This window comes from Grampus griseus (genome assembly GCF_964374135.1).
Source record: "Grampus griseus genome assembly, chromosome: 17".
Classification (NCBI taxonomy): Eukaryota; Metazoa; Chordata; class Mammalia; order Artiodactyla; family Delphinidae; genus Grampus; species Grampus griseus.
Genome location: NC_139011.1, coordinates 53492034 through 53559419, shown reverse-complemented (window position 1 = coordinate 53559419; position 67386 = coordinate 53492034). Strand labels below are relative to the sequence as shown.

The 67386-nt window shown below is 38.6% G+C and overlaps 2 protein-coding genes across 4 annotated transcripts; one reads left to right on the top strand and one right to left on the bottom strand.

Annotated features, from left to right (window-relative positions):
- Positions 1 to 15812: 15812 nt before the first annotated feature.
- Positions 15813 to 44235, top strand: E2F5 (E2F transcription factor 5; the record flags this gene model as incomplete). Of its 2 annotated transcripts, XM_082675276.1 has the most annotated exons (8): positions 15813 to 16046; positions 35392 to 35501; positions 36394 to 36555; positions 37850 to 37896; positions 39155 to 39219; positions 40302 to 40569; positions 42669 to 42716; positions 43721 to 44235. In XM_082675276.1, 8 exons carry the CDS (start codon positions 15813 to 15815, stop codon positions 43828 to 43830), a joined length of 1044 nt encoding a protein of 347 aa, XP_082531402.1. In that variant the 3' UTR covers positions 43831 to 44235. The 2 variants fall into 2 exon arrangements, with proteins under 2 accessions (XP_082531402.1, XP_082531403.1); XM_082675277.1 differs by lacking the exons at positions 15813 to 16046; positions 35392 to 35501 and having other exon boundaries at positions 36410 to 36557; positions 37855 to 37896.
- A 238-nt stretch (positions 44236 to 44473) lies between these two features.
- RBIS (ribosomal biogenesis factor) lies at positions 44474 to 49559 on the bottom strand. Of its 2 annotated transcripts, XM_082675279.1 has the most exons (5): positions 49437 to 49559; positions 48757 to 48835; positions 47151 to 47267; positions 44869 to 44985; positions 44474 to 44603 (listed from the first exon to the last, which is right to left on the bottom strand). In XM_082675279.1, the coding sequence occupies exons 3-5, from the start codon at positions 47262 to 47264 to the stop codon at positions 44532 to 44534; spliced, it is 303 nt and encodes a 100-aa protein (XP_082531405.1). In that variant the 5' UTR covers positions 47265 to 47267; positions 48757 to 48835; positions 49437 to 49559; the 3' UTR covers positions 44474 to 44531. The 2 variants fall into 2 exon arrangements, with proteins under 2 accessions (XP_082531405.1, XP_082531406.1); XM_082675280.1 differs by lacking the exon at positions 48757 to 48835 and having other exon boundaries at positions 49437 to 49534.
- Positions 49560 to 67386: the final 17827 nt, after the last annotated feature.

Sequence of the window (67386 nt, the reverse complement as noted above, 5' to 3'; positions counted from 1 at the left end):
CCACCAGAGGGCCAAGGAATTTGTCCCCACACACCAGTGTGCAGGCCTAGACCTGGGACCCCAGGGCCCTGCAACCAGAGACACTCGTATCCAGATCCACGTACCAGTGGGCAGGCACCAGCCCCAGAATCCCTGGCCTCACTTACCCATGAGCCTGCTCTAGCCTTGGGATCAGTCTCGCAGACCAGAGGGCAGACACCAGCCCCAGGACAACTGCAGCCCCACAGCCTGTGGACCCAGCCCACCCACCAACAGCCCAGCCCCAGCCCTGGGACTGGCTGGGCCCTGGGCCTGCCCACCAGCAGGCCAACCCAAGCTTCAGAATACCCCAGACCCCACACCCAGGGGTGTCAGGAACCACTCCCATCCAATAACAGCTCTGGGACACCCTGGGCCCTGCAGGCAGAACTCAGGACATCGCTCTGCCTATGGGTAGGTCATCACTAGCTCCAGGACATGGCTTCACCCACCACTGGGCAGGAACCAACCCTGAGATCTCCTGGAAGCTGACAGCCCATCAGTGAGCGAGTACTAGCCGTCTGGGGTTCCACCACCAGCTACCTCATGACACAGCCTCAAAAACCAATGGTCAGCAGCCTCCAAACAAGGAGGGCCTGGCAACCAACTGGACCAGGGACCAGCCAGGCCTACCAGACTTCCCACAGTAGTCAGCCCACCACCACAGAAAGACCCAAGCAGCCCACATAGGGGGCACCCCTAGAGCATATAGCTCTTGTGACAAGAGTGGAGTGCACTGCTGGGATGCATAGCTACATCTCCTACAAAAGGCTACTGCTGCAAGGCTGGAAAATGTAACCAAACTACCAAATACATAGAAATAAAAACAGCAAGTTAGGCAAAACAAAGTGACAGAGGAACATGTTCCAAAAGAAGGAACAAGATAAAACCCCAGAAAAAGAAGTGAAATAGAGATAGGCAATCTACTTGGGAAAGAGTTCAGGGTAACAATTGTAAAGATGATCAAAGAACTCAGTAGAAGAGTGGATGCACAGATTGAGAAGTTAGAAGTATTTAACAACAAAGTGTTAGAAAATACAAATAACAACCAAACAAAGACCAAGACTACAATAACTGAAATAAAAAATACACTAGATGAAATCAACAGTAGACTAAATTATACAGAGGAAAGGATCAGCAAGCTGGAAGACAAGGTAATGGAAATCACTGACGCCAAACAAAAAAAAGAATGAGAAGAAATGAAGACAGTTTAAGAGACCTTTGGGACAACATCAAGTCTACTAACATTTGCATTATTGGGGTTCCAGAAGGAGAAGAGAGAGAGAAAGGGACTGAGAACATATTTGAAGACATAATAGCTAAAAAATGTCCTAACCTAGGAAAGGAAATAGACATCAAAGTCCAGGAAGCATGGAGAGTCCCAAACAATATTAACCCAAAGAGGAACAACACCAAGACACATTGTAATTAAAATGGAAAAATTAAAGATAAAGAGAGAATATTAAAAGCAACAAGGAAAACAAAAAATCTATAATAGATAACACACACACAAAAAGGAAAGAAATCCAGGTATAACACTCAAGATAGACACCAAATCACAAGAGAATAGAACAAAAGAAGACAAAAGGAACAACAACAAAAACCCCACAAAAATAATCCCACAACAATTCACAAAATGGCAATAAGAACATACATATCAATAATTACTTTAAAAGTAAATGGACTAAATGCTCCAATCAAAAGACATAGAGTGGTTGAATGAATACAAAATGAGACCCATATATATGTTGCTTACCAGAGACTCACTTCAGATCTAAAGACACATAGACTGAAAGTGAGGGCATGGAAGAAATTATTCCATGCAAATGGGAATCAAAAGAAAGCTGGAGTAGCAATACAAATATCAGAGAAAATGGACTTTAAAACAGACTGTTATAAGAAACAAAGAAGAACATTACTTAATGATGAAGGGATCAATCCAAGAAGATATGACAACTGTAAATACATATGCACCCAACACAGGAGAACCTAAATACATAAGGCAAACATTAACTAACATAAAGGGAGAAATTGACAGTAACACAATAATAGTAGGGGACTTAAAACTCTGCTTACATCAAGGGACAGATCACCCAGATAGAAAATCAATAAGGAAATACTGGCCTTAGAGGACACATTAGATCAGAAGAACTTAATAGATATACATGGAACATTCCATCTAAAAGCAGCAGAATACACATTCTTTTCAAAGGCACATAGAACATTCTCCAGGATGGACCACATGCTAGACCACAAAACAAGCCTTGGTAAATTTAAGAAAACTGAAACCATATCAAGCACATTTTCCAACCAAAATGCTATGAGACTAGGAATTAACTACAAGAAAAAAAACCCTGCAAAAAACACAAACATGTGGAGGCTAAATAATATGCTATCAAACAACCAATAGATCACTGAAGGCATCAAAGAGGAAATCAAAAAAATGTCTGAAAGATGAAAATGAAAACACAATGATCCAAAAGCTATGGGTTGCAGTAAGAGCAGATCTAAAAGACAAGTGTATAGTGATAAAAGCTTACCCAAGGAAACAAGAAAAATCTCAAATAAACAAACTAACCTTACACTTAAAGGATCTAGAAATAGAAGAACAAACAAAATCCAAAGTTAGTAGAAGGAAAGAATGCATAAAGATTAGAACAGAACTAAATGAAACAGAGACTAAAAAAATAGAGAAGATCAATGAAACTTAAAGCTGATTCTTTGAAAAGATAAACAAAATTGATAAACTTCTAGCCATCATGAAAAAAAGAGAGAGGGCCCAAATCAATAAAATCAGAAATGAAAAAGGAGAAGTTACAACCAACACCACAGAAATACAAAGGATCATAAGAGACTATTATTAACAACAATATGCCAACAAAATGGACAACTAGAGGAAATGGACAAATTCTTAGAAGTGTACAATCTCCCAAGACTGAACCAAGAAGAATTAGAAAATAGGAACAGACCAATTACCAGTAATGAAATTGAATCAGGAATTTTAAAACTCCCAACAAACAGAAGTCCAAGACCAGATGGCTTCACCGGTGACTTCTACCAAACATTTAGACAAGGGCTAACACCTATCCTTCTCAAACTATTCAAAAAAATTACAGAGAAACAAATGCTTCCAAACTCATTCTATGAGACCAGTGTCACACTGATACCAAAACCAGACAAAGATATCACAAAAAAGAAAATTACAGCCCGATATCCCTGATGAACATAGATGCAAAAATACTCAAGAAAATATTAGCAAAGTAAATCCAACAATATTTTGAAAGGATCATACACCATGATCAAGTGGGATTTTTCCCAGGGATGCAAAGATTATCAATATCCACAAATCAATCAATGGGACAAACCACAATAACAAACTGTAAGATAAAACCATATGATGATTTAAAAGATGTAGAAAAAGCTTTTGATAAAATTCAACATTTTTTATAACAAAAACTCTCCAGAAATTAGGCATAGAAGGAACATACCTCAGTATAATTAATAAAGGCTATATGTGATAAGCTCACAGCTAACATCATACTCAACAGTGAAAAACTGAAAGCATTTCCTCTAAGGTCAGGAACAAGACAAGGATGCCCACTTTCACCACTTTCACTTTTATTCAACATAGTATTGAAGTCCTAGCCATGGAAGTCAGACAAGAAAAAGAAATAAAGGGAATCCAAATTGGAAAGGGAGAAATAAAACTGTCACTTTGTGCAGACATTATGCTATAGAATTCCTTAAGATGCCTCCAAAAAACTACTAGAGCTCCACAATGAATTTGTTAAAGTTGCAGGACACAAAATTAATATACAGAAATTGGTTCCATTTCTATACACTAAAAGCAAGCAATCAGTAGGAGAAATTAAGGAAGCAATATTTACCATTGCTTCAAAAAGAATAAAATACCTACAAATAAACTTACCTAAAAAGGTAAAAAGAACTGTACTCAGAAAATTATAAGACACTAATGAAGGAAACTGAAAACAACAAAAACAGATGGAAAGATAAACCATGTTCATGGATTGGAAGAATTAATATTGTTAAAATGACCATACTGCCCAAGGCAATCTACGGATTCAATGCAACACCTATCAAAATACCAACAGCATTTTTCACAGAACTAGAACAAATAATCTAAAATTTTGTATGAAAACACAAAAGCCCCTGAATAGGCAAAACAATCTTAAGGAATAAGAACAGAGCTGGAGGAATCATGCTCCCTGACTTCAGACTATACTACAAAGCTACAATAATCAAAACAGTATGGTACTAGCCCAGAAAATAGACACATAGATCAATGGAACAGATTAGAGAACCCAGAAATAAACTCTCACACTTATGGTCAATTAATCTACAACAAAGGAGGCAAGAACATACAATGGTGAAAAGACAATCTCTTCAGTCAGTCGTGCTGGGAAAACTTGACAGCTACATGTAAAAGAATGAAATTAGAACATTTTCTCATACAAAAATGAACTCAAAATGGATTAAAGACCTAAATATCAGACCAGATACCATAAAACTCCTAGAGGAAAACATAGGCAGAACACTCTTTGACATATATCATAGCTACATGTAAAAGAATGAAATTAGAATATTTTCTCATACAAAACTGAACTCAAAATGGATTAAAGACCAAAATGTAAGACCAGATACCATAAAATTCCTAGAGGAAAACATAGGCAGAACACTCTTTGACATATATCATAGCAATATTTTTGTTTTGATCTGTTTCCTAAGGTAAAGTAAACAAAAGCAAAATTTAGTGAATAGAACCTAGCTAAATGTAAATGGTTTTGCACAGCAAAGGAAACCATCGACAAAATGAAAAGACAACCTACTGAATGGGAGAAAATATTTGTAAGTGATATGACCAATAAGGGGTTAATATCCAAAATATATAAACAGCTCATACAACTTGATATCAAACAAACAACCAGCCAAACCATTGATTAGAAAATGGGCAGAGGATTTGAATAGACATTTTTCCAAAGAAGACATACAGATGGCCAACAGGTACATGAAAAGATGTTCAACATCAATAATCATCAGAGAAATGCAAATCAAAACTACAATGAGATATCACCTCACACCTGCCAGAATAAACTATCATCAAAAAGATCACAAATAATAAATATTGGCAAGGATGTAGAGAAAAGGGAACCCATGTACACTGTTGATGGGACTGTAAATTGGTGTAGCCACTGTGGAAATCAGTTTGGAGGTTTCTCAAAAAACTAAAAATAGGGACTTCCCTGGTGGGCCAGTGGGTAATACTCTGCGCTCTCAATGCAGGGGTCCCTGGTTGGGGAACCATATCCCACATGCATCCTGCAACTAAGAGTCCACATGCTGCAACTAAGAAATCCACATGCCACAACTAAGAGCTCACATGCCACAACTAAGACCTAGCATGGCCAAAATAAATAAATAAAAAATAAATACATACTTTAAAAAAACTAAAAATAAAACTACCATATGATCCAGCAATTCCACTCCTGGGTATATATCCAAAGAAAATGAAAACACTAATTTAAAAGATACATACACTCCAATGTTGATAGCAGCATTATTTACAATAGCCAAAATAGGGGAGCAACTTAAGTGTCCATCACTAGATGAATGGATAAAGACAATATGGAATATATTTACTATGGAATACTACTCAGCCATAAAAAAGAATGAAATTTTGACATTTTTAATAACATGAATGGACCTGGTGCGTATTAGGCTTAGTGAAATGTTAGGCAGAGGAAGTCAAATATTGCTATGGTATCACATATATGGAATCTAAAAATAAAACAAACTTAGGGAATATAACATAATAGAAACAGACTCACAGTTATAGAAACAAACTAGTGGTAACCAGTGGGGAGAGGAAAGGGGGGTAGATAAGATAAGAGTAGAGGATTAGAGATACAAACTACTATATATAAAATAAACTATAAGAATATATTATACAACATAGGGAATATAGCCAATATTTTATAATAACTATAAATGGAATATAATACCTTTTTAAAAATTAATTACTATGTTGTACACCTGAAACATATAATATTGTAAATCAAATATATCTCAATAAAAAAAATCACAAAGTGTAGAAAATATTTTGAATTGGATGAAAATGAAAATAGAACATGGAAAACATTATGGGATGCAGCAAAACAATGTTTAGAGAGAAATTTATAGATTTAAATGCCTATGTTAGAAAGAAGGAAAGGTTTCAAATCAGTAATTTAAGTTTCCTTTTTAAGAAATCAGAAAGGGACTTCCCTGGTGGCACAGTGTTTAAGAATCCACCTGCCAATGCAGGGAACACGGGTTTGATCCCTGGTCCGGGAAGATTCCCACATGCTGCGGAGCAACTAAGCCCGTGTGCCACGAGTACTGAGCCCGCGCGCCACAACTACTGAAGCCTGCATGCCCTAGAGCCCGCACACCACAACTACCGAAGCCCCTGTGCCTAGAGCATGTACTCTGCAACAAGCCGTCACAATGAGTAGCCCACACACTGCAACGAAGAGTAGTCCCTGCTCGCCACAGCTAGAGAAAGCCGCCATGCAGCAACGAAGACCCAATGCAGCCAAAAAAAAAAAAAAAAGAAAGAAAGAAAAGAAAGAAAGAAAAGAAACCAGAAAAAGAAGATCCACTTAACCCCAAGGATAAAAATATTAAATCTCAGAGCAGAAATCAATCAAATAGAAAAGAAACAAAAAAAAAGCAATAGAGAAACTAGCAATCAAACCAAAAGTTGGTTCTTTGAAAATATTTTCAAAAAATGATGCACTTTTAACAACTCTGGGCAATAAAGAAGAGAGAATAAAATTTTCTAAAATCAAGAATGAAGAAGGGTCAGCATTACAGACTCTAAAGATGCTAAAAAGGATTATAAGAAATATGATTAACAACTTTATGCTGACAAATTAGATGACTTAGTTGAACAAATTTTTGAAAAGATACAAATTACCAAAACTGACTCAAGAAAAAATAGAATATCTGAATAAACCTATAATAAGTAAAATGAATTCCTACAAAGAAAAGCTCAGGTTCAGACAACTTTGCCAGTGAATTCTGTAAAATATTTTAAAAATAAATAAAATCAGTCCATAGCCATACTCTTTCAGAAAAGAGAGAAGGAAAGAATAGTTCTCAACTCATTCAATATGGCGAGTAATAAGTTGATAATTTCTGGTGGCCATTAATTATAAATAATATTTATAAACTCACTTATAGTAAGTCTCTACTAATATGTACCCCCTATGATGTGTATGTCAATGTTAAAGAATGGCTTTGATGGCCACACCAGCCTGGATTTCTTCTCTGAACGATTAGATACTTGATATTTCACCTCTGACCATACTGTTGGTGGTAGATGGCCATGTGCACTTCTTTCCCGTTAAAAGTCCCCTGTCCACAGTAGTCACTGTCAAGCTAATTATCAAGGAGACTTTTGTCTACTTCAACCTCCTGGAGGAAAGAGTAGTTCCTTAATATTGCGTGGATAGGTAAAAGTGAGGATACAAATCAACTGTGATCCATAGATATTGTTCAGCCAAATATCAGTCAGCCCCATTCATAAATCATCAAGTTTTTTGCCTGATGATGAGCTCAGCATGTGGTTGATCCCAATTTCTTAAAATAGATGATATAATATGAAGGGACACTTCAGGAAGATTTTGGAATCCTTAGTGTGCACTAAGGTAGCACATGCTCCATCAAGCTTGTCTAGTTATTACCATTTATCTAATCTTGATTATACCATTTCTACTAGCTGCTAGAGTACTAGGCTTATTATCTGTGAGAAGGAAGAGCTAAGAGCCCTCAATTCATAACAGGCAGTTTAGGCCGTTGTGTGATACAGAAATGGGCTCTGTATTGACACATGCTGTGTGTGTGTGTGTGTGTGTGTGTGTGCCTTTTGTCTAAAGATGATTGAAAAGATGTTAGAGGTTTAAAAAATTATTTGACTTTCTGGGTCATGGGACCTGACCTAAGAAGGGTTGATTACAACTGAAGCTTATTCCTGAATCCAAAATCTTGATTTAAAAGTACCTCAGCTTGGGCTTCCCTGGTGGGGCAGTGGTTGAGAGTCCGCCTGCCGATGCAGGGGACATGGGTTCGTGCCCCGGTCTGGGAAGATCCCACATGCCGCAGAGCGGCTGGGCCCGTGAGCTATAGCCGCTGAGCCTGCGCGTCCGGAGCCTGTGCTCCACAATGGGAGAGGCCACAACAGTGAGAGGCCCACGTACTGCAAAAAAAAAAAAAAAAAAAAAAGTACCTCAACTCAAATTTACTAGACTTCCAGCTTAACTAGTACATACAGCACATCAAATTCCCAAGGCCAAGATATGCTGTCTCAAGGCTGCTGGCTCCGTCAAGGTTGGGATGTTAGGATAGAGGTTTCAGTTTAATATTCTGGAGTATAATTAGGAAAGATATTCTACCTTCTCTCATCCATTGGAATTCCAGTATGTTCACTTACATGGCAAGACCCTAAGTTTTTTGGAGGGATAACAATTTATCCCTTCTCCTTTTTGTTGAGATGTTAGTGAATAAGAAGTTGATATCTTGCTTCATTAAATCCTACTAACATTTAAATATCATCAATGCAGTTGATGATAGTAATGTCCTTAGGTTGACCTCATCATTGAAAGTCCCAGTAAATAAATCTGTGACAAATAGTAGGTGAATCCAGATTTTATAGGGGTGGGAGAGCAACATTGCCAAAGTTGTGATTGCTTAATTCAATTGGTAGACTTTTATCAAGAAATCTTGATATTCCATCTGATTTATGATTTATCAGCTGGCCATACTGGAGGATTGAAAGGAGATAGAGTGGAAATACCAAAGGTGGTCCTCAGTTATCTATTTTTTACTTCCTCTGGAGAGATGGTATTGCTGCTTACACCTAATGTACATGGCTTGAATCACAGTGATCAAAGGAGATATGACCAGCTAAACACATTTTATTAATATAATTGACTCAATTATGTTAAGTGAATGTAACCACTGCTTTTGTCCAAGTGTCTCCTCGGGAGTACATAAATTTAAGACAGCTGTTTTAGGGTGCCTAGATTCTGATTGAGTTCTTTCATTACAGCTCAGTCATGCTCTTATTCCCACCATCAGTGGCACAGCTTGGGTCTAAGTCAACAGTCTGACCCAATTGCTTCCCATCAGATAGCTCAAACCTTGTCCTTTCTAGAGCTCCCTACCAAATCTCTTACCCCATTATCACTCTTTGAGAGGTCTATTGAATCAGGCATACAGCCACCTACAAAGCAAAAGAAACAAACGTCTATTTATTAGAACTTATGAAACAAAAGCTAGAACCAATCCCCACCCTCAACCCTTACCTCAGGATCTAGCTGAGGATATGTTCAGGCTTTAAAGAAAGGGTAAGCATCCTTCCCACGTGGCCACTCTCTTTGGTTTGATATACATACTTAGAGGAAATTATATAGGGTGATCAGTCTGTGGGTCTTAACCTGAGTCTCACCAAATCAAAACACTCATTTCCAGGGGCTGCTGTACAGTTTTCCACCATGACTCCTACCAGGTTTTGGAAAGGAATTTAGAAGTATAGTTGTTACATCTGTAAGTAAACTGAATTTTTTCTTATACTTCCTTCAAGAAGTATATAAGCTGTAGTCTGCTTATATACACATGGATCTAAGTAAGAATGTGATTTATAATTGAGGTTGGATTTTTATTTTCCATTTTATCAAATTCTTGGAATACCTTTTACTTAAATCTAAGGAAATGGTTGTTCTTATAATCTTGAGAATTTGGAGTCTAGTTCAATATCATAAGAATTGTCAATATCTTTCTAGGATTTTGACTACTGTCTGGCAGTACTGCCCACAGTAGATAATTACTCTTGACTCACTTGATGGTTATATGCTTCCCAACCACCTCCCACCTTGCAGTAGGCTGTTCTCATAGCTGCCGCAACTTTCAATGGATTATCTTATTTTTGTTCCCCAGTTTTTCACTTCCATATACATACTGCTATATTTGTTGGTAATGTACCTGTCTTGATTTTAGAGTCTGTTTTCTTAGGATGTGGTCCCCTGAGAGTAAGGGCACAGTGGGAGACTTTGAAGATTGGTCTATACCACTTCTTTCCATTATCCTTAAACCTTTGTGGGGAGGGGCTTCTTGACTGAAAGATATTTTCTTCTGGACAGTGGTGAAGAGAACACTAGTTTATACTTTCAAATCCTGGACTCTCCCTCCTACTCAGTGTTAACAATGCTGGCAGGTATCACCTACTATTTTGTAAACATTACTGATCTTATGAAATCTGTCTAGTTGCTCTCTTTACTGATAAAACCCACATAACAATTCTGAACTTGGAGAGGAAATTCTTTGCGATGCATAATTGGCTAAAAACTACAAGAGTAGTTTAAGTTTTCTAAATTGTTTTCTTCCTGTCAGTTAAAAGATAAGTGTTTACCAAAGTTCAACTGATTATGATCATTGAATAAACTGACCATATAAAAATTGGCATAACATCGTTAATTTCACCTTCATGATTTTGGGGTTTCACACTACCCAAACTATTAGTTTCTTATCAGTTTTCCAAAAATGGACTTACTTTTAAAAATTAAATATCTCTTTTAGCCACAACTTAAATAACATAAATGAAATCACTAGTTTAATGTTTTGGTCATGTTTATTTTTAATTTTTGCCTAATCCACATTAAATTAATCATGAAAGTATTAAAATAACAAAAGATTTACCATGTATCAGCTACAGTCATTCTGTTAACACTAGTAATATGCATATCACACAATTACAAAAGACAGATAGATTGTTGGATGATCTACTGACTGAGGAAAGATACCAAAGGTAGTTTTTTTTTCCAGTTTACAAAACATTTTTTTTTCAGAGATTCTAAAAGCATGTATTATTTCATTTTGTAATGTGTATGGCTAACATGACTTAGTTGGGAGATATCCACTGAGAGTCTGAATTTAATTTTTGCTGAATAAATTCCTTAATTTTTATAAATGGCACACATATAATTAAATAAATAGGTATTTTTATAAATAAAATAGTCAATTACAGTAGAGCAAGATAGGATGGTACATTTATTAACATTAGATAATTCTAGGGTACCTATAATCATTATCTTGAGGGATTTATTTTAGAGTGCTTTATTTTTTCATTCCAGGGAATAGATGTGACACTACACAAGGAATTGAATGATGTGGGGACCATTCACTGGTGAGAAATTCTTTTGATAAAACCACTTTTGACTTAGAATTACTCTCTCGGTGATAAATTCAAAAATTGTCAACTCTAGGCTGACACAGGGTATTAGTTACCAAAGGGTTTGTATCAGAGCGTATGATTTTTAAGTTTGTGTCTTAATTAGGGCAATGTATTGTGAATAGGAGGTCTTTATGCTATGGCTTATTATTTGCACGGCAGTCATCTTGCTTTGGTAGTTTAGTGATAAACACTTTTACCTTACTGAAATTTCAAAAAAACAGTGTTATCAACAGTGTTTCCAGTGGGAGAGTTGCTGAGCAACTTGATTTTTCAGGAAGGTCTAAGTGACATACAGTTTCTGTAAATGTTTGACCATATTTACCTTCCCTTTTTATACACAAGAGCAGTCAGAGGACTGTTCAGGTGTTAGTAAATAGAAGCTTCTAGTGTATATTAGTTGAGTTTATTTTTGTTACAACAAACTTGGATCTCTTGTTCTTACATTTGAATATGTGTGGTTGAAGTTCAAACCCCAACATCAAATCGTAAGTTTTAACTTAATGAAGATGAGAATTCGAATTTTCAGTCTGACTCTTCAAGAAGATTTAGAAGCAACTATTTGTTTCTTTTAATATCATGCCATATTTTTGAATGTAAGCTGCCTTCTGAATGTAAGCTTCCCTCTTTCGGTAAGCTGCCTTGATAGGGCAATAAGGTAGAGTATAAGTCACTAAATAAAATTTAAAATCTCTTTAATGTGTGTGAATTATATTTCTATAGGTGTTTGAATGTAATCTTCATTTCCCGTTTCTGCTTACAGGGTACACACTTCTGAAGTCAAGGTCTTTGGGTTATCTATCATATTATTACTATACCATGCAGGTTATAGGTAGGTAAAAAATAATGTTGTTTGTCATAATGTGACGATTAATAATCCTTGAAACATATGTGTTTACCTAATTTTTTTAATCTTGAAAATGCATAAGATAGATGTTTGTGTGTTGTAAGATTTGGAAGGAAAAACAGAAAGCCAAATTTTATCTTCATTAACTTAGAACAGATTAAACAAGGGAGTAATAAAGCTGATGTAAGCGGCCGTTTGATGAAGTTTCTTAGCTCAAAGGAGACCTGAGAGTTGGAAGTTCCAACCTATCACTTCCAACTGATAGGCTCATGCATTTGAAAATCAGTACGCCACCATCAGTGAACAAAATAAAATTTGGTTGAATTTTCTTGAATAGTTAACTACTATATTATGACACAACTGCACATATATTAAACTGATCCTGGACTTCTATGAAAATAACATGTGAAATTCCACAAATGTGACACTCAGTCCAGTGAACTATGGGCTAATAAGTCATTCCGTCGAATTCAAAACACTGAAGTTCTCCCTCCTACTCCTGAATTGGCTAAGCAGCTGCACTTCCAAAATGCATAAAAATAATGAAAATATAATCAGGAGCATATAAACAATATTATAATAGATCATAATATTTGCCCAGTTAATCCGGTGTAATTAGTCTGAATTTAACAAAGGATTACTGTCATGCATTTAGTACTACATAGGTCAATGCAATACGGTTTAGTTTAACTGGATTATTCTAGTGCACAAAAATCTTACCTACTTCTTGAGAATATGCTATGAGTCCTAACTTTTGATGGAAAGAATTATTAGGCTTTTGTCAGAATTGGTACAAAGAACTAGTGTAGCAATTGATAGCCATTTAGAGTTGTCTCCTTTATAGCCAAAAGGATACAGAAATCAAATTCAGAGTAATATACTTCAAACAGTGACCAATATCAGTTTCTTAAAGATTATTTATATTCTGATTTTTAAAAATCACATTTTAAAATAATTCATTAGCAGAAATTCCAAAAAGTTTCAAAATATTAAAAAGACTTGCATTATCAGGCTCTGATCTTTAGCAGTTTTAGGAAAAATGATATATTTTATTATTTTTCATTGTGTTATTCAGTGTTTCTCAAAGGGGTTACTGTGTGCATGAGAATTACCTGAAACTATCTGTGAAGAAATGCAGATTCCCAGGTCAAATTCTCATATCAAATGCTGATTTAATCTCTGAAATTTGGAAAAAAGAATCACATTTTTAACAAACACCATAGATGATTTTTCTCCTTAAAGTTCGGAAGCCACTGGTGTAAGTAATTTGTAGTTTCTCTGACAGACATAGGATTTTGAAGGCTAATTGAAATAGCTGCTAACTTGTGAATGTGTTTTAGTTGAATCCTACTGAGTTTAAACAAATGAAAAATTCATTGTGAAAAACACAAAAATATTGCAAAATAAATTTCAAATGACCTATTAGCATCATTAATAATAACTGCGTTGTAGAAAAACTTTAAAAACTGAAATTAAAAAGAACAATTAAAAAATTACCAAAATAGTTATTATGATTTAATACTACATGCTATGGAACGAATTGTGTCTCCCCCAAATTCATATGTTAAAGCCTTAACCACATTTGGAGAGAGAGCCTTCGAGAGGTATAGGTTTAGACGAGGTCACAGAGTGGGGCCCTCATGATGGGATTAGTGCCCTTATAAGAAAAGACATCAGAGAACTTGTTTGCTCTCTCTCTCTCTGCTATGTGAGGACACAGAGAGAAGGTAGCTGTCTACAAGCCAGGAAGAGAGGCCTCACCAGAACCTGACCATGCTGGCATCCGAACTTCCAGACTCCAGAACTGTGAGAAAATAAATTTCTGTTGTTTAAGTCATCTTGTCTATGGTATTTTTGTTATGGCAGACCAAGCTAAGACACATATAAAAAAGTTTTTTAAAATAACAACTTTATTTTTATCAATTCCTGTCCCTGCATCTATAGCACAATGTTACCACTTCAAATTAAAACTAAAACCTCCTTAAGAAACACTATTGTATTTATTAATTCTATTAATTTATTAATAATAAATTAAAACTAATTTGCAAATTAATTTAATTTGTAAAATAATAATTTTGCTAATGCCAAATCACATAGCAGAACCCATTTTGAGATAACTTAAATTGAGTGGTTTTATTAATTGAATTTTTCATGTTTTACTAAAGATTTTTTTTTTTTTTTAGTTTGTGGTACGCGGGCCTCTCACTGTTGTGGCCTCTCCCGTTGCGGGGCACAGGCTCTGGACGCGCAGGCTCAGCGGCCATGGCTCACGGGCCCAGCCGCCCCGCGGCATGAGGGATTTTCCCGGACCGGGGCACGAACCCGTGTCCCCTGCATCGGCAGGCGGACTCTCAACCACTGCGCCACCAGGGAAGCCCTACTAAAGGTTTTTAATTTCAAGTTTTGCTTATAGAGTTCTTTGATTAAATAAAGGTTGTCTGGTTATTAATGAAGTTCTGTACCTATGAATTGGAAGCATAAATATTTTGTTATAAATGGTGTGTCCGGTTTTACTAGCTAATGCTGCTATTTCACTTCATTCCAGTGACCCTTTTTTGCTAGTTTATTGTTATTTTAAATTTAAAATATTTCTTGCATGAAACTTTCTTGATTAATTACCATCATATGGAATTTTCATTCACCTAATAATTATTGAGCATCTACTATATCCAAAGTGTTGTGTGTGACATCAACTCATTTAAAATTTAGTTCTGACTCTCGAGAGTTTGTAATCAAATGAGAAAAAACTTTTACCCAGATCTGTGTGTTATCCCATTTCCCATCAATAGTTTGGGGTATCACGAAACACAAGAACCTGCGGGTGCCTAATATTCTAAATAACACAATATAATTTGGTTCCAGTAAGGTATTACGAACACTGTTCTAAATGCAGGAGATCTGGAGTCCAGCGGCGAGTCTGAGCAATTCAGGACCTCTCCCTCCACACCCCAGTATCTCTACCTATGATTCCATGATTCTGTTTTTCCTGTATTTCAAATCCAAAAAGATAATCTATGGAATATAACCCTGCATTTGGTCCGAGTCACTGAAATATTTGCAAAGGATCCTAAAGCTCGAAAAGAGCAGACAGCAGAAACCGCCCAGTCAAGGTAAGTGACCGAAGGCTAATCTCGTGTGGCTCCACGGACCCAGCGGCTCAGAAATTGATGGCCACACGGCAGGGTTTTTTCCTGCCCTGAAGCCCTTGTTTCCTCCCGGCGTTGCTGCGGGAGGTCGCCGCTCCCGGGGTCGGCTCGCCAACAGCAGGGAGGCAAGTGTGAAACCCAGTCACCGACGCTGCCCTCCTCTCCGCTCGCCCCTCCTTCCTACAGAAAAATGCGTTTCCAAGCAACGGCGGGCCGCGGCGTCACTTCCTGCCATTTAAACTCGGGTCCCCACCCCTAGCCGCCCCTTCTTCTCGCTTCCACTCCCCCTCCCCTCGATCGTGGGCTTACTTCTCGCGTCCCCAGGCTCGGGGAGGGGGCGGAGGCCCGGCGCGCCGAGCGGCCCCCGGGCGGGTGGGCGCAGCGCACCTGTTGTTTGTAGGAGCCCGCGACCCTTCGTCCCGCCCTCGGCGGGCGGCGACGGCAGCGGCCGCCGCGGAGCCGACCCGGCAGGTGGCCGAGCGCGGGGGCCGCACCACCGCGGCGCGGGGACGCGATGGCGGCGGCCGAGCCCGCGGGCTCCGGGCAGCCGGCGCCGCAGGGCCAGGGGCAGGGCCAGCGGCCGCAGCCGCAGCAGTCCCAGGCGCAGCCCCCGCCGCCGCCGCCGCCGCCGCCTCTCGGGGGCGGCGGGGGCGGCAGCAGCAGGCACGAGAAGAGCCTGGGACTGCTCACCACCAAGTTCGTGTCGCTGCTTCAGGAGGCCAAGGACGGCGTCCTGGATCTCAAAGCGGTGAGTGCGGGAGGCGGGGAGGGGGCGGACTTCCGACCCCGCGGTCCTGGGAGAAGACCACCCCCTTGTCGCGTGGGTTGGGCGGCGCGGCGTGGACGCGCATCCCGGAGACCGGGAAACCCGCGAGCAGGGGCCACGTGGCCGGCGCCCAGGCCCTGGACGCCGGGATGGGGGAGGGACGCGGGACCAGGATGGCCCGGACCGACCGCGTTAACCAATGGGGCCCGGCGCTGCGCCGGGCTCTCGACAAAGAGCCCAGGAGCTCGGGCGCGCCCGCGTGGCTTCAGGCTCTGGGCGTAGGGACCCGAGGGCGACCGAGTGTCCTTGTTGTTCCGCGTCCACCTGTGGCAGAGCCTCAGGGGTTACCAGGGCGCTTTGCCCCGAGGCACCCTTGGGATTGATTTTGCTCTTGGGAATTGATGGTTTTAATAGGCGATTCTTGCTGAGACCGTGTTTCGGTTGTTTAAAACGAACAAGCAAACAAAATCCGATTTTGCCACCTCTTCTGGATGACACACACACAAAAAGGTGAACTCTTCAGCCCTCCCCGTTAAAACAATAATAGTAATTTAAAAAACCTCTTCCTTGTGCACTTCTTTTCATCATCCTGATGATTAAGAGGGATATTTGACTTGTGACTTAATTTGGTATCTGATATAAATTTCTAAAAGCGAGATTTGCCATCACACGAAAAGGGGGTGTTTTATAATTTTCACCCCAAAAGATGGAAGCGCTCAGTAAACTCCTATTTCACAAGACCGTGTGCTTCGTCTTTTACTACAGTTTGGAATTTTCAAACAGCAACATGCATCAAAAGCTGTTCCGTTAAACAAAATGACTTAACCGTTCAAGGCAGGACTTGGAAGGATTCCACAGCGCTGAGGAACAGCGCTGTGATCACACTTGAATTAAAATTCAGCCAGCACACGCAGTTTAAGTAAGAAGTAAAGCAATAAAAACAAAAATTACTAACGAGTCAGTAATCACTGCAGAGGATTGGTCCCAGCGCCTAGGGGAGGGTCAGGACCACCTTTCCTAGCTTGAGAGTGTGACTGCAGTCATCAAGGCTGTGCCTAAAGTAACAGAAGCAGCATCTGAGCAGGAGAGCATCTTCTAGTTCTCCCTGACCTGAACTCACAAAGGCCAACTTGATGGCCTCTGCTAGGGGCCCTCCTCTCAGTGTAGTGCAGGAGGTGAGGTATGTCACTGAATGCCGTCTCCTTTCCCTGGGTGTTCAGTATGTGATTGTTGAAATATCTGAATTGTTCTAGTTTATACAAATGAGGCACGATGCACATATTTTGCATTTCCGGAAGTAGTTTCTACTCTCTTCTTTTTGAAGTGTTACTCCTAGAATTTTCCCACACCCTTGGAAATTCTTGTTCTCGTTTTTTTTCCCCCACCCACTCTTTCCTCCATACCTCCCTCCCTGAAAGTGCTTTATGGCATATATAGTATTTAAATTGTTGTGAACTAAATTGGATTCTGTTTAAAGAATTTCACAGGAAGTCATGAGGTCATCAGTGAAAGCCAGGGATGTTACAAAGCATAGCTTGCAAACTACTATTCAAAATCTAGAAGTTCAGTTGTAGCCTGTGACTTCAGTAAGGAATCAGGAAAGTTTGGGATTTTCCAGATGAAACTGAACTCTGAGGGCTGACTGTGAAGGCTTCTGCAACTTGCCTTGGAATGGTGGAACTTTGCCCTTGCTTTCCCCTAAGTTCTTTGGCTTCTTCCTGCTTCATCTGTGGCCACATTTTGCTGTCCAGAAGTCACAGAGGCAATGAGTGGGAAATGGAGTTTTAATATATCATAACAACATTGTTTCATCCATCCTTTCTTAAAAGTTCAAAGGCTTCTGCAGTGACATTAGGTCTCATTATATTAATGACATTTTAGTTGTAGAGAACAGTTTGAGTATCATTCTTTTTCACATAAATATGGATAGATATCATTTATTTACATATGTTTACTTATATATATGTGTAAAATCTTATATTGTAAAAATCTTATATTGAAATCTTTGCAATGATGTTTCTTATTGTACACCATAGTAAAAGATCATAAAGACTTTTTCTGACATGTTGAAGATGGATTAACACTGACAATTATAAAGTTTCTCTAATTTGAAATTATAAAATCACATTTTTTCCTTATATTCTTACTTGGGGGTGGTGTATTTCAGCATAAGTTATTGGTACTTTTGCATTATACACTTGATATTTTTTAAGAAGCAATTAATGAAACATCATTTTTGTGAATATCATGAATATAAAAAATATCAGCCATCACATCCAAATATCTTAGATATCCATAATATATCCAAACCACTTAGATGCTATTTCTTTTCTAACTTGTGACATATACTACTGAAGAATAAGAACATAATGCTGTATCTTAGTGATACATTTCCTAGTAATTTAACTAATTGAGGACATAGCTTAACAAAACAAATTCTAATAATTTGTTACAATAGTGGGAGTGGGGTAGTTACTCTCTCTTTATTCTAGTGAGATGACAAGTTATGTCATGGTCCTTTCCAGTTATGTGGTTTGCCAATTTATGCTGTTAGTAGCTGACATTTATTGAGAACTTAGTATGTGCCAGGCATTTAACATATATTAACTAATTTTATCATCCTAACAGTTGAAATTTGGACTTACCATCCCCATTTCACAGATGAGAAAATGATAGGTTAAGTAACTTGCCCAATGTCACACAGTAGAAAGTCACAGCTATGACTTGAAACTAGACCATATTTTCTTATTCTCTGTGCTATACTGACTTTCAGTATTCCTAAAAAAAAATAATTTCTTAAATTTTTCATCTGTGTAGGGCATGGAATCTTTCTTGTAAAGAAAAATGCATGATTATTTTTATACCTCTACTCATGATAGAAGAGAAGGTATTGAGCTTCTGCATTAAAATGAGGATATTGATGACAAATTCATATTACTTCACAAATTAAACTAGGGTTCTATTTTTATAGAACTAAAAATTTAAGTAAGTTAGGATAGTCATGACTATATGTGTTGTTTTGAAAATTCCTATTAATTTATAACTGAGTTTCTAGATTTGCCATTTTGATGCCACCTTCAAGTTTTTAAAGTATGCTCAAGATTCCTTATCTTGTTTATTATAATTGTTCAAGTTACCAATTGCCTGAACGATACCTGGATTAATATGATAAAATATTTATGGTGTTTCTTATCTCACAGGTCCCTGACTCATACCCATTTATGATTTGCTGATTAATACACACTGTGGAAGAAATAAATAATCTAAGGTCTTAGATTGTGATGTCACAGAATAAAGCAAGGATTATCCTACGGAGAGAGATATGAGTAGGAGAGCCAGAACTTCAGTGCATGCTTAAAAATTCTCAGGACAATTTCACTTCTGAGTATATACTCCAAAGAATTGAAAACAGGGTCTTGAACAGTTATTTGTATACCTATGTTCATAGCAGCATTATTCACAATAGCTAAAATGTGGACACAACCCAAGGGTCCATCAACAAATGAGTAGATAAGCAAAATGTGGTATATACATATAATGGAAGATTATGCAGCCTTAAAAAGGAAGGAATTTCTGATACATACATAGATGAACCTTGAATACATTAAGCTAGTCACAAAAAGACAAATGCTGTATGATTCCACTTTATGAAGTAACTGGAGCAGTCAAGTTCATAGAGACAGAAGGTAGAGGAGTGGTTGCTGGGGGAGGAGGGAATGGGAAGTTGTTGCTTCTTTGGCGTTTGGGGCTGAATTGTGTTCCCTCAAAATCCATATGTTGAAGTCTTAACCCCCAGTAGTCAGAGTGTGATTATATTTGGAGATAGAGCCTTCAAAGAGATGATTAAGTTAAAATGAGGCCACCAGGGTAAGCACTAAGCCAATCTGACTGGTGTCCTGTAAGAAGAGGAAATTTGGACCCACAGACACTAGGGATGCCTGTGCACAGAGGGGAGCCCATGTGAGGACACAATGTGGGAGACCATCTGCAAGCCAAGGAGAGAGGCTTCAGAAGAAATCAAACTCGCCAACACCTTGATCTTAGACTTCAGGCTTCCAAAACTGTGACAAAATAAATTTATGTTGTTTGAACGACCCAGTCTGTGGTATTTTTATTATGCAGCCCTAGCAAACTAATGCTGTGTGTATAGAGTTTCAGTTTTGCAAGATTAGAAGAGTTCTGGAGATTGGTTGCACAACAACGTGAAGGTACTTAAAACTACTGAATTGTACACTTAAAAAATGGTTATGATGCCAATTTTATATTATGTGTATTTTACTGCAATTAAAAAAAATAGATAAAACAATACTGCAGTACCACTACATACCTAATAGAATGGCACAATTCCAAAACACTAACACCACCAAATGTTGGCAAGAATGTGGAGCAACAGGAACTGTCTGTCGTTCACTATTGGTGGGAATGCAACATGTTGCAGAAGTTTCTTAAAAAACTGAACATACTTTTACTGTATGATCCAGCTGTCACACTACTTGGTATTTACCCAAAGGAGTTGAAAACTTATGTTCAGACAAAAATCTGCACATGGATATTTATAGCAGCTTGATTCATAATTGCCAAAACTTGGAAGCAACCAAGATGTCCCTCCGTAGGTGAATGAATGAATAAACTGTGGTACATCCAGACAATGGAATAGTATTCAGTGCTGAAAAATATGAGTCATTACCATGAAAAGACAAGGAGGAACCTTAGATGCATATTACTAAGTGAGAGAAGCCAGTCTGAAAAGGCTACATCCTATATAACTCCTACTATATAACATTCTGGAAAACACAAAACAATGGAGACAGCAAAAGATCAGGGGTTAGGGGAGTAAGTTGAACAAGTGGAACACAGGATTTTTAGGGCAGTGAAACTACTCTGTACAATACTATAATGGTGGATACATGTCTATACATTTATTAAAACCCACAGAATGTACAACACGGACAGTGAACCCTAATGTAAGCTATGGACTTTGGGTGGTTATGATGTGTCAGTGTAGGTTCATCAGTTGTAATGAATGTATCACTCTGATGAGGGATGTTGATAGTGGGGGAGGCTGTGCATGTGTGGGGGCAGGAGATTTATGGAAAATCTCTATTTTTTACTCAGTTTTGCTGTGAACCTCAAGCTACTCTAAAAAATAAAATATATTAAAGATGCATATATAAAGCTTCTCTGGATACATCTATTCCAGGGTCTAATTATTAAACATCTGTTAAATACAAGATGCATGACCAAATGGGAAAAGAAAATTCTTAGGAGACTAAAGCTCTACAACACTAATAAAAATGATTACTAGTAGCTAATACTAAGTGACTGACACTATGCCAGATGCTTTACTTGTATTAGCGCATTTAATTCTTGTAACAAAACTCTAAGGGAGATATTACATCTCCATTTTGCTGATTAGGAAATTGAGGCTTAATGACGTTATCTGGTTACAGCCAATATCCACAGTAAAGGAGATAAGAGCCCAGATAGTCTGATGTCAGAATTGATGCTATGCTATGCAAAGTGTACCTACCTCTGAAGTTTTGGTATAATGTGAAGAATAGCTTTTCTAGAGAACAAGAAAGTAAAAAAAAAAAAGCCGGCCATCGCGTTTTTCAGTTCTGGACAGGATAAATGGGCATATAGCTAAGACAGTACTAGTGAGTTCTTGGTCTTGATTCTGCCACCTATCAGCAGTGTGTCTTGGGCATGTTCCACATCCTTTATATCTTATCCTTAAAGTGGAAGGAAGAAGGGATGAGCCACCGTAAGTGGTGGCAGTAGTTGTGAACCGAGAAGCCCCAGGCAGATTTTATTTTTGTGCTAAGCTGTACAGTCTCTCCACCCTCACACTTCAAGAAAGGGATTCCACCAGCTTTCTCAATGTGTAGACCAGTGGTCAAATATGTCAGCATCTTCTGGATCTTTAAAAAAAAAAAAAAAAAGATTCTAATGTCAGACCTGGGAAATCAGGTTCTGTAGGGCCAGGGGATGAGCCTAGGAATCTGCATTTTAAATACATACCCCAGGTAGTTTTGATACCTACTGACATCTGAGAACCATGGAATGAGCTCTACTGCCTCTTCTTTTTCAATCATATTATTCACGCATCAAAAAGAACTGTTCTGGTAGTAGAAGGAATTAATGTCAAACAGAGTTGACCCTTTAGGAGTTCACTAAGATTGATGAGAGCTACTCTTGGGGAAATGTTGGAGGCTAGGGATGGAAGAAATTCCCCATTTAATTGCTCTGGAATAGTCTCTGCTCATGTCTGAATGGCAGCATATTACGGCATTCAAATCTTACATTACTAATTAAGGGACCTAATTTCTAGTGGAAATGAGTAAGCTTTGAGAGTCATTTCTATAATGGAATAAAGTAAAATCCACTTTTACAGTAAAATTCTGTTTTACTTACAGGGGAATAGGAAAGTTATAAAGTTTTTAAATTTTGGATTTAATTTTTAAAAAGAGCAAGGTCAGGGCTTCCCTGGTGGCGCAGTGGTTGAGAGTCCTCCTGCCGATGCAGGGGACACGGGTTCGTGCCCCGGTCCGGGAAGATCCCACGTGCCGCGGAGCGGCTGGGCCCGTGAGCCATGGCCGCTGAGCCTGCGCGTCCGGAGCCTGTGCTCCGCAACGGGAGAGGCAACAACAGTGAGAGGCCCGCCTACCGCAAAAAAAAAAAAAAAAAAAAAAAAAAAAAGAGCAAGGTCAGTGCAGCTGTAGCTCATCTTCATCATCTGTGTTCCAGGGGACTGAGCAGTGAATGAGATGATGCGAGGGCCTCCATCACTGGGAAAGATTCTTTCCTTGAATGGAGAGTATGTGTAGGCAGGACTGTAGACATTTTAGGAAGATTCTCACAAGGATAAGAGTAAGGAGTGTCTAGTTGAGACCCTCAGGTAACTGAGAGATTTCATTAGCAGAGTGGCCAAGTATTTTAGTTGAGCTTTTGCTGATTTTATGCACCATTTTCTTTTTATAAATATGTTATTAAAATTTTAAAAGTAACTTAATAGACTAGAAATACACTTTGAATTGCTATCTTACAAAGGGAAAAAATAACACAGAAAGCGTAACAAATCCGTAAAAAAGGATGAAAAGGTAAAAGCATTAAAGCATAATATACAGAAAACATCAAATGAGTGATAATTGAAACCTGCTAGTTTCTCCAGTATGTGAATGTATCCGATTCCTTTTTCTTTTTAAGAAAGTTGTTTAGATGAAAAAATTCAGGCATCCATTGTGTACAAGAAAAGCACCAAGAAAGAAAAGGACTCAAAAATTTTAAATTGAGGTATACCAGGCAAAGGGGAAGAGGAAGAAATCAGGAGTGAAAGTACTAATTTCCAGAGAATGTCTACCTTAATATCAAGTGCACTTAATGGTATAAACTGATATTTTTAAGAATGAGATTAGAATCTAGGGATGAATCATAAAAGTCAGTGTTTAAATAGTGCCTCTCAGTGTGAATCACACGTCCATTTGTCTGGATGTATGTATTATGTTATGCCATTTCTTGAGTATGGTAAGTATTGACATGCTAAATATTTCTTATAAGTACATTTCTTTTAGATTTTGCCATTTAAGTCTAACTTTCCCCAATTATTAGTCCATGAGTCTCCCTTTATGTCTTAAACTTAATATGTTTGTACAAGGGAGGGTTTGGTTTTCTCATTTACCTTTTTAAACTTAAAATATATCTGTTGAAATAGCATACAAATAGTAGAAAACTTGGAAAAAATTAATATAGTCCAGAATAAAAATTACCCAGTATGCCACCACCCCAAGAGAGCCACTATTTTCAATTTTCAGTATTTTCCCAATTTGTTACACCTTTTCATAGCTGAGGTCAAACTTTTATTTTCCCAAATTATAAACATAAATTGTGAGGGCCTCAACTTAGATCTATCATATTATCCAGAATTCACCATTGTTTTAGATTGGTAATGTATTAGTTGTTTCTAGGTTTTGTTCTATCTCATTCAATAAATATAACTTAACCAATGTGTGCCCTAGCCCCTTCCTTTAGTAGCTTACAGCTTATGGTTGTGGGGAAAAGTGAGGGAAATGGGAGTTGGACACTTTCACACTGTAAGGGGGTATGGAAGCACCTGCTGAGCCCTGGTGACCGGTGATGTGGGAGCCATTGACGGCTCCAGGGAGCAGTGAGAGTGGAGCTGGGACTAAGGGACTCAAAAAGTCAGGTGACATTGATATATGTAAATTAAGAATTTAAGGTCGTGTTGCTCCTCTACTTAGAACAACATCCAGTGCCTACAGGACCCTGTCTCTTCTGGGAGTCCTTCCCTTCTTCTCGCACACTCGCCCCTTCCATGGCTCCAGTTCTTCTAATGCTTCACACACCCTCTGCTCTCCACCTTATGGCTGCTGCACAGGGCTTTCCTTCTGCCTGGAGCACACTTACACACACACACACACACACACACACACACACACACACACACTCTCTCTCTCTCTCTCTCTCTCTCTCTCTCTCTCTCTCTCTCTCTCTCTCTCTCTCTCTCTCCCTTACTTGACTGGCCATTTCTCTAAACCCTCTGGTCTCAGTTTAAATGTTTCCTTGTCTTAGAAGCTTGGTAGGTAGAATATGACTCCCGAAAGATACCCATGGCCTAATTCCTGGGACCTATGAATCTGTTCAGTTAAGGGGAATTAAGGTTAAAGTTGCTAATCAGCTGACGTTAAGATGGGGAGGTTTTTCTGAATTATGAATCTGAGCCCATTGGTAATTATAAGGGTCTTTAAAAGTGGAAGAGGGAAGCAGAAGAGAGAGGGCCAGAGAGATGGCAGTATGGAAGGACTTGGCCCGACCATTGCTGGAGGAAAGGAACCACTAGCCAAGGAATGCTGCAGACTCTAGAAGCTGGGGCATCCAGAAAGAACACAGCCTTACCTTGATCCAAACTCAGTGAGACTCGTTTTGGACTTCTGATTTACCAAACTATAAGATAATAAATTTGTTTTGTTTTAAGTCACTAAATTTGTGATAATTTTGACAGCAGCCATAGGAAACTGATGCAGATGCATCTCCTGACTCTTCCTCTTAATCTAAAGTGGCTGAAGTTGATTCCCGTTTATTCTGTTTCTCCGTTACCTGTTCTTTTCCTTAATACCCCTTATCACAAGATGGGATTGTTTCTTCATTTATTTATTTGCCTGTGTTCCCTTCTAGACCAAGTGCTCTGTGAGGCGAGGGACTGTGTCTTGTGTGTTACCAGTACTGATCCAGCCAGTCTGTTGTAAACTTTCAACAAATAGAATGGATGTGATCAGATTTGCATTAGGTGAAAAGGCATTCCCAGCAAGACAGCAAGTGCCAGAACCATGAGGCCAGAGAAAGAAATGGTACATTTGCAAAGCTATAAATTAGATGACTGTTGAATTTAGAGAACAAGGTTGTAATTTAGGCAAGATTACAGGCTTGAACTAAGGTAGAGCAGTGGAAATATAAAGAAGTGGGGAGATAAGATGTTTCATTGTAGAAGTGACAGAACTTGGTTGCTGAGTCTATAGGAAAAGGAATCAGGGATGACTGCCAGGTCATGGCATGGTCAGCTGAGTGGATGGTGGTGGTTTTCACTTAGAAATTACGAAAAGAGGAAAGGAATTTGGAGGAAAGGGAAGTTCAATTCTGGGCATGCATGAGACGCCTATAGGCCATCCTTGAGTAGATATTTGGCAGCCTGTGGGAATTATGAATCTGGAGCCCAAGAAGAAGACCAGGGCTACCAGTTTGATCTGGAAATGGTTGGTTTATGAGGTACGTAAGGGAGAAGGTTTAGAGTGGAAAGAGGAGTAAGAATGGAAGTTGGGCCAACACTCAGTTCAGGAACAGCAGAGAAAAAGGAGACTTGAGAAGAAACAGCCCGAGACTGAGGAGGAAAAACCTATGGGTTGTGGTGACAGCAAGGTCAGGGAACAGTGCTTTAGGAAGGAGAGAACCAGAGTCAAGTGCTGCAGAGGATACAAGACTTTGTAGCGGCCACTGGATTTAGCAACAGAGGTCCAGGAAACATTTTTGGCATTTAGACATTTTAAAATTATTTCTGCTTCTGATAATCTATACTAAAGAATTACTAGATCAAAGAATCATAAAAATGTAAAACCTTTGATGAATGTTGCCAAATTGCTTTACAAAAAGATGGTACTTATACTCCACTAGCAGCATATAATCATGACCAGCTACCTCACCACATCAGAAATAGCATTTTGCAACGGCTAAAAGTATACACCCTGGGTTCACATCCTGATTTTACCATACCATTTCGGTGGCCTTGGACAAGTTACTGAGCTTCACTTTCCTCTTTTGCAAAAATGGTGACAATAATAGTATCTATCTCATGTGATTATCATTATAGGAATGGCTAAAGTGAGTTTTTACTTTTAAAACACTTAAACAGTACCCGGCACATAGTAAGTGCTGTTTCCAGGTGTTTGTTAGATAAGTGATGGATAGATAGAATGAATCAATATTGGGTATTCTGATGTTTTCATATTCTACAAATTTGAAAGATGATGAATAATAGTATCTCTGTTTTTTAAGTCAACTTTGTAAAGGTATAATTTCCACCCATTAAGTGCTCCCATTTTAACTGTACAGTTCGGTGAGTTTTGACAAATGCTTGTACCTGTAACCACCACCACAACCAGATGTGTAACATTTCCATCACCCAAAACAGCTCCCTTTTGCCTTCTCCCAGCCAAACTCCAGCCTCCCCACCCCGCCAAGCAAGCATTGCTCTGTTTTCTTTTCCATGGATTAAAACGACCTTTGCTAAAGTTTCATGGTAATGTACTCATACAGTATGTGCTCTGGGTTTAGCTTCTTTCACTCAGCATGATGTTTTGGAGATTCACGCCCATTGTTACCTGTACCAATAGTTCATTCCTTTCTGTCCCTGATTGGTATTTCGTTTTGTGGATATAGTACACTTTGCTTATCCATTCACCTGCTGCTCCCAATTTTGGGCCTTTATGAATATTCAGGTACAATTCTCTGTGTAGACGTATATTTCCATTGTTTCAATTTGCATTTCTTTTTTTTTTTTTTTGGTATGCGGGCCTCTCACTGTTGTGGCCTCACCCGTTGCAGAGCACAGGCTCCGGACTCGCAGGCTCAGCGGCCATGGCTCACGGGCCCAGCTGCTCTGCGGCATGTGGGATCTTCCCGGACCGGGCCACGAACCCGTGTCCCCTGCATCGGCAGGCAGACTCTCAACCACTGCGCCACCAGGGAAGCCCTAAATTTGCATTTCTTTATTATTCTTTTGCTAACTCATTAAAAGTTTGAAAACTTTTTCAAGAATGTTAACAAATTTTTGGTGTGAAATTTATCTTTTGTCCATGTTTTAATTCGTGGTCTTCATACTTTCTTTTACTGAGTTTTAATTATTGAGATAGTCAAATCTTTATCTTTTCATTTTTATTTCTTCCATAGATTTGACATTTAGAAGTTCTTGGTGAAGGAAATTTTTGACATTTTGATGTATATACATATGCGTGTCTGTGTGTGTATGTGTGTTTGAGACAGAGATGCCCCAGTTATTTGGGGGGGTTTAATCAGTTTTCAGAATAGGCCGCTGGTCACAGTTGTGAAGGAAGTTGACCTGAAAATTGAGTTTAACTCAGTCATTGGTCACATTCAACTGTAATCCCTTTGAGATTTTTGGATTTATTTTAAAATCCACATCTGACTAGTACATTCTTCTTGATAATGACAAGTCCAGGTATTCTGAAACCGTTGTTTATCCTTTAGATAATGAGATTTTGTCCATAGCTGAGTTTTCTGATTACCTAAGGGTTTATGTCTATTGATAACATTATTTCTTATAAAAGAACATTTAACCATTTTGGTTTGAAAATTTTCCAAAATGCATTACACATGTCTTTGTGCTTGATTTTATTCTTTTGGTAACTTGGGGTAGTCATGATGAATATGATTTTTTCTATCCTTTGGAGGTGATAGCCTCAAAGCTTTTCTAAGTGTGTTGGATTACTGCCATGTCCAGTGCCCTCAGCTTTGTCTGCTTAGTGAGTTTTTTATCCTTTCTATAATTTCTGCCACATCCCTTGATTGCTGCCTAGGTACCTCGCCAGTGTCCCAGATGGTACTTCCAGTTTTCTCGTGGACGTTGAAATTAAATATCCCCACTGTTAGGAATCATAGAAGAGAAGGAGTAAATAGGATCCAAATGGCGTGAACTATTTGAGTAATAAAACATACCTTTTTATATCTATTTTTGCTTCTGCAGAAGCCCTTTTTCCTACTTCATTGTGCTTGACTGTGTTCTGAAATGTTAGTTAGTGAGTTACACCAGATAAGTAAGTAAATGTGGTCTGTTACGTTCCATGATACACTTTTCAAAGAACAATGTTTTCTTACTATAGGTGAGAAATTGGATCTATAATAGTGATAATGGCTAACACGAATGTAATACTCGTGATGTACAAGGCACTCTCGTAAGTGTATCAAATATACTCATTTAATCTTCACAACAACAGTATCTTAACTGTTATCTTACAGGCTAGCCCGTGTTCCTAACTTCTGTGTCACTTCTTTGGTTCCTAACTTCTAACCATCAGGATGATAGAAAATGTGCAGATACAAATCCCAGTGGTAGAATAGCAGATGCATGCTTAATTTTGCTCCTGTTTTAGAAACTTAACACATATGAGAATTACAAAGCACGCATTTGGGGACCTAGGCAAGCAATCTCTAGAGCTGAGTTTCAGCAGGCTTTTCCTACTTAAATAGATATTTTATCAAGTGTCTTCTTTTTTCTTTTGAGAAATCTTGGGTGACTTGAGTAAGGCAGTACAAATGAAGTTTCTTTTCAAAAGCTTATGCAGAGTTTATTAAAAAAATTTAAGAATTAGAACAAATTTAAAGCTTATGCACTTAAAAATATCATATAGAGTAGTAGTTAGTTTGAGGTAGTGAAAGCACTGCAGATTTTTTAAGGAGAGATTTCTTCGGGGGAGATTTACTCATTAAAACACTTGTGTGCTTAGCGCTGCTTCTGGAGGAAGCCCTTTGTAGCCTTAAAGTAAGTTATTTATTTTTGGGGTATTTAATTTCCTTCCTGATGTAACATCCTCTACAGATGCATTGAAAGCACACAGCAGCCTCCTCCAGGAACTCTTTCCTGTTTTGCCCCCACCTCCAGTAATCTCTCTTTTTTCAGTCTCCTATAACACTTTGTCTCTACTTTACAGGACTGTTTCATTTTTTCATCCTCATTCTGCCAGGTGTTAGCCATGTCCCGAAGACTTAGATATGCTTACAGTTTTTTTGTTACTGGTTATTATTTTTGAATAATAAGTGGAAATGAAGATCTTTTTGCCTTTTCAGACCATTTTATACACTCTAGATGGAACCACCTGCAGACTAGTGGTACTCGAATTGCTACTCAGTGCATTTGTATAGCTTGGGAACTTATGACGGTCCACCAGTCTTTAAAAATAATAGAAGTCCATTTGAAAATGTTTTGCCACAAATTTATTTCATGAATATATAATTAATGCCAGATTCCACCTGATTATTCATTAGCCTTCTGAGTCTGTTTCCTATAAAACAGGGAGAATGATACCTACTTTACAAAGCAGTTGTGAGCATTAAGTTAGATAACATCTGTGAAAGATCCTATTACACAATTATCCAATTACTGGCTTATAAATGGTTCTTCTTAACTGTGGGTTGAAATCAAACATTCTACATCTCAATTATCTTTAACAGTGTTTGAAATTAGCTAGTAATCTTACCATGAGATAAAGCAACATACCATCGAGCACAGTTTTTTTTAAATTCTCATTAAAATATTTCATAGGCAATCTTGGTGTATTACCTGGGGTCCTTCCACCTTATATCCAGGATCCCATCACTTGGGCATGTCTGTATGCATGTGTATATAACTAACTGATGTTTTGTAGTGGTTTTTTTTTTTTTTTTTTTTTTTTTTACCGTGCCGTGCAGCATGCGGGATCTTAGTTCCCCGACCAGGGATCAAACCTGTGCCCCCTGCAGTGGAAGCGCAGAGTGTTAACCACTGGGCCACCAGGAAAGTCCCTTGTAGTGTTTGTATTGCACAGTTTTGATTTTTGGATGTGGCCCTCCTCACTGTAACGTTAGTCTCTGTAGCACAGTAGCTAAGACATTGAGTGCACGTGTGTCAACAGTTGTTGTCCTGGAAGAGAGTAAAGTACCTGCTTTACAGATGGAGAACCTGAAAGACAGGATGTTTCCAGAGTTACTGTGTTTATATCAGCCCTTTTGAATGAAGCATCAGGCTGCACCGGAAGAACATCCTTGAGCAAATGAGCCGCAACTAATCCTAATCCAAATAAAGCTACCACATAATCTCTCTCCCTCGCAGAATTAACACTGGTCTTAGTGGACTCATTTGTTCAAGTGAAGGGGTGGGGCCAGAAAATTCTTAAAGCCCTTTTTAGCACTTATATGTGATCGCTCTCAGCTCTTAGGTTTTATTTGACTTGTCCACCTCTTAAAAGCATCACAAGTTTTAATTTTGTTCCACCTGTGGATATCAGTTTGTTCACCATTGGTGACATATTTTTAGAAAAGAGTTTAATATTTGGAGGGGAGATCTATGCCTTTCAGAGGGTTATGTTTGTTTTTCCTGAAAAAGTGAGCATCTAACGGATGCTTCCCTATGGCTATATAGGTCAGGTCCTAGAATGATAAATGTAAACTTTTAAAGTAAATTTGATGCATACTCATGTGCATTCAACAGCCACGGTGCCAGCATGGGATGAGGATGCACCCATTTTTTTCCCTGCCTGTCCCTTGACAACACCCCAGCCTTTCTGCAGGGCCGCAGGAAAATGCACAGTGATTCTGATGGCTCTCACTTTAAATTCAGGACCACTAACTTGAACAGGACCATAGTGAGGTCCAGCATTCCTTCTACATGACTTATTCTCTGGCTTTCCTAGATGAGGATTTCACACTTCTCCTCTCTCAACCACTAAACCCCTCTCCCCCTTCACTCCTCCACTCCCACCTCCACTGATGAGAAAAAAAAAGCAACCAGAAGGAAGTGTCTAACCTCTCCCCTTACCTTGTCTACTATCATACCCACAGCTGCACTTGGGCACTCTGATGAGCTTCAGTTATTAATATGCCCTCTTATTATGTAAGGCTGATCCTCAGCTAGTCTGATTCACATCCCCCCTTGCCTACTTACTGCTGTTTCTTTATTGGTTGCCCCTTCTCTCTCCTGCATCATGAATTATCCCTCTTCCCCCTTTACTGGCTCATTCCTATCAGCATACTCGCATGTTGAAATTGCTCCACCTTTAAAAGAAAAGAGAAATGAAGGGAAAAAAAAAACTTCCTGGGGAAACCCCACAATTCCCTATATCTACTGCCCCATTTCTGTTCCTCTTTGCAGCAGAAATCTTCAGAAGAGCTGTCCACTCCAGCTTTCCTTCCACTGTGTCCTGGAATCTCTCCATGAAGGCTTTCTACTCCGCCATTCTGTCAAAACGGCGCCGACCAAGGTCACTCGGGATCTTTCCAAAGTCTAATCCATGGATCAGGTCTCAGTGAATCAGGTCTCCCTGCCAGCGATACTTAACATGGTCACTCTTTCTTACACTCTTCCCTTGGCTTCCAAGACCCCACTCTTCCTACTTCTCTTACTTCAGTGGCAGGTTGCCCCTCATTTCTCGGATCTTAAATACTGGCGAACCCCAGGGTTGGCCCTTAGACATCTTCTCCTTCTATGCTCACCTCCTAGGTGAATCCAGTAGGTTCCATCCAGTGTCCTAAAATGTCTTCTTTACTGATGGCTTCTGAATTTGTATCTCTAGCTTGGACTTCTCCCCTAACCCACACACTCCCAATGTCCAGTGGCCTTCTTGATTTCTCCCCCCTGGAAGTCAACATGTCCAAAACCGTGTTCCTGATTTTCAGTGTCCCAAACCTATTCCTCCTGCAACCTTCCTCATCTCCAGTTGCTCATGTCAAAAACCAAAGAGTTACTCTTGATTCCTTTCTCAGGATCGCCTGCTTGCTGTACCTTCAAAATAGATCCTAAATACCATATATTAATGCATATATATGGAATCTAGAAAAATGGTACTGATGAACCTAGTGGCAGGGCAGGAATAGAGACACTGACGTAGAGAACCGACTTGTGGACGCAGTGGGGGAAGGGGAGGCTGGGACGAATTGAGAGAGTAGCATTGACATATGTACCCTATCATGTGTAAAACAGATAGCTAGTGGGAAGCTGCTGTATAGCACAGAGAGATTAGCTCGGTGCTTTGAGACGACCTAGAGGGGTGGGATGGGGAGGGTGGGAGAGAGGCTCAAGAGTGGGGGGATATGTGTATACATATAGCTGATTCACTTTGTTGTACAGCAGAAACAAACACAATGTTGTAAAGCAATTATAAATTATAATCCAATAAAGCTGTAAAAAAATTTTAAAAAGCTCTAAAAAATACAGATCCTGAATCTCACCACTTCTCACAATCTCCCCCTCCACCAAGCCATGGCCATCTCTTGAATGGATTATTGCCATTGCTTTCTCACTGGCTTCTTTTCTTTCACCCAGAGCAGCCCGAGAGAACCTTTGAAAATGTGGAGCCAAATCGTTATGTTCCCAGAGCCTTCCAGTGACTTTCTGTTTTACTGGGGGTAAAAGCTGAAGTCTTTACAGTGGCCTGCAAGACCCCAGTGATCTGGCCCCTTGCTACCTCTTCCAGGTTATCATCTTTGTCTCCCTGTCTCTCTTCCCCTTCCCCTTTCTTCCTCCTCTTGTTACACACCCCCTTCCCATTCTCCCTCTCAATCACTATTCTGGCCACACTGGCCTGCCCACCTTTTCTTGAAGGACCTAAGCATCTCCCACTTCAGAGCCTTTGCACTTACTGCCAGGTGTTCCCAGGGGTCACTTCATTCCGTTCAAATGTCGCCTTATCAGGGAGCTCTTCTCTGAAAATCCTGTTAAATATAGCACCTTCCTACATGCATTCCTTCTAACATAATTCTTTGTACATTATTAACTCCCTGACCTCAAAAGAGGGAGTGCCGTGGGCTACTTCATTCTGTCACCACTGTATCCTTAAGACCCAGACGAGCCTGGCACCCCGTGGGTGCTGAATGAATGAATGAAGGTGGTGGTGATTCCTTGTATGATTTTATTAAGTACAAAGGTCTTGGACTACTTAATAAAACTTTAAGAATTCACACGCAACTTTTAAAAACACTACATAAAATATGATAGGTTCGTATACATGCAAACTCTAACTTACCCATGATCTCTTGTTTCAACCTGTATTTGATGATGAGGCAGTTACTTACCAATATTTAAATTATGCAGCAGACACTGTGCTAAGATTATCCAGTTTAATCCCCACAATTCAGCATGTGTTGTTATCCATTTTCTAAAAAGGAAGTGAGGTTTAATGAGTTTGAAGCCAACTGAAGACAGGAAGTGGCAGGGCTGGGGTTGGATCGTGGTGTGCCTGGCTCCAGAACCTGACTTCAGAAGGATGATGCAGCTGCTAAAATAAAAGCTTCCTGGAGATCCTTTTTAATGTTGATCATGTATATATATTTAAATAGAAAGATATTTAAGAAATAATGCTTAGATTTGGAAATCAAGTGTTTAATTTTATAATTGTTAAGCAGTAATAAATTATAAATGAGATACTTTTTTACAAATTTTGAGCTAAAAGTGAGATCTCATGGCTCTTTGCCCAGTGACCTAGAATAGCTATGTGATCTGGTTCATACAAACATATTTTAATACCCTACCTGGTGAGCTGTTGCTGTGGTTGTGACGGCTTTTGTGTGTTGAGTCTGTAGCTACGGATAACACAGAGCTGGCTTGGAGTGCTGTGGGCTACTTCTCAAGAGGGAAGTGAGACATTAATTCACAAGTTAAGATTTTACAGTTAGCTTTGCGGTAGATGATTGCTCTTCAGAAAGACAGCCTCACACTCAAGGACAGAAACTCTACGATGGTAGGTGAAACAGAGAGGAAATTGCTAAGTACAAGGAAGAGGATATCAATGAAACAATGCCTAGTCCTCTTTTTCATTTGCTCGTTTTCTAGAAGAGATGGAGCCAAACTCTAGTCAGAGTTGGGGGTTCAAACAGCCTCACGCTCTGGTTCTTCCTTCTCTCTGCCACTTCCTACTTACCCTCCTAGTCCACTGTTTGAGGCATGAATCCCCTTCCCGAAGACCTGTGTGATTGGACAACAGTAACCGGTATTTTTGGTAACACAACGACTAGATTGATAGAACCGACATTTCACTTACAGATTCCACATGCCTGTGAAGCAAGCAGTTGCTGTTGGTTGCACATGCCCCCTGTGGAAGGAAGCAAGCCCTGGGGTAGTTGGTAACTAACTATATGAAACGAAATCTTGTACATATGTACTGAATATTGTCAGTAAGGACATAAATGTGTTTTTTCATTACTACCATGAATCTTAAAATGTGACTCCACATTCAAGATAGTCTGTTGTCTAATCCACTCTGAAAAAAAGAGCTGTAAGGTAACCTCGTCTTAGAGGTTCTGTTTGTACTATTGGGGAACAAATGTCAGACATGTGAGTGAGAACTAGTTAGAAGAACTGTCCAGCATTCCTCAATTCATTCATGACATGATAGCGTTAATTATTTTCATTGGTCTTACCTAATGTGAGTGAAACCACCAAGCTTTTGTGTTTGCTAGTACCAAAACCTTGTGCTATAGATTTTGATTTCTTGTAGATTTTATGCTTTGTGTTGGGATGGCATGATCATTCCTCTCTTTTCACTGTGAGTTTAAAAAATGCAGATTGTGTATTTCAAGGTATTACAGTGTGTGTATAATTCAGAATTTCCCCCCAAGTATCTTGACTTCATTATTTAAAAGCTGCTGACATAATTTTTCAAAGTTTTAAAAAGTAATTAAGGCTGATTTTAGACAAGACTGTTTATGAACGGAGAAATAAGATAGGAAGTGACAATTAGCAGTGCCTTTTCAGGATTAGCCCATAAGGTGATATGAAGTATTCTTATTGTGTTCTTTAATTTTTGTGGGCTTCGTGTCACGACTTCTTCATTTTTTTTTTTCCATTCCAACATCTGCTGGCTTTTAAATGGAATAATTTCTTTGGTATTTTCAGTGTTTGAGGGTTGATTTGCACATACCCAAGCAGCTGACTGGGTCAGATTTAGGATTGGGCTCTCATGCTGTGACCTTAATAACCAAAGCCTTTTTGGCCTTAAAATACGAAATGTAATTTATTTCATTGTTCTTTCCTTTTTTTTTTTTTTTAAAACAGGCTGCAGATACTTTGGCAGTGAGGCAAAAGAGAAGAATTTATGATATCACCAATGTCTTGGAAGGAATTGACCTAATTGAAAAAAAGTCAAAAAATAGTATACAATGGAAGTAAGTTACAAACCAGTACTCTGTTCTAAAACCTTTCTTTTTCTTCTCAGTGCTCTGTAAGATCTGACCTTTCTACCATTTGCCTCTCCGAAGGCCTCTATTTCAGCCATCTACTCTAGTCACACCAGCCCCACCTGTGTCCCTGGACACACCTCTTTGGGCTTCTGTATGTGTCACTTCTATGTTGGGATGTCCCCTTGCTCACTCCACTGTTTAATTTACACTCTTAAAATTCAGATCTTACTTTCTCCCTCAAGCTACTCATTTGGTACACACTGCATACTGCTTTGTATTATTAATTCCTCTCTGCTTAAGTATTTATCTGCCCGCCTAATATAAACTCCTTGAAAACAGGAACTGTGTCTTATACACAGGATTATGTACTTTGTAAATAATGGTTAGTTGAAATGCATGTTGTCATTTGTTAACTGTTGTATGTTTGAGTGTGATAAACACTTTCTGTTCCACAAATTTGTCCCCTTTAGCCTTAATTTTTTGGTTTATCTTAGCCAAAAATCCCACCAAAATATATTAAAAGGTTATAATGTGTTTTACCAGTATCTCAGTCCATATAGTGAGACTTCCAGTGTGACAATTTGACTTTGACATCCTCTGGTGCCTCAGTCACCAGCCTGACCTTCTAGAAGACAAAAAGCACACTAGAACATGTTGAGAATTTGTGTACTTTGGTTGTTCTTGGCAATAAATTGTCTAAGCAAACATATTCAGAGGTATATGGTGCTTAAATTTTCTAAGGATTTTAATGCTTGATTTTTAGAAGAGTGTAAAGATTTTTGTCTTGAATATATTCAGTGAGTTTTACTACTACAAAAATTAAGTGATGTTTAACTGGGTCTGATACTGGGGATATTAATTCTCATATGTTTTTAAGAGGTGTAGGTGCTGGCTGTAATACTAAAGAAGTCATAGATAGATTAAGATATCTTAAAGCCGAAATTGAAGATCTAGAACTGAAGGAAAGAGAACTTGATCAGCAGAAGTTGTGGCTACAGCAAAGCATCAAAAATGTGATGGACGACTCCATTAATAATAGATATCCTTTTAAATACGCTATACATATACATAATATCTACATATTCTTTCAGTCTGAAGATCAGTTACTTTATTCTAGTGTTTTCAGAGTTCAGTTTTGCTAGTGAATATAACATTTTAATTTTATAATTCTGATTTATACTAATATTTTAAAATTTTTACCTTTTTAAGTTATACAGTGCATCAGTTAGCATCATTACTGTGTTGCATTGAGAAAAACAAATTCACTTACATTCAGTCTACCCATTGATAGGACGTAACATGCTAGCTAAAGTGTGCTTAGGGGGTCTACGAATTTGGAAGTCATTGTTAAGTGCATAGACATACTTAAATCATTGTTCTGTACTTAAATCATTCAGTGTTCTGAAGTAGTAAAAATTCAGCAGCTCTCAAAGTTTTAAAAAATTAATTTTGGTTTGAAAATGAAATATTACAGGCCTGCAATCAGTCCAGGATACATTCCGCCTAACATTAACCCTAAGACAGTATTTACTGGAGGGTGGGGTTCCAAGGCTGGAGTATCTACTGTACTGGGAGGAAACATCATTAGTGATATACTCCATGTGTTTCTTATAGTCATTGTGTTCTCTTAGATATCTGTGACTCTCTTGATTTGTGAACTTACCTGTAGTCATATGGAACATTTTAACTACATTTATCTGGTACCACCTCTTATGAACTTTTGACTAATGTATACAATTTATTTTTTGTGTTGTCTTGTCTTTGGTGAACAAGTCCATGATCTCATTTGTTATTTCCTTTCTATGATCAGAACTCCTTAACAGTTTGATAATAATGGGGGTCTTCAACTGTGCCTTGTGGAACCCCAAGATTCAAAAAGCATTGAACTAGTTGATCATGCACTTTGCTGCACTGCTTTCCAAGATTGTGGCCACTCCCAATTCCCCAAACCATGACCCAAGAAGATTCTCGATGCAGAGGCTTGTATAGTTGCTCTTCACTCCCACTGAGAGCATCCTTTTTCCCATCAATATCCTTCCCCCTGAAGCTCCTGTCTCCATGAGGAATGTGTTTTCCATCTCTCTCCCAAGAGTTCTCAATGACAGAGAAATCAAAAGTGGCTTCTTCTTAGAGCAAAGGATGGACACTTCTCTTATGGACCTTTATGTGATTGTCTTTGCCTTTTCAGACTGAAGACTTGTGTTGTTTTTCATCTGACCATATGTGACAGTCCCTTCATGCATTTGGTCATTTTATTTTGGCCTTCAGATTTATTATCTTAATTTAAATGTCTAGACCTTGATATAAATGTTGTTTCCTTAACTCTATGACAGTACATTTTCCTATGTAACTCATGAAGACATCTGTAATTGCTTTAATGGTAAGTACTGTTAGTAAATTTTTTCTTACATTCTTCCTGTAATCAACCTATTTAGTGTAACGTGATTCAAAATTCTCCATGCACTCACCCTAAGTCATTATTTTCAGGACTTGTGGACATTTTTGGGTTTCACTCTACAGTGCTATGTGTTGATAGGCTGCTTTCATTTCTGTTTCCATGACAATAACTGCTTTTCCCTGCTTTCACTTCATTGCCCACATCAGTAGGTATAAACTGTGTGTGGGAGAGGCACCTAAGTCAGCGATTAAGCAACAGCCTCAAAGTCACAGAATCAGAGAGTCAATGACTAAACTTGAACTAGAACACGGTTCTCATTGGCACTGTTTATGAAAATATATGTAGCAAGTGTGCTGGTCACAAATGGAACCCAAAGAAAGCATGAGGACAGAGTGAGGTTTATCCATTTTATTATCAGGAAAATTATTCCTCACCCTATTCCATCCCCAGCCTCCATGTTTTCCCCTTAAGATGACAATATATTAGTAACTAAAATGGGCGGTGGGGGCTGTATTTCCATAATATATATAATACAAGTAAAATGAAATTTTGCATACAGATTTATATTTAATTGTGCATGACCTATTAAAAGAGGACAGTCTTGTATCATGCACATACAAAAAATAATCTGCCGAACACCTTGCCAAGTGGAATCTGACTTTCATCTAAGATTACGTTGGTAATATATGTGGGCTTATTGCTCTACTTTGCCATCATATTTCCCAAGTTTTCAAAGAAAGGGGGAAGTATTTTTAATCTTCAACTCAGCAGAGACTGCTGTAGAATTTGGCTTCAAAAGTAAGTTCACTTAAGCTTAAGATTTCACTGTATCATACCTAATCTTTAGTGTCTCCAGTCATTTAAGTAGTATAAATACTTCAACTAAACAGTGTTATTTAACTAAGGCTAAAAGGTTTCAAGAATCTCAGACTTGACATGAGATTGGGTGAAAGCAGTTTGTTTATGAGAATAGAGCTAACACATTTAACCTGTTCTAAGGTCTAACACATATATTGCCTCATTTAATCCTCAAAAAAAACCCTATGCAGTAAGTTATATTGCCTCCATTTTACAGAATTAAGAACCAAAGCCCAAGGTTACCTAGCTTGGGATTCAAATCCAAGCATTCTGACTCCACAGCCCACACTCTTGGCCAACCCACACTCTTGGCCACTGTATTACAGGATCAGTAGTATTTTCTAAAATGTAAAAATCTTTATTTCTTAATTTTTTTGACCAGGTGATACACTTTTGGCCATTCAAGCACCTTCTGGTACACAGCTGGAGGTACCTATTCCAGAAATGGTATGTATGTAGGATAACTTTTGTTAAAATGGATCTACTGTTCCAAGAGGGACAAATATATTTTCTTTAGCTGAACATGAGCTAATTGCAAACACTTTCAAGTTACTGCTTTTAAGGTGTCTGTTTGAAAGTACTGATATCTGAATTTAGATGTCTTCAGTACGTTGGTAAAATTATGGAAGTGACTGAATGAATCATTTAACATTTAACTTTTCTTAAAATTTGATTTTATTTGAGCTAGAAGACATCAAGGAATGAGTAATGATATAGTCAATAATCTTAAAAGATCAGTTTGACTATATCTATAACCAATATAACAATCCTGAGGAAAAAGTTCACTTTAAATATCAACAATAATATATTGCTTTAAATTAGGTCTTTTAAAAAACATTTTCTGGCTTATTGAGTCAGAGATATTTATTGACTCTATGCTAATATAAATTTCATGATTTTAGTTTTCAGATTCAAATTTCCTGAAACAAACTGATTTGAAAACTATAACAATCAAAAAAGAGGTAGAAAAAATTACTGTTATCACCTCCCTCTCTTCTCCCAGCTATTCTAGAACTTTGTATTTAGGCGTTTACATTACTGGTTTCTGAAGCCTCGGGATACAAATTACCTTTTTGAAATGGAGGGACTTTACATTTATATCTCTGTAGGAAAACTCAGTTGTCTTTGTGCTTTGCTGAATGAAAAAAAGTTTCGACCTGTGAAATAGCTGCCATTTAAGACCGCACATTCAGATGACCACATCCATGGCGGCCGATGCCAGGGGACGGGGTTCCATATATGTGGAGAATGCTTGGAGTGCTGCTGCACACTGACATGTATAATTACACACAAATAGATGGTTTCCAGAATTCTACAACTGGGAGTTGCCCAGTATTTAAGAAAAGCTTACTTTTAGGGGCAAGTGGTTTATAGCACTCAATATCCCATTCTAGGTCTCTATGTTTTGACTTAGCGGCTTAATTTTCTCGTAGTTAGTCCCTATAGCTTTGCCTGTCTTATTTTTAATGTTTCAGCTTACCTAGAAATGTTGGCCTTTATTCATTTGTTTGTGCCCACTAACTTCAAAGGGTCAGAATGGACAAAAGAAATACCAGATCAATCTAAAGAGTCATTCCGGACCTATCCACGTGCTGCTTATAAATAAAGAGTCCAGCTCCTCTAAGCCCGTGGTTTTTCCTGTTCCCCCACCTGATGACCTCACACAGCCTTCCTCTCAGCCCTCGACTCCAGTGCCTCCACAGAAATCCAACATGGCAACTCAGAACTTGCCTGAGCAACATGTCTCCGAAAGAAGCCAGAATCTTCAGCAGACTCCAGCCACAGACTTATCTTCAGGTGGGTTCAGAGCCTTTGTTTTAAAAAGTAGAGGGGAAAATATGAATGCTGTGTTGAACAAGTTGGAGAGCTTTTCTGAATTTCTCAATTGTGATGTTATTTTATTATCTAGTATAGGAGGCAAAATAGTAAACCTGATCAACAAGTATTAATTTTGTGTCTTCTGTGTGCCCAGCACTGGAATATGTATTATGAGGAAAATTTAAAAAACAGATCCTATCTTTAATTATACTACTACTAGTTGTTTCATAGACTGTGTAAATATATATATTTGCAGTTTTCCTTAGGATTCCATTTTTGGAATTAAACCAGATTTGTTCCCCCACCCCCCTTTTACTATTTACATGTCAGCTTTTTATCTGCGATTTACTTTGTAAGGTTCTTTTATCTCTTAGTAACTCTAGTATATATAATTGAAATTTGTTCTATGTTTAATAAAAATCATACTAGGGACAACTATAGTGACTTATGTCTCCTGTTTCTCTGTATTCTCTATTGTTATACTTTTTATTTGGAAAGCTTAGTTTTATAGAGTTGATAAGTGGTCTCAACTCCAATTATTTAGGAAATCTTGCCTTCCTAAGTTGTTTGATCTGTGAAATGATAAATAGCTAAAAACTGGGCATCAGGAATAGGGGCCACATTTCTTAAATTTATAAAATTTCCTCAGCATCCAGTCCTTTCCCTTGGTTATTACATGGCTAGGTATTTACCAACTCCTTAGTGGTTGCAAATAAAGGACCCATGGTTGCTGAATGAATGATTGCCATGCAATCTAGACGTAGTATTGCAGATAATTTAAAATAACTATATTGTATATATTCCACTTTGTTTATTTTTACCTTTATCCTTTTGGGATGTGGTCTACTCTTTGAGTTCACAATAGGTAAGAGTGAGCCTAAAAAGATCTTACTGGACACAGAATATTTTTCAGCTTCTTGTTGCCCATGTCCTTCCCCTATAAGTATTTCCACACCATAGGCCACAGGGATGCACAACAGAAAGTGTCATCTTTCAAAAGCTTATAATCTAATTGGGAAGAATAAAGTAGGCAGGTTTATGGTTTAGCTCAGACACAATTAGTACATTGGCTTTCACAAAGCATTAAAGAAACTTTTGAGCATTTCATTTCCGTACATGATTTTGTATTTGGAAATAGTAAAGAAAACAATTTGGGGCCAGATTAGAGAGGGCCTTGAATATCAGACTGAGTTAGGACTTTGACCTATAAACCAATGAAGATTTGTGACCAGGGAAGTGGCACGTTTAGAACTGTATACTGGTGAACACAGAAGTAACGTCATTAGGAAAGAAGAGACTTCTGGCCCTGGGAAGAAGAGATTAGAGGCAATGAAGACAGAAGATATGATGTTTGCAGCTATGCAACTGTGAGAGAACATTGAGGCTAAAGTGGGGTGATGACAATGGGACTGGAAAGAGAAATAAGGAAGATTTGAGAAATACTCTTTAGGCAAAATAAGTAACCTTTGATGTGTGAGGTCTGAAGATAAAGTTAACAGGAGGACTGTAAAGTGATGTTGCACTTTTAAGGTTGAGTCATAGGGAGAATTATGGTAACACTGACTTTAAAAACTGAGGAGTCAGTTTTGGGAAAACAATGATGAGTTTTTGGGGCTACATCTTGAGTTCAGAAGTTTAAAAGTAATGCCAGGTACAGATTAGTTGTCATGAAAATTCTGTTTCCATAAAGTTCTAGTACTTTAATTTCGTACTTTTTTGTGTGTGTGTGTGTGGTACACGGGCCTCTCACTGTTGTGGCCTCTCCCGTTGCGGAGCACAGGCTCCGGACGTGCAGGCTCAGCGGCCATGGCTCACGGGCCCAGCCGCTGCGCAGCATGTGGGATCTTCCCGGACCGGGGCACGAACCCGTGTCTCCTGCATCGGCAGGCGGACTCTCAACCACTGCGCCACCAGGGAAGCCCTAATTTCGTACTTTTAATCAAGATGCTGATGTTAAATATAACTGTGCTTAATATATACTGTGTTTAAATATATGCTGTTTAAATGTAACTGCCTTTTTGCTGTTAAAATATATAAAGAGAAGTGTAAAAAAAGCTTTATCACATTTCTTTTTCCAGCGGGATCTATTAGTGGAGATATCATTGATGAGTTAATGTCTTCTGATGGTAAGTAGTTAAAAATTTTAATAAATATAACCTTATACATCAATAATGCTTTTCTAGAATTTATGAGTGGCACATGATTTAAAAGAAATGAAGAACCTATATTTTTTAACTGCTTAATGTACTATGATGATTCATAGTAAGTTACAGGCATCCTTCAGATTTTTTTGCCTGCATTTTGAGGAAAAAGAATTCATAAGGGGATACTCATCACTTTTACTGAATAAAGTTCTAAATTGTTGGCATACTAGCCCTTTTTACACCTGAAGAATTTGGCCAAGAAGAGTAAAACAGTGTATCTGAGTCAACAGGAAATCTGAAAACAGTTTTGTAAATACTCCTACCATGGCCAACTTCAAGCTGCCAATGTGAAGTCAGTATTACTAAGATTAGCCACATCATCGTCTAATCTGAAGTAATTCTTAAAAATCAACTAGCTATAATATGGTAGTTACTTTAACAATTACTCTCTGGGCCTCACCTTTCTAAAAGTTCTTGGATTCAGAGTCCTGGTTCCTAACAAATATGTATAGCCGAGACCTAGGAAGTAGCAGCTGTTAAATTAGCCAATGGCACAGTAACCACTTAGACATTTATCAAACACTTCTGTAAAAGCAGAGAATTTCAGCATATTTATTAATTTATGTCTAGTTCCTTTCTCTGTTTTCGAAGTGGTAGCTTATTTAGCAGATCAGAGAAAATACTTTGAGCAGTGTTTCTGAATCATAAATTTTAGTGACAAGTTCAACCAATAAAAACTAACTTGTTTCTCAAGCTAACACCTATAATCAATGCATAAAATGTCTTTAAAGAAGAATCTTTCAAAATATACACAAAATATAAGTCATTAATTTGATCATTACATTTCCTATTACATATTTTTAAAAAATTGCTGTATAACAGGGGAAACATAATTTGGCTTGATGTTTTTGATAGTATTTTATGTTAGACATCATTACCTGTATGTAGAAACCATCTTTAACACTGAATTTATTTTTTGCTTGCAGTGTTTCCGCTTTTACGGCTTTCTCCGACCCCGGCAGATGACTACAACTTTAATTTAGATGATAATGAAGGAGTTTGTGATCTGTTTGATGTCCAGATACTAAATTATTAGATTCCATGGAAACCTGGGACTGTTATCTACCTCTAACTGTGTAACATTTTAGACGTCTTAACCTAAGTATTTAAAATAATGAATGTAACATCTTTTTAGTTCACTGATTCTGAAATGTTCTTCCCTAATACTTTCTTTTTTACTTCACAAAACTTCAACCATAAGAACAAAGGATTCTGATTGCTTCAGGGGAAAAAGTGATTTCATATCTACCAACTCCCTACCCTCAAGTAATTACATTCTGGAATTTCAACTTTTCCTCCCATTCTGAACCTTCTGTTTTTTTCCTTATATGAGAGGAAAGTTAAAGTAGACTTAAGGTCATCAAAAACAAAAAAGTTGGCCAAGGGCTCATCATTTGTTTGTCTTACATTTTTACTGCCACGAGACTGTCCGTATTTCTGTGTATCCTCTGATCCAGACATTCACTGCCACTTATAAAGTGAAGGGTGTAAACTAGGATATATTAACTGTTTCAGTGAACAGATTTTGTGAAGTGCCTTCTGTTTTAGCACTTTAAGTTTATCACATTTTGTTGACTTCTGACATTCCACTTTCCTAGGTTATAGGAAAGATCTGTTTATGTAGTTTGTTTTTAAAATGTGCCAATGCCTGTACATTAACAAGATTTTTAAAAATAAAATTGTATAAAACATTTAATTTATTGGTCTTTTTGGAGAATTTGATGCATCACCAGTGTATTACAACTGAGCCATTAATCTTGTAGCTTCATCAACATTAACTTGTTCGTTTTCATGACACTGCTGAGGAATCTGGAGAGAAAATTACATTTAAAAATTTAGATAACAATAGCAAACAAAAATGACATAATCTACTGACATATCTATTATTCAATATAATTTCTTCTAGTTGTACTTTTGGAAATAGAACAATAAATTCCCATATTTTAGACTCAATGTTTTAAAGTCTGAATAAGCTATACATACTACAGAGCCAAATACTAAAAATTACAATCAATACAGGCTTTGAAAATTTGTAGTTTATTAGCCAGAACAAAAGGAAGTGATTTCCACTCACCAGCTGTTTCTGCAGAGGTTCAAGGGAAAGGCCTTTTACGAACTGTACAAGTACCTTTTGCATATCTACAAAAGCTTTATTCACGCTGTTAACTTTTTCATCATTCATGATGTTTATCTTTTAAAAAAAGAAAAAGAGCATTAATCCATGATCTCACAACCATTAAGGATAAAAATATAGGCAACCTTAATTTAATCTTGTTACCTCCCAAACCTATAAACTCTTATCAATCCTACCAATTTATGGAGACAATTTACACTAAAATTCTTAGTCTTATTGGGACATTTTAGACAAAAGGTTCTGTTTTTTAAAAAATAAGAATTATGTGAATATACCTCATACTTTGACTTTCCTGGAATAAGCAGGCCAAAATATGTGACCACTATCTTTCTAAGCTACGGTGCTATCGTCTCTCATCTGTAAAATGAGGAACCTGGATAGCATGCTTCCAGTGTCCTTCTAACAGTACGTCTCTGAATCCTTCCTTGATAGAAGTGCCTGGCAGTCTCCTGAGGACAGCGGCCCCTGTAGCCGTCCTCACTTGAATCTGAAAGGTGGGGGTGGTATTCTTGTTCTTCACAGCTGCTCCCCAACCATTTCTCCTTCAAAACTTTTGGCTTTTTTGCATCTTATGCATCAGGACATTCTGACACCCCTCTCCTCATTACTGTCACCTATCAACACCATGGTTACTTGCTCCTTCGTGAAAGATCTCAAACCATGGCTCACTGACCCCTCTCACGCCTGGCGTCGCTTTTTAGTGGCTACAACAAAAACCTATCCTATGGCTTCTTAATCTCTTCAGGTCCTCATCTCCAGGGGTCTTTTCCACGACCTACCTTGCCATCACTCCCATGCATTACCTTAGGCTGCATCATTACCTGTTACTGCACCACCTCCTATCCTTCTATTCACTTATTTTATTAATAATTCTTAAATCTCACTGAAATCTTTTCCCACCAAGTTCACTATTGTTCACATTTTCATATTCCCACTTTTTCCTTTAGCCTGCACAGATTCCATGACCACTAATCAGTCACTCCTTCACACCCTAACTCTACTTCTCTTCTCTCCCTCAATCAGACTTGCCTGGCAACCTAGTTAAACTCAAGTATCAGCCTTTTGGAGCCCAAAACTGAAGCTCTAAAAAATCATAGCTGGCTGACTGGCTTCACTTTAAGTTCATGGCCACCAACTTCAATTTACCGCTTATATAGTACCTGGTGATTGTACGACCTCCCCCTAAGGCTGCTTTCTCAGAAAAGTGTTCGATACTTTCTCCAACCAGGCTGCCTACCCACAGATCTTTTCCATTAGCATCCATAAAGCTTCTAGGACTTCCTATCCAAACAAAATAATTTTCCTCAAATATACCAAGCCTTCACCCAGCTGGGGGTCTTTGCACTCACTATTCTTTCTGCCTAGAACATGCTGCTCCAACACTTCCCAGCAGTTTGCATCACTGGCTCCTATCAGGCAGGTCTTGGCTTCAATGTCAACCCTGAAGACAGTTCTATCTAAAACTCACCCCCAAACCCCAGTCATATCACCCAGCTTTATTTCCTTTTTAGCATTTCCAAAGTCATGAAATTGCTCCACCAAAAATTTTAACTCAGCTAGTTCATGAAGACTGAAAGATAAAATGTTACATTTCTATGGACCATTATGATAATTACTAAGTCCTCTAGAGGTGACTCCACCTACTACTTAAGCTTGAAAACATTTTCTTGAATAATCTTCTTAAGGAGTCTACTTAATCTTGAAGAAATTTCCCATTCCCCAAATATTTTGAAATAAAGATAAAGTAACTCCTTTCTTTTCAAATTTTGTATTTTAAGAAACAAAATATTTTATCTTCTATTTTTAGGTTTTTATCTGAGTTCTAGATATCTTCAGAGAAATAAGAATTACTGAGGAGAAAAAGAATGGGTGTTGACTGACATTCCATGTCTTGACTCTGTTGAAAGCTTCTTGAAGAGATAACTTTTCCATACCATGTTTTTTTATGATTTCTATGCTCTGAGAAAACTATTAAAACTGTTACTTGGAGACTCATACATTTGCAGTTAAAATGCTTTCTTCTTTTTGCACATTTGAATTCAAGAAAGGGAGGTTATTTTTCTTCATCTTTTTTTCTTTTTTAAAACAAATGTTTAAAATCATCATGCTTTTGTAGGAAAGGCTAAGAACCTATTTTAAATATTAGCATTCAGTTTTTCAGTAGCTTTACAATTATGCTTTGCTTGTAAACAATAAAGTCAGAGTGCATAAGTGATACTAACCTTCTTCAGATTAGTGGTAACTGGTTTTGCTTTATTTTTAACCTTAAAGCCTTTTTGGCTGGCTATGTGGAATACATTCCTGGACTTCTGTCCTCTTAGTTTGTTCTTGGCCATTGTCTAGGAAAGAAAGAAAAGGAGCTCAATTAAGTTGCCCATGTTCATGAACTGTAAATCAATTTCAGTTTTTGGAAGTAAAGGTACCAATTAAATCTAAGAAGTTCCACCTTCCTCCTGATTATTTTTAAAATTGCTGCTTGTATAAAAATTATCTCCATGTCCTTTTGGTCCTACTAGATTTTTCTGTTTCAGTGCAGAGTGTGTAGCTAATTCTTTTCTGCATCTCCAGCACCTGACCCATAAGAGGCTCCACATTAGTTTCTGCCAGTTAGATTAATTAATATTCTCAACACAACAATTGTTTTTTTTTTTTCAGCTCTCTGCAGCATCTGACAATTCTAACCATCACCATCCATCCTTCTGCTAGTTTACATACTGCTATTCCATTCCAGTTCCTTTCATACTCTAGGACTGACTCCCTTCTCCCTCCTTCTTTCATTCCTTTTTACTTGCCCCATTTTCACTCCTGTGTGCACCTCCTCAAAACCAGTACTTAATCTTACACCTCCTAACCCCCACGTTAAATTACTTTCATGACTTCCACATCACCTCTATGTGAATGGCTCTTGCCTAAAAACTGTAGGTATTATCTTTGTTTTATAGCTAAACACACTAAGCCTATAAATTCTACTTGAGAAACATCTCTCAAACCTGTCTTTAACAATGCACATGAAGAACAATTTAAAAAATATTAATAGTTAAGATTTATTAAGCTTTTACTACATGTACAGCACTATGCTAACATTTTATGTATTTTAACTAATTTACTCCTTACAACAACACTTTGTAGGAGGTACTATTTTATCCTCATTTTACAGATTAAAAAAAAAAAATCTGATGCAAAGAGAAGCTAATCTGCCCATTGCTGCACTATTAGTAGTCAGAGAATGCCAAGATTCAAAGCCAAGCAGACTAGATCCTGAGCTCTCATTATGTGATGTGGTCTCTCAAATATAAATAAAAATGCAGTACAAAAGCATGATTTAGTACTGCCTAGTTCAGGACTGGGTTACTGCTTTAGTCCCTAGGACTATTTGGTTAGACTCTGGGTTGGGACAAACTATACCCATGGGCCAAATCAGGTCAGGCACCTGTCTTTGTAAATGACGTTTTATTAGAACGCAGCTACGTCCATTCGATTATGTATGTTTTGTCTGTGGCTGCTTTCCTGCGACAACTGTGGCTCGCAAAGCCTAAAATATTTACTATTTGGCCCTTTACGGAAAGACTGTCAACCCCTGGCTTAAGCCACATGCATTCAAGTCTATCCTGCGTAGTGGTACGAAATGAACCGTCCCAATGTTAAAATCCTTCAGTGGCTCCTCCAACCCACAAGGAGCAATATTCTTTGTCCTGACATATCGCTGGAAACCTGACTCTAGCATAAATCTGTCAAAGGTATCTCCTGCTATTTCTCTATACCGACTCTAGTCTACTAATTACTCTCTGAAGACACCTTGCACATTCTTCCCTTCTTCCCTTTGCTCACATTGTATCTCTCCTCCTTCAATGTCTAGCCTCAGGAACAACAGAGACAGCAATGCTTCCGAACCCCAACAGAACTCCTTCTAAAAAATAAATAAATAAACACAGTAGAAAATACATGATTATTATAGAAGCAGAAAATACACATAAACCACCCCCAAATTAAATAATCTAAAATCCTTCCAATAAGTAACCAAAATCCAACCATTCGTCTAGTATTCATTAATCAATTACTATGTACCGAGTGTGGTACAGAACCTATATACATACATATAAAACATATACAAACACAAGAAACAAAGATAGGTGCTGTAACTGACAGCATACGAGTGGAGTCACAAAAGGAAAACATCCAATAGAGTTGGGGACTTGAGGAAGGTTCGTGGAGAAGGTGAGAGCCTAGCTGGGGGGGTAGTGGGATAGGGATTTTCTCTAACAACCACGTGGAAACTGGTGACAACAGAACAACCCAAAGCTGGTACCCTGCCGTGGGATGAAGGCCCAGCAGGCATGGGAGTTTCAGGCCTGAGCCAGCAGGCCTGCGGCCGAGTAGGGCTGCCTAAGGCAGCAAGCGACGACGGAACGGAGCCTCCAGACGGCAGCAGCCCGCGGACGGCCAATCCCGTCTCAACGCTCGGAAACTCCACGCCAGCGCGCCGGAAAATTTTTTAATTAATCTCTCACCAGTCCTCCGATACCCTCGTGCAGGGGTTTAAGCTCCAGGTGACGCCATCTGCACCCGCAGGATCCAGGAAGTTCCGGAATGAGGCAGCCAGTCAAGGGTCCTCTCTCAGGTCGTAGTTTCCGCCCACCGAGATAAGCTCCACCCACAGGGCGGAGTCCTGCCCCGTGAGCTTGGTCTGCCGACGGAGATAAGCCCCGCCCATCGAGCGTCGTTCCGCCCAGCGAGCGTCCTTCCGCCCACCGAGCGTCGTTCCGCTCACGGGCTGGTTTCCCACCCACCTAACATAGCCTTGCCCACAGAACCGTCTCAGCTGTGGAGCACCCTTCCTTAAACACAGGGTCCTCACTGTTAACATGCCTTGCCGTTCGCTGGGTTAAGAACCTCTACTCAGCTGAGGCGTCGAAGACGCGGCTAAGTCTGGAGTTCCTCGCAGGGGTATGTGTACAGAAACCACCCGAAGTGTCTGAGTCACCAGAGCCACACAGACCGTAACACAGGTGGTCGGCTCTCAGCCGCTTACTGCTGGCTGGCTCTGTCCGCGCTTCCAGGAGGTGGCGCTGCGCACTTCTGGGTGGTGTCCCGGGTTTGGTTGGAGCAACAAAGAACCTAATGTCTGGAACAGATCTAGAACTATAATCTCCCAAGGGAAAATTTGTAGTGAGCCAAAAGTTGAAATGCTTTTCTCATTGAAGTTTCCTTGCTTCAAAATGAGAATTTCTGACAGCACGGCAGAGGCACAAGAAAATATCAATAAGTTGTAAAACAAGAATCAGGGAACTTTAGAAAATCTTAGAAGAAACATTCTTGCCTTCCAGTTTTATGTCTGTGTGTGTATATTTCCCAGTTAAGGTGTTCTGGGTTGAGTTTTCTAGAAAATCGAATCACTTCTTCCAAGACGATCTTTCCACTGAGGTAACAGTTTTCACATGTTCTCTCCTTATTTTGTTACAGTCTTAGGGAAAGCCAGCTTTTAAACAAATGTAGAAGTACTGACATTTTTGTATCATTTTTGTAACGGTACATGAGTTCTGCTCTAAGTATCAAAATAAGGCCAAAGTACCATTCCCCTTTTGCAAGTGAGAATGCTGAGGCTCAGAGTCTAAGCCATTTTCGGTATCCACACAACTAGTAATTGACACAGCCAAACTAGAATCCACGAGGGCTGGCCGTCGGTCAGGTCCTCTTCCCGCCAAATCAGCCACTTGCCTGCTTATAGAAAGATGAACCACTTTTACAGTAAATCACTTTATTGTTTATGTCCATCACAAAAAATTAGAGAATACGTTAAGGAATGAGGAATAATTACTTGTCAATGTAATTTTATTAAAATTCTGTATTTTTTCTAAAGAGTGACTTTTAAAAACACCTTAAAATGCATTATAAAATGCCCATAATGTGTGGCAGCAAGACCAAAGTAACATCAAAGCGACAGAAAACCATTAGATTCTTTCACAAGGCCAGTTATCCAGGAATACTGAAGCTAAAAGGTGAATATAATTATGGTGCCTTGAATGTGAAGTTATTGATGTATATGCAGAAGACAAAGAAATAGATGCAATGGAATGACATTATAGTCTTTATGAAAACTTACGGGCCTAGCTTTCATTTGGAAATGGTGAGATAGAGATACTTACACCATGGAAATAACATGGTTATACAGGCAAGGGCAGAGTCACTGTATGAGGTAGGAGTGAGAAGGCATGATTTCTGTTTACTTCTGTTACCTACCAACAGTGTGACTGTGGAAAAGTTACTTCATTTCTCTGTGCCTCCCTTTCCCATATGTAGATGGCCGCTCAGTAAATACCCACGTCAGAGAACATTCATTATCTGCTCAGCATTCCTCTCTGGGGAACCGCTCTTCTCCCATTAAGTGATCCTGGTTGAATGAATAATTACAGTCCTCGTCTAAAGATTTTCCAGCCAGAGCTAGTGGAGACACTTCTTGCTTTTAGTATCCTTGTGCTGGGATGATGTGAAATTGAGGCTGCTAGTTGCCGTCTCCTCCAGCAACTTGAGGGAAGCCTGACTGCAGTGGGAGAGAACAAGAGCAATGCAAAAGAACACAGAGCTGAACAACAGAACACAGGACCTTGGTGATATCATTGGAGTCCTTGGATTCAGCTATAGATGGAAGAAAGATCCATCCCTGTCTTCTCAGTTATCTGAATGAAAACATTGCTTTTTTTTTTTAATTGGGTTATTTACTTTTTTTGTTTTTTGTTTTTTTTTTGGTGTGGACCATTTTTAAAGTCTTTATTGAATTTATTACAATATTGCTTCTGTTTTATGTTTTGGTTTTTTGGCTGCGAGGCCTGTAGGATCTTAATTCCCCAACCAGGGATCAAACCTACACCCCCTGCATTGGAAGGCGAAGTCCTAACCACTGGACTGCCAGGGAAGTCCCTGTTGGGTTATTTATTTATTTTGCGGTACACGGGCCTCTCACTGTTGTGGCCTCTCCCATTGCGGAGCACAGGCTCCGGATGTACAGGCTCAGCGGCCACGGCTCACGGGCCTAGCCACTCTGTGGCATGTGGGATCTTCCCGGACCGGGGCACGAACCCGCGTCCCCTGCATCAGCAGGCGGACTCTCAACCACTGTGCCACCAGGGAAGCCCCCTGTTGGGTTATTTTTTTTAACCACTTGTACCTTGAAGAGTCTTAACTCTACTCCTGTTCAGCCTACTTCACAGGATTTTGTACAGAGTTAGTGAAATACAAAACATGAAAGCATAAGGTATTACTAAGACAAAAGAAGCACGTAATTTTCTAAAAGACGTTTTTCTAATTCTCTATGAACCAAATAGCTTCAAGATTTCTAATCTTTAAAAATTCATCCCAATCTCATACTTCCAGTTTTTCTAAAAACCTTAAAGATGAATAAAATCATAAATAAAGAAACATTTTTTTGGAACCCTTAGCTTTCCTGTTGAGACTCAGCAATGCGGAGTCCTTTATACAGCTTCAGTCCTCAAAGAACGGTCTTGGAAGCAATTCAACAAGTTAACAAATACAATTAGGGAGAAGAAAATGAGAGCCCACAAAAATAATTACAAATCATCTGCAACAAAACTCATAGCCCTCTCCCAGAACAAAGCCAGCATTGTGTAGATGATGCTCCATGATAGACTTGTTTCATTCATCAACCTTATTTGCCCCACTACTCAGTTTCATTCAACTGAAAGTTTGAACACCTAGGCTCTGTGAGGCCTCAAAGGAAGTACTTTCTTGTAAAGAGGACAGTCATTTGAGATAGACGTATGCATATGAAATGATCATTTTTGACAGAAAGTGGTAAGGACTATGATAAATGCACAAAAATGAGCTATTTATGGAAGGAAATAATTCAGAATTCTGGAAACATTCATGTTAAAAGTTCTCATCTGATTGTCTTAGAGAAGAAATCGGCAAACTACAGCCTACAGGCCAGATTCAGCCCGCTGCTTATTTTTGTACAGCCCGTGAGCTACGAATGGTTTTACATTTTAAAATGGAGGAAAAACATCAAAATAGGGACAATATGTTACAACACATGAACATTTTATTAAATTCACATTTCAGTGTCAGTAAGCACAGTTTCATTGGAACACAGCCACACTCATTTACATACTATTTATGGCTGCTTTCACGCTACAACAGCAGAGTTGAGTAGTTGAGACAGAGACCACATAACCTACAAAACCTAAAATATTTACTACCTGGCCCTTTACCAACTTAATACTTTAAAAAACTTTACCAGCTCATCTTAGCAGATGAGCAGCATGGTGGTATAATTGGTCGAAGTATTCGTGTTTTATACTCAAAGCAATAGGAGGCTTAAAAGGATGAAACCACTTTTCCTCCCAGTATTCTAAGGTAGCTAAACCTTTACAAAATGAGTTTGAGTTTCCTTGCCTCTAATGGTTATCGATGAGTTTTATGTTTCTAGGCTGAAAATGGAAGTTTCCACGTATAAAGGCATTCCCACTTGAGTCTTCCTTAGGGAATGGAAAAAGGAAATAACCTAATGCTTGGGGAAAAGATGAGCTTCTGGAGACCGAGGAAATGGTTGGGGAGAAGGTGGTGAGGGTTTTTCTGCAAGTGATTGAGACTTAAGACCCTGTGGCACATGCCACCATGGCCTGGGGAGTAGTAGCATAAGATCCCTACACCAGCAAATGTCACAGAATGGATGGAGCTTTCCGCCTTCAAGTGAAATGTGGATTTTGATATTAAGCATTACAGCAGCCATTGTGATGAACTGAAAACTAGAGAAAGTTTTCTTTTCTGTGTGCAGGGTAAGCTACCCACTTCCCATATACTTGAGACTGAGATGAAATTTTTATGCCAAATTAAAGAGTGAAAATTTGGAGCCAGATTTAATTTGATTTAAAACTTTAAGTTTTAGGTATTTCTGTTATGCATACATTCAAGAATGTGTGTTATGATATTTCTTACACTCAAGAATTTTAACAGGCAAAAGTGGAGCTATAAAGCCTTATAGGAATAGAGCATGACACGAGCAAGCCAGAGACCCAGAAATGGACATGCTATGCTTGTAGGAGTGGGAGAGGTCCAATGTGGGTGGAGGAGTGGGGGTGTGGAGATGCTGTTGAAGATGAGGCTGGTAAGATGAGCTAATGAAGGACCTTGACAACCAGGAAAGGTTTATTTTTTTTACTTTAGAAGAGTTTCAAACTTACAGAAAAATCACAAAAATAATACAAGTTGTTTTTTTCTGAACCATTTGAGAGTAAGTTACTGACAAGAGGTCCCTTTACCCCACATATGTTAGTGTGTATTTCCTACAAATAAGGATATTCTCCCACATAACAATACAGCCATCAAAAATCAGGACATGAACACTGATTCCTTCTACTTCACAGTCACCATTCAAACTGTCAATTATCCCTGTAATGTCTTTTATAGTAAAAGGATCCTATTCAGGATAAAGTGTTACATTTAGTTATCATACCTTTTTTTCTTCCAGTTTATCCAGATATATGACATTATAGTGCTGTATAAGTTTGAGGTACAGCAAAGTGATGTTACATACATTATGAAATGATACCACAATAAGTTTAATGAACATCCATCATCTCATGTATTCAATGTATACAAAATAAAAGAAAATGAAAAAGAAAGTTTTTTTCCGTGATGAGAACTCAGGTTTACTCCCTTAACAATGCTCATAGGGGCTTCCCTGGTGGCGCAGTGGTTGAGAGTCCACCTGCCGATGCAGGGGACACGGGTTCGTGCCCCGGTCCGGGAAGATCCCACATGCCGCGGAGCGGCTGGGCCTGTGAGCCATGGCCGCTGAGCCTGCGCGTCCGGAGCCTGTGCTCTGCAACGGGAGAGGCCACAACAGTGAGAGGTCCACGTACCGCAAAAAAACAAAACAAAACAAAACATAAAACGAAAAAACAATGCTCATATATAATGTACAGCAGTGTTAATTATATTAATCGAGTTGTACATGACATCCCTAGTACTTGTTTATTTTATAACTGGAAGTGCATACCTTTTCATCACATTCATACAATTCCCCCTTCCCCCACCTTACCTATGGTAACCACACATCTGGTCTCTTTTTCTATAAGTTTGTTTACTGAAGTATAGTTGACCTACAACACTATTAATTCCTTGGTGCACAACTTAGTGATTTGATATTTCTATACATTACAGAAACGATCACCACAATAAGTCTTAATTACCATCTGTCACCATACAAAGATACTACATTATTATTGACTATATTCTTCATGCTGTACATATCATGCTCATGGCTCATTTATTTGTATGTCTTAATTCTCCCTCACCTATTTTACTCATCCCCTCCCAGTCCCCTCTGGCAACCACTTGTTTTTTCTCTACAACTCTGTTTCTGTTTTGTTATGTTTGTTCATTTGTTTTATTTTTTACATTCTACAAATAAGTGAAATCATATGATGTCTGTCTTTCTCTGTCTGACTTATTACTCGTACTATAATACCCTCTAGATCTGTCCATGTTGTCACAAATGGCAAAATTTCATTCTTTTTTTATGAAAAAATATGCACCACATCTTCTTTATCCATTCATCTATTGATGGATACTTAGGTTACTTCTATATCTTGGCTATTGTAAATAGTGCTGCTATGAACATTGGGGTACATATATCTTTTTGAATTACTGTTTTTGTTTTCTTTGGAAAAATACCCAGAATTGCTATGTCTGGGTTATATGGTAGTTCTATTTTAAATTTTTTGAGGAAGCTCTGTATTGTTTTTTATTGTAGCTGTGCCAATTTACATACCCAGAAACCATGCAAAAAGTTTTCCCTTTCTCTACATTCTCTCCAAAAGGAAGAAACTAACAGCAACAAAATAGCAGTAGGGGATTTTAACACGCCACTTATATCAATAAGAAAATCAATAAGGGAACACTGACCCTAAATGATACATTAGACCAGATGGACTTAATAGACTATAGAATATTCCATCCCAAAGCAGCAGAATACACATTTTTTTTCAGGTGCACATGGAATATTCTCCAGGATAGACCACATGCTAGGCCACAAATAAATTTAAGAATATCAGGCATCTTTTCTGGCTACAACACTATGAGACTAGAAATCAACCACAAGAAAAAAAATACAAAAACCAAAAACACATGGAGGCTAAACAATATGCTACTAAACAACCAGTGGGTCACTGAAGCAATCAAGAGGAAATCAAAAAATACCTGGAGACAAATGAAAACAAAAACACATATGATCCAATATCTATGGGATGCAGCAAAAGCAGTTTTAAGAGGGAAGTGTATAGCAAAACAAGCCTACCTCAGGAAACAAACAAACAAAAAAACTCAAAGTTAGTAGAAGAAAACAATAAGAGTAAAAATAATGAAATAGAGACTGAAAAAACAACATAAAAAATCCATAAAACTAAGAGTTTGTTCTATAAAAAGGTAATCAGAATTGATAAACTAGCCTGATAAAGAAAAAAAGAGAGGTCCCAAATAAATCAAATCAGAAATGAAAAAGGAGAAGTTACAATCAACACCACAGAAATTAAAAGGATCATAAAGAATTACTATGAACGATTAAATGCCAATAAAATGAACAACCTAGAAGAAATAAATTCCTAGAAGAGTACAATATCCTAAGACTGAATCAGGAAGAAATAGAAATTATTAACAGATAAATTACCAATAATGAAATTGAATCAGTAATTTTAAAAAAAGAAACCTCCCATACAAACAAAAGTTCAGGAACAGATGGCTTCACAGGTGAATACTACCAAACATTTAAACAAGAGTTAATGCCTATCCTTAAACTATTTCCAAAAATTGCAGAGGAAAGAGTGTTTCTGAACTCATTCTATGAGGCCAGCATCACCCTGATACCAAAACCAGACAAAGACACTACAAAAAAAAATTATAGGTCACTATCACTGATGAACAAAGATGCAAACGTCCTCAACAAAATATTAGCAAACTGAATTCAACAATATAATAAAAGGATCATATACCATGATCAAGTGAGACTTATCCCAAAGATGCAGGATGGGTCAATATTCACAAATCAATGTGATACACCACATTAACAAATTGAAAAATAGAAATATCATTTTAGTAGATAAAGAAAAAGCTTTTGACAAAATTCGACATCCATTTATGATAAAAACTCTCAACAAAGTGGGTATAGAGAGACCCTACCTCAACATAATAAAGGCCATATGTGACAAGCCTAAAGCTAACATCATACTCAATGGTGAAAAGCTGAAAGCATTTCCTCTGAGATCAGGAGAAAGACAAGGATGCCCACTCTCTCCACATTTATTCAACATAATATTGGAAGTCCTAGCCACAACAATCAGATAAGAAAAGGAAATAAAATGCATCCAGATTGGAAAAAAGAGGAAGTAAAACTGTCACTGTTCTCAGATGACATATTATATATAGAAAATCCTAAAAATGCCACTGCACTATTAGAACTCATCAATGAATTCAGTAAAGTTGCAGGATTCAAAATTAATATGCAGAAATCTATTGCATTTCTATACACTAACAATGAACTATAGGAATTCTTTTTGATACAATGGTACATGGATTTTTTTATTAATTTCTCTTTCCTATCGTTAGTTTTTCCCTTTATCTTTGTTGATATTTGCTTTATGTATTTAGGTGCTCCTATGTTGGGTGCTTATGTATTTACAATTGTTAAATCTTCTTGTTGGGATTGATCCCTTTATCATTATATGATGTCCTTCTTTGTCTCTTGCTGCAGTCTTTGTTTTAAGGTTTGTTTTATCTGTTACAAGTATTGCTACCCCAGCTTTCTTTTTGTTTCCATTTGCATGGAATATATTTTTTCTGTCTCCTCACTTCCAGTCTGTGTGTGTCTTTAGATCTGAAGTGAGTCTCTTGTAGACAGCGTATATATTGGTCTTACTTTTGTATCCATTCAGCCACTCTGTGTCCTTTGATTGGAGAATTTAGTCCATTTCCATTTATAGTAATTATTGTTAGGCATGTACTGGTTGCCATTTTGTTAATTGTTTACTGGTTGTTTTTATAGTTTTTTTTTGTTCCTTCTTTTATTTTCTCTTTCCTTGTGATTTGTTGACTGTCTTTAGTGTTGTTTGGGTTCCTTTCTCTTTTGTGTGTGTGTGTATCTATCATAGGGTTTTGGTTTCTGGTTATCATGAGGTTTATATGTGGCTATATATATAACATATTTATACATATGTATCATCATATGTATATACATGATTATTTTTAAGTTGATGATCTGTTAAGTTCCAACTCATTTTAACAACCCTGCATTTTTATTCCCGCCACCACCACATTTAACATTTTTGATATAATATTTTACATCTTTCGTTTTGTGTATCCCTTAAGTACTTATTGGGGATATTGTGTATCCCTTAAGTACTTAAGTACTACTATCTTTATAAGTGGTTGATCTACTACCTTTACTGTATATTTGCCTTTATCAATTAGATTTTTCCTCTCATAATTTTCATATTTCTAGTTGTGGCTTTTTCTTTTCTGCTCAGAGAAGTCCCTTTAACTTTTCTTGTAAAGCTATTTCAGTGGTGCTGAACTCTTTTAGCTTTTGCTTGTGAGTAAAACTCTTTCTCTCCCCATCAAATCTGAATGATAGCCTTGCCAGGTAGTTACCATGTTTCTTTAGTCAACTCTTATCTGGAACAGCACCTCAATCTTGCCTTGGTTCTCTTGACTTGACACTTTTGACAATAATAGTCCAGTTATTAGACAGAATTTTTTTTATTTTCGCTGCACTGTGTGGCTCATGGGATCCCAGTTCCCCAACTAGGGATCAAAGCCAGGCCCTCTGCAGTGAGAGTGTGGAGTCCTAACCACTGGACTGCCAGAGAATTCCCCCAGGTAGAATGTTCTTAATCGGGTTTTTTTGTGTTGTTTCTTTATCATAAAATTCAGAATGCATACTTTTTTTTTTGGTGGGGGAGAAATAACACAGAAGTGATACTGTGATCTTCTCATTGCATCCTATAAGGTGGTACATGATTTTGACTTGTCCCATTATAGAGGATGTAACTTCTGATCACTTAAGATGATATCCACCAGCTTTCTTCACTATAAAGTTACTCTTTTCCTCATTTTAATCAATAAGTATTTTGTGAGGAGGTATTTGGAATTATGTAAGTATCCCATTCCCATTATGTAAGTATCCCTTTCCTTGAAGCCAAAATCAACATTTTATATGCTGGTTTTGGTACACATTGATGTTTCTTGGATGAATTAATTATTACTATGATGACTGTGAAATTATAATTTTTTTATTTCCATCATTCCTTCTACAGTCATCAGTTGACATTCCATTGTAAGTAAAAACTTTCTCCTTTATTTATTTAAGTATGGGCTCATGAGATGCTATTTTATTCAGTGGATATTATTCAATGGATATTATTTTCATAGTTTATTTTGATGTTCACATTGCCCCATATTTGACCAGTGAGTGCTCCTTCATGTATATCCTTTTTACTTCTCCCCACCATTCCTTGACTACCTCCATACTTTCTTGCACAACAAAGCATTCTAGGTTCATCTAGGACCTACACTTTTCTAGTCCTAGAATCAGTCAAATCTCCATGGAGCCCTGGTTCCTTTCAGAGGAGATTAATATTTGGAAACCAAAATCTTGGATGTTGATGCTTCCACGTCTTCTCAGTGGGCAGAGCTAGGCAATATATGCATGTATGTTTATACCATTTGTCTGTCTAGCTACCTACCTATATACATTCACACACCTCACCAACTGTATGTATTTCTGTATGTGCAAACCATGAGTTCATGCCAATATTTCCAATTCCAATTATTCCAGTTCCAGTTGAATACCATAGGATTTATTTTAGTTTTCTACCTTTCCATATTTGTAATTTCTTTCTCCATCAATGAGAAACCTGACTCCTGTTATTATAAATATATATACTCATTTGATTCATCTTCCTGCTTGTAACAAATCTTCCATCACTGTTGCCAATCCCCCCAACTCCACCCTATGCAGTTTCCCTCCTAACTCCTAATGGGATTGCAAAATTTGCTCTGGCTGCTGCCATCTGAAGATATGGCTTCCTCACCCTGCTCAGGCTGTGACCTTCCCTACCCTGCTGCCACCTTCCCTCCTTTATTAAGACCTAATGTCTTTTAAACTGAATTATGAAGGAAGGAAGGAGGAAGGAAGAGAAAAAGGAAGACAAGCAAATAACAAAGTTTGGGATTTTATTCTATGGGGAATGAAGGAGTCCCTTTCCCTCTGTGTCACCCAACACACACACACACACACACACACACACACACACACACACACACACACGAGTTTTATGGCTTTGTGTATGGAACCAATTCAGTTGGCAGCATAAAAATAGTTTGGAAGAAAGGATGGTTTTAGGCAGGGAGGCAATGGTCCAGGAAATAAATGATGATGAGGGGTAATGAAGAGATAGAGAACCTGGGATGTTCGTGTCCCTGCTGTGTCTCCTTTGAGTATCCAGTTCGTGAAGAACAGTCAGTAAAAATGATATACATTCTGCCTTTCTGTTATGGTTTCTTTGTGGGCCAAATAAATAGTAAAGCTACGCTTCAGTGAAATCTGCATTTCTTGTGAGGAGCCAATTATTATGAAAATTTTCATGATTGATTATAGAAATGGAGATTCTTTTCTTCCTTTAACTCTTCAGTGACAGAAGCATTTATTTTCAGACTCATAATAAACATCTATAACATATTCTATATAATAAAGTAGAGAAGAGCAGAGCAGACAGGACCTTCAACCTTTCTGTCTAGGTCAAATTCCTGGAAATATCTGGAAAATAAGAACCAGTAAATGAAAAGAGATGATTAACTCTTTGCAGTGTAGGAAAAATGACTCACTTCCTCAGGTTATTATAAAACTGTAGGAGGTAGATCACAGGCTTTATATTTTTATTATTTATTTTCTATAATTTAAATTCAAATATCATATTACTAGTCTCTCAACTAGTCCATGCACTTTTCTGGGGCCAGGTCCATTACTTACCTTTGTAGTTCCATCCAGGATTCCATATTTCCAGTGCATGAGAGGTGTGGCATTAAACATTTGCTGAATGAAATAAAATTCCTTGAAGTATAAAAAGCAGGAAGAGGTTGTAGCCAATACACTAAAAATGACTTTAAAGCTCTATCATCTTTAGCATGACTAAAAAATACCTACAAGAACACTTCTTTTTATCTTCTTGTAGTACTGTTCCTTGGAAGTGATAGATGCTTGGCAAATATGTTTTTAATTTAATTAAGCAGATTTTATCCAGAGTAATCTCCTGGCCAAATGCCTAGAAATCCTGAACCTGAACTAATTACAGTCATAAAGGACAGCTTACACATGAAATATCTGAAGGTGAAGAAAGGTCAAATCCATATCACAACGGCAATAAAAATATTCAAAGAGTACATGAAGTCCTTTCACATTTTTTGTGATGCTAGGTTAAAATGCAAGTAGTGGTTAAAAATTATAGGAATTGGGAAATATTTAGCAGGTGCATGTTTAAGACTCAGAAAATTGGTAACTGCAAAGGAGGCAGTGAGCTATTAAATTACCATTTGACACTCCAAATTTCAGCAGTGTTTAAAGCAAAATGAAAGGCTGCTGTGCTTTGTAATTATCAATTTTAGCTGAGAATGTAAACACTCAAGTTGTCTAAAGCTCAAAAATGATTTTGAGTTGTTTTTCAGTTGATACTATGTTCAGAGTCTATACAGACTAAAGACAGTTTTTGACTCTTTTTTTGTGATGTTTTACAGCAACTCCGTTGTATTGAAATGCTACTAAGAATTACATGGGCATCTATATTATGATAAATGCAACAGAAAATACTGAGGACTGTAAGGTATTTCATGAACATTGTTTTCCTTTTGGATTAGAAAAGTCATGAAGAGTCATTGTAGAAATTTGGAAAATTCAGAAAAGTATAAAGAAGGATGTGAACAACCAGCAATTACTGCATTTTGATTTAACTCATCACAATCTTTCTTTCATTTGTATTTACTGTAATAGCTTCCTAACTTGTTCCCCTGCTTTAATCTCTACTCAACCCAGCAGCCGGAGGAATCCTGCTAAGATGTTAATCAGCTCATGTCATTCCTCAGCTCAAAACCTCCAGTGTTTCCCACATCACTCAGAATAAAGCCAAAGTACTTACAACGGCCTGCAAAGCCCTATTTGACAACCCTTGCCACCGCCTGCACTGCTTTCTTACTTTTCTGTAATCATGCCAGGCATGCTCTTGCTTCTCGACCCTTCTTCTGGAGCACTCTCCCCCTAAATAGCTGCAAAGCTCCTCCCTTACCTCTTTCAGGTCTTCTCTGAAATGCCATTTTTTTTTCCAGTGGGGGGCTTCCACGACTACCTCTGTAAAATTCCAAGTCCTCCTACATCCCTGCCCTCCTTCTCCGCTATCCCATTATCACCATATAGCATCCCATATATGTATTTACTTTGCTTATTATCTGTCTCCTCCTGCCAGAATGTAGGCTCCATAAAAGCAGAGCATTTTTATCTGGTTTTGTTTGCTGCTATATTGGTTCTCTAATGCATAACAAATCACCCCCAAATTTATTTGTTCCAAATAACACTCATCATTTATTTTCTCATGATTTCAGTGGGTATGGAATTTGTGAGTGGCTTGGCTTGATGGTTCTGGCTCAGGGTCTTTCATGAGATTCAGTTAAATGTTGACCGAGGCTGCAGTCATCTGAAGACTTGCCTGGGGCTGGAGGGTTTTCTTGCAAAGCAACTCACGTGGCTGCAGGTTGGTGCTGGCTATGGTCAGGATACCCCAAATCCTCTCCAGGAGAATCTCTTCACAGGGCTATTTGAGTATCCTCAGCTGTGGAAGCTGGCTACCCCTAGACTGAATGATCCAAGAAATCAAGGGAGAAACTGCAGTGTCTTTTATGCTCTAGACTCAGAAGTTACACAATATCGCCTCCACTGTATTTTTATTTTTTTATCTATTTTTCTAAAAATTTATTTATTTTTGGCTGCATTGGGTCTTTGTTGCTGTGCACAGGCTTTCTCTAGTTGTGGCGAGCAGGGGCTACTCTTCATTGTGTCTGGCACTTAGAGGGAACCTGACAAATATTTTTGAACAATGAATAAATTCCAGCCACTTAGATTTTTTAAAATATATTTCTTGGCAACGTTTTTTTCTAAACAAATATACTCTGTTGTTTATTAAATATTGGAATTTTTCTCTAGATAAAAGTGTATAATCTATAAATATAAACATATATACTAAGTATATTTAAAAATATGTTTAATATCTTCCTAAAGTTACATCTTTTTGATGTTCGATGTTATTTCAACTCTCTTCTTATCATTAGCATTTCTGTTGTTTCTTGATTTCTTCTGTTATAAATACACTGTGATGAACATCCCTCTACATAAACCTTTGAGCAATCTCCTAATATTTTCTTGGAAAGCATGACTAGGAATAAGATCTAAGATTACAAATACTTAAAATACTTGATTTAAGTTACCAACTTGCTTCCAGAAATATCATATATTTTACATTTCTACCAACAGAATATGAACATGCCTATTTCACTGCATCCTAATTAATATGGAATGTTGATACTTTTTAAGAAACTGAAATTTTGATTAGGAAGGAATGGCATAAGAACTTTTATAAAATTATACATCTTTCGGATTTGGATTTAATGCTTAAAGTATAGTTTTCTTTCTTTTCTGGTTTTGTCATATTAACTGATTGTTTAGGAGGTGAGGGGAGAAAGAGACAAGCAGGAAGTATGAGAATTAAGCTTCTGACTTGTGCAACCAAGTATGTGGTGGTGCCATTTAATGAGATAGGAAAATTTTTGAGAAGGAGATTGGGATGGAGAGAGGAATAAATAATTCCATTCTGGACACCTGAAGTTGCAGAAGTTGAATCAGTTCGTGAGATCTAGAACTGTGCTGCCCAGTGTAATAGCCATTGACCACATACGGCCATCAGTCACTTGTAAGGGGCTGGCCAGAATTGAGATATTCTGTAACAGTAAAATACAAACCAGATTTAGAACACTTAGTAAGAAAAAAAGAACGTAAAAGATATATTGTGTCAGTTAAGGCCAACCAAGAGACAGAAATCACACAATAACTTGTACAAGAAAAGTTTACTGTAAGGAATTATCAACTCTAACAGGGAATAAGATGTAAAGGAGAATGCTAAGGAATACCCTTAGGCTAAGGGCGAGTTCTGAAGGAAGGACAAACTTGGTAGTTGGCCTCCTTTCCAAGGTTAGGATTCATATCTCTGGAGAAGTGTGGTTGCAGCCCACAAGGTGGCAGAGGAGTTTAAAGGGTGGCCCAGATAGGAGCTGGTCCAGGGTTGCCAGGCAAGCAGAAAACGCCCCTCTAGGGTACAGTGGGATAAGTCTGGCATGCAGATTGCAAAGGGACTCCGAGCACGGGGCACCAACTCTCTGGCGGGGTGATGCACAGCCTAGAATGCACAGGTCTGGATCAAGAGCACCATGGCAGACACCGTCACGGTGCAGGCTGCCTGAGGCTGGTGGGCTGGTGTGCACAGGGAGCTGAGGCATCTGCTTGCCAGCAGGGTGGCATGAGAGCTGGGGTATGTGGTGCCTGCTTCAGGAAGTGCAGTGAGACGGTCACTGGGCTGGGGCTGAGGCTGTGAGCTTGGCAAGGGACTGCACCCTCTGGGTGTGAGACTGGACCAGGGTGCCCCTGCAAGTCCACCCACATGTGTGCCTGCCAGCAGCCAAGAGGAGCAAGAAAAAAACAAAAAAGTAGCACGCCAGAACCAGGAAACCAGTCTCCCCTCCTGCAATGTCCCTCAACTGAAAAAAAATTAACATTGTGCTTGCTGCAAAGACATTCTTGAAGCTCCTTTATCACAGAGCAGTAATTAATGCTGAATTTCATAATGATATTTAATTCAATGTTAATCAATTTAATTATAAATTGATAATTGGCACACTCATTCATTTTTTTCTATTAATTCATGTTGAAATAATATTTTGGATGTATCAGGTTAAATAAGAGACATCATTTAAACAAATTTCACTTTTCTTTTTACTTCTTAAAAAAAATTAATTAATTAAATTTTGGCCGCGTTGGGTCTTTGTTCCTGCGCGTGGGCTTCTCATCGCGGTGGCTTCTCTTCTTTGCGGAGCATGGGCTCTAGGCATGCGGGCTTAAGTAGTTGTGTCTCCGGGGCTCTAGAGCACAGGCTCAGTAGTTGTGGCACATGGACTTAGTTGCTCTGCGGTATGTGGGATCTTCCCGAACCAGGGATCGAACCCATGTCCCCTGCATTGGCAGGCGGATTCTTAACCAGTGCGCCACCAGGGAATTCCTACTTTTTTTTTTTTTTTTGCGGTACGCAGGCCTCTCACCGTTGTGGCCTCTCCCGTTGCGGAGCACAGGCTCCGGACGTGCAGGCTCAGTGGCCATGGCTCATGGGCCCAGCCGCTCTGCGGCATATGGGATCTTCCTGGACCGGGGCACGAACCCATGTCCCCTGCGCGGACTCTCAACCACTGCGCCACCAGGGAAGCCCACTACTTGTTTTTTTTAATGTAAATAGTTGAATATGTAAAACTTGGATAATGCTGGAAGAGATAGCTGAACTATGTAGATTACATCCTAGAAAGTGATAGAAGTACCTAGGAAGAGCGTGTAGAGAGAGGAGAGATCCTAGTGGAAAGCCCCAACCCCCCCAAATTTAAAGGTTTGTGTGATGGTTAATTTCATGTCTCAACTCGACTGGGCCACAGGGTGCCAGGATATTTGGTCAAACATTATCCTGGGTGTTTCTGCAAGGGTGTTTTTGAATAAAATTGGCATTGAAATCAGTAGACTGAGTGAAGCAGATTGTCCTTCTTAATGTGTGTGGGTCTCATCCTTCAACTGAAGACCCGAATAAAACAAAAAGCCTGACGCTTTCCCAAGTAAGACAGAATTCCTCCTGCCTGACTTCCTATGAACTGTGACATTAGCTTTTTATGGCCCTCGGACTGGAACTGAAACACTGGCTCTTCCTGGGTCTCAAGCCTGTTGGCCTTCAGGCTGGATCTGCATCATTGACACTCCAGGGTCCCCAGCTTGCTGGCTCATCCTGCAGATTTTGGGACTTGTCAGCTTCCATAATTGTGTGAGCCAGTTCCTTATAATAAATATCTTTATAACACACACACACACACACACACACACACACACACACAAGTGCGTGCGCAGTGTGTGGTCCTGTGTCTCTGGAGAAACCTTACTAATATAGTTGAGTATAGGAGAGAAAAACTCAAGGAACACCAGAGAGGACAGGTGGGTAGCAAATGGGAGCTGTATGTATGTTCTGCGAGAAACTTTCTTCCTAAAGGGAGAAAATTCTAGAACACATTAGTATGCTGATGGCAGTGACAAAGAAGGAGTGGAGTTGGTAACGTAGGTTAATAAAGGATATAATGGTATGTGTTTGGTGGGAGTGGGAGGTTGTGCTAGGTGTCCAAGGCTAGTGCATCAAGTTTTCAGTGGCAGAATGGTGGGATCCAGGTAGGGAACTTACTGGAGTGAGGATGTATCAAGCCTTCCTTGGTGCTGAGATGGGGATATGGGAATCGTTCTTGATAGAATAGACTGTCCTTTCCTAGAGGACAGAAAAGGATAAATAAACTTTAGAAAAGCTGATGACAGAATGTCTGTCAGCACCCTAATTTCTCTCTGTCATTATATTTCAGAGAGTTGGCAGGAATAGAGTGACATTGACTTGTTCATTCCAAACCATGGAACAATGCACTAAATTCTTTTAGTTAATTATTTTGAATTATTATTTTGGCATGAATTATCTGGACTTTTCAACACAACACTGTTCTGATGTTTATACAGCTTCATTTTCCTTTTTTTTTTTTTTTTTTTCCCAGTACGCAGCCCTCTCACTGTTGTGGCCTCTCCCCTTGCGGAGCACAGGCTCCGGACGCGCAGGCTCAGCGGCCATGGCTCACGGGCCCAGCCGCTCCGCGGCATGTGGGATCCCCCCGGACCGGGGCACGAACCCGTGTCCCCTGCATCGGCAGGCGGACTCTCAACCACTGCGCCAGCAGGGAAGCCCTTCATTTTCTTTTAAGTAATCTTAGCTCTCTCCTTTTTCACACTTTATCTGCTCTTATAATATGTTCAAATAAGACACAAAGTACTATAAAATAGGGTGTGGATACATTTCTGTTACTGTAGAAAACAGTGTGAGATTAAACGAAAGAACAAAAATATAGCAGGCAGGGTTTTAGCAATGTGCTCTTGTCTGACAATATGGGACAAAATGTTTTGCTCTAGTTTCTGGAAGTTATAATCTGAGAAGTGACTTAAGAGGTGGTTCCTTGTAGTCACCTTTCCAATTCTGGTACAAGAATTCTCATCCTAGAGTGAAATCTCTGTCCCTTGAGCAA

Excerpts from the sequence above, each read along its gene's own strand:
- RBIS (XM_082675279.1), bottom strand. The coding sequence starts at position 47,264 with ATGGCCAAGAACAAACTAAGAGGACAGAAGTCCAGGAATGTATTCCAC. Across the intron at positions 44,986-47,150 it reads TTACCACTAATCTGAAGAAG|ATAAACATCATGAATGATGA; the intron begins GTTAGTATCACT and ends TTTTTTTAAAAG. Across the intron at positions 44,604-44,868 it reads AACCTCTGCAGAAACAGCTG|ATTCCTCAGCAGTGTCATGA; the intron begins GTGAGTGGAAAT and ends TTTTCTCTCCAG.